The following is a 62419-nucleotide window of genomic DNA, read 5'->3' as shown; positions in this document are numbered from 1 at the left end:
GTACCTGAAGTTAGACTTTAGTCAAGGATTTGAGGGGTGTTCATCATTATCATAACAATTATGTTCCTTTTCCCTAATTTGTTTGATTGTTCTTGCTTTTACAATGAATGAATGTATTTTTTTCTTACAATAATTTATTTTCTTAAAATTTTTTTAACGATGTTTTGGTTATGTGATCTGCTGTGCCCCTACTATACAAATATATACCTTACATATGTTTACCTTTCAATGCATATGGAAAAATCTTGAACGTTTACTACAAAAATGTGAACTGAGACTCCCTTGGTGGTCCAGTGGCTGACTCCCTGCTCCTAATGTAGGGGGACTGGGTTCCATCCCTGGTCAGGAAAGTGGATCCCCCACATGCTGCAACTAAGACCTCCTGTAGCCAAATAAATAAATACTTTTTTTAAAATGTGAACAATGTCATGTCTGGGGAGTTAGAGTGAGAGCAGATCTTCAATGTCTTCTTTTGTATCCTTTAGGATTGCTTACATATTTTATAAGTACTTCTTTAAGAGTTAAAATAAATTTGAGAAAAAGTATTCATAATATTTCACTCAATCATCCTAAAATAATAAGCCTCTGTTGGCACAGATTCCTGTGTAAGGATGTTGGCTGCAGCATGATTTAGAGAATATTTAGAAACTAACAACCTCATCTTCCATCAATAAAGAACTGGCTAAATAAGTTGTCATCTAGTTTTTCAATAAAATATGATACAACTTCAAAAATCCCACTTTTATAAATTACTTTGTATGGGGAAATGCCCTTGATATATGCCCTTACATTTTAAAAGCAGGATACAAATTTAAATACAATTTATAATTTTCTTAATTTTGTTGTAAATTTTCTCAAATAGATTTGCATCACTTTTATCTGCAAATGATTTAATTAAATGAATGCAAAGAGCGTTTAAGCCTAGAAAAGGTTCATAGACCTTCTAACCCCTCCTTCTAACCATGTGCGCGTTGGTTTGTTCCCCGTCCCCATCACACCTTTTCTCCATGCCTCTAACCCAATCAGCTCTTGACCCTCAGTCCTTTTCACGGGACCTGAGGTGCCTTTTCGTCATCCTGCAGCCTCCGCATCCCCTTGGTCACTAACTCTGAGGGTAGAAGGTCCCAGGACTGCGTCCCCCGGCCTGCCCTCTCTGCAGCGGGGAGCGCCGCAGGCGGGGGCGCGGTCCCCGGTCCCGCAGCGCCTGGCGAGCGTGTTGGGCCAGGGCATCCGCGATCGTTTGGTCTATGCCGAGGGAGAGCGCCGAGACTCCGGCCGCCCCCTGGGACCCAGTGTCTCCCTCGCGTCCGGAGTCCTGCAGCCCCAGGGGAAAAGCAGAAGCGGCCGAGGACTCGACGCGCGAACGCTCCCTCCCGCCCGGCCCGGGCCGGCGCTCGGGCGTCTGCGGTCTTCGGGCTCCGCCCCGCGGACACTGGGCACTGCAGCGCAGCTCTGCCCCGGGTCTCCACACACACGCGAAGCTGCGTGTCCACACGCGCCCGCGGTCACCTCCCACGCCGGACACCCCGTGTCGGTGCCGCAGGTGAAGATGAAGGTGAAAGTGAAGGTGATGCCCGGGGCAGGTGCCCATTTCCGCCCCCTTAACCCTCGTCCTGGCCAGCCTGGGACTCGCTGCCCTCCCCAGATTTTCTGGCACTCTTTAGTTGGGAGTGTCTCTCCTCTGTTTGAGGTGGGCGGGTCAGGAGCTCCTCACAGCCTGAGGCTCCGTAATATTTTGAGGAGATCAGATATATAAAAGATTAGAAATACAGAGGATATTGTATTTTGTCTGTGGAGTGCACTCGACAGGAGCCAGGATTTGGGGCCCCCGCCTGACCACCAAAAGGAATGGGACCTTGAGCCCAACGTGTGGCAGGCAGCACAGCCTAAGACAGCCCAGGCTGATGACTAGTCTGGTGACTCCCAAAGCCCCACTTACCACCGGCTTGACGCCTGAAGTTAATAGTTTATTCAGTACCACCATCCTCTTTGACTCCTCTGTCAGTTCCCAGAGGAGAATGGGAGAAAGAGGGGCCAGATATCCAGGGCTGAGCAATGGGTTATCCCAGGGCTACCTGGTATCCTGACTTTGCCCAAACATGGTTACCTGAATTATGGCAAATCCTTGCAATGACTTTGCATTGGCATGGTAGATTAAGCACACCTCTGCACCCCAGTTCACCCCACATCCCACAAAAGGACAGAAAAGATGGGAGAGGGAAATAGTATGAGCAAACTGGAAATGCTGAAGAGTTTCTTCAACATGGAGATCAATCCAGATCAGTCTTCCATGAGGAAGAAAATCATGACATCCCTGGTGGCTCAGACGGTAAAGAATCTGCCTGCAATGTGAGAGACCCAGGTTGGATCCCTGGGTGGGGAAGATGGAGAAAGAAATGGCAACCCACTCCAATATTCTTGTCTGGAGAATTTCATGGACAGAGGAGTTTGGTGGGCTCCAGTCCATAGGGCACAAAGAAGACGACTGAGTGACTAATACCTTCACGCTTTACATAAGGAATGGCTCTGGAGCTGGAACCAGAGTGATTAAATGCTGCATCTGGAAGAGTGGGCAGCACCGCGTCCCTTTAGTCACTACTGCTGAGCAGCAGGCATGAGTGATGCCGAAACGGTAAAACAAGTGTGGGCCCAGTGACTGGAAAGCAGGATCGAGGCGTCCTCACACCCAGAAGACAAACTCCCAGCTCATCCCTCTGTTATATTAGCACACTGTGTCTAATATCCTGAGAGTTAACTGAGAAAAATGAGGCATGTGAAGAGGTACAATTAGTATCTCCAGAGAGATGGCTGGCAACCTGTCACTTGCTCAGTCTCTAAAGAGCCACACCTCCTGCTGAGCCTGTCCATGGTAGACCCCTCTCACATTGGCTCTGGGCTGGCCAGGAACCTGCTCTAATCAGCGCACTATGACAGAAGTGTGCCAGTTCTGGGTTTAACCTTAAGAAGGTCTGGCATGTTCCCTGTTAGTGTTCTTGGCAGCCCTGAGCCACCATTTAAGAAGTCCAGCTACCTTGCTGGAGAGATCAAGTCAAGAGACTGAACAAAAGTCACTTAAATTGCATACAGCAAGTGAGATCTGGTCATCCGGGCTTAGTGCAGCTGTACGGACCACTGGCCAGACCAATAGAAGAACCACCCATATAGCCCTGTCAAGAGGACAGAATCACGAGCAAATAGTTGTTTCAAGACACTGAAATCTGGAGTAGTTTGTCGTACTGCAGTGAATGACGGAAAATCAAAGGCAAGATATCTCACACACACACACAAACACAGACATTCAGCCAAATATCCTAGAAATTAAATATTTGATTGTCAGGGGGGAAAAAACTTCAAAAAATGGTTGAATAACAGTTGGAAACAGCTGATTAGTTAACTGAAATATTGAACTGGAGAATCTCCCACAATACAGTGCAAAGGAGGATGAAAGTGATGGAAAGAGTAAGTGAGAAGCTTAAGGTATTTGTAGAATTTCCACATCCATCTAATAGAAGTTCTATAAGAAGAAGGTCAAGGGTGGGAGGAACCATAAAGAAATACAATAGCATTTCTTATACATCTTCAATTTGAGAGAGTCCACCAAGTCTAGTGGAGGAAGAATTAAAAGATCAACCCACATACATGTTGTGTTGGCATTTAGAGTCCAGTGATGTTGAGAATATTCTAAAACCAAAAGAGCGGGGAAAGCTAAGCAGATACCCAGCATACTGCAATAGGTGACGGAGAACTGAGCAGGGGTTGACAGAGGTGGGAGGAGAGTTGGCCTCAGATGGGCAACCCAGGGACTTTTTGAAGTGATGAATCTTGCATGTCTCACTGCTGTAGTGATTAATGACTTATACATTTGTTAAAACTCAGACGTATATACCAAAAAGGGTGATTTTTACTATATGTAAATTTTTAATAAGTAATTTTTAAAGACTAAGTAGATAGATCATGAATCAGAATGACTTGCGTCATGAACACAGCACAAAGCTGGAAGATGAGAGAGAAATAGCCTAAAAGTTCTAAGGGAAAAGATTTTAAACTTGAAATACTAAATGCACCCAAAATAACTTTCAAATGAGGAGGCAAAGTAAAGAAGTTCTCGGGTATGCAAACCTTAATAAAGTTTAACACTCATGAAGTGCTCAGTTGCTCAGTCGTGCCCGACTCTTTTGCGACCCCATGGACTGTAGCCCGCCAGGCTCCTCTGTCTGTGGGATTTCCCAGGCAAGAATACTGGAGTGGGTTGCCATTTCCTCCTCCAGGGGATATTCCCGAACCAGGGATCGAACCTGAATCTCCTGCCGCTTCTGCACTGGCAGGCAGATTCTCTACCACTGAGTCACTTGGGAAGCTTACATACTCTCTAAAAGAATGGTTTGAGGATGCACCCAAGAAAAGGCAATGAATCCAAAAAAGAGGAAGATGTGGGGTAAATAAAGGGCAGGGGACAAAGAAATTAGTGTCCTTAAGCCTAATTAATTGTTGATGAACAAAAAGGGAAAGAAATAGCAAGCTGAGAAGCACACCTCAGGCTATCTCACTGTGGGGGTTGGCAGCAGTACTGGTTGGGCTCTTGGAACAGGATGCTTCTGGGGGTCTTGTTTAGCCCAGGTAAGTATTGTGTATCTGTTAAGAAGGATGATGTAGTCCTCCTCGTGTGCAAATGGAAAGATACCCGAAATATACTATTAGGTTCAAAAAGAAACAAAAGTTATAGAAGGATATTTATAGAATGATTGCTGTTTTAAAATACATACACACACACACAATACATACATATATGTAGTTTGCATGTGTAAAAACATCTGGATGATGCAACTGACATAGGACTCAACAATTGCACTCCTGGGCAATTATCCCCGTGGAAAAAAAAACATGTTTACACAAACACAGGGATGTACATGACCGTTCATAGCAGCTTTGTTTATAATACAAATAAATGAATATAAGCCAAATGCTGGAGGAGGGCATGGCAACCCACTCCAGTGTTCTTGCCAGGAAGATCCCATGGACAGAGGAGCCTGTTGGGCTGCAGTCCATAGGGTCGCTTGTGAACTGTGGTATTGGAGAAGACTCCTGAGAGTCCCTTGGACTGCAAGGAGATCAAACTTGTCAGTTCTAAAGGAAATCAGTCCTGAATATTCATTAGAAGGACTGATGCTGAAGCTGAAGCCCCAATACTTTGGCTACCTGATGCCAAGAACTGACTTGTTGGAAAAGACCCTGATGCTGGGAAAGACTGAAGGCAGGAGGAGAAGGGGACAACAGAGGACGAGATGGTTGGATGGCATCACCGACTCAAGGTACATGAATTTGAGCAAGCTCCAGGAGTTGATGATGGACAGGGAAGCCTGGCATGCTGCAGTTCATGGGGTCCCAAAGAGTCAGACATGACTGAGTGACTGAACTGACTGACTGACTAAAGCCAAATATTGGAATCAGCTCAGATGTACTTCAACAGATAAATGGTTAAACAATTGTGATACATACATACCATAGAAAACTACTCAGCAGTAAGAGGAATGAACTATTGCCACCAACAACTTGGATGAATCTCCAGTGAATTAAAAAAAAAAAAAAAAGAGCTCTTCTCAAGTGGTTGTATATTGTATTATTCCAATTATAAAATATTTTAAAATGACAAACATTTGGAAATGGCAGTCAGATTGTTGTTTGCCAGGGGGTTAGGGATGGTGGGGAGAAGGGATGGAGGGAGGGAGATGTGGTTATAAAAGGGTGGCAGGAGAGGATCACTGCAATATTGGGACTCTTCAGCATCTTGACTGTACTGTTGAATACACAATCCTGCACAGGTTGTAAAATGGTACAGAACTAAACACACACACACACACACACACACGATGAGAACAAGTAAAACTAAAGGATTCTGAAAAAATTGCATGGATGGTATCAATATTAACATCTTGGTTGTAATACTATAACAGTACAGTTTTGCAAAATGTTACCAGTGGGGGAGACTGGACCAAATATCAGATCTCTCCATTATTTCTTTTAACTGTAAAATGAACCTATGATTATCTCAACAAAAATTTAAAAAATAAACCTTGAACACGTTTACTACAAAATGATAAGACTGATGACCTTGAAAAGTGGGGATAGGAGGAAGAGTCACTTATACATTTTATTTTGTATGCCTGTAGTGTTTCAATATATTCTACATCAAGAAAGCATCGCTTCTGTAACAAAAAAAAAGCAAATCTTTGTCTAAATCGCTTTAAAGACAGATATATAAACCTAAATATGTTAATTTTATTTGTTGTATTGACAACATATTTGCAGTTTATCTTAGTGTATCGTGTTTGGTAAAAATCTGACTTTATTTTTGACCAAAATGGTTTATAAACTATTGTAGTATTGTTTGTCAAACTCTTCTTTCTTTCCCATTGACTTATGATGCTGCCTTTAGTACAGGCTAAATTCTTACACGTGCTCCTGTCTCCTCTGCTCTGTGTTATTTTTCATAATCCATTTGATGATTAGTAAAAAACACATTTGACCTAATTAATTTAGAAAGTATTTTAATATCTGATGAAAATTACTTAATTTTAACATCTATTTCTCAAAATTTTTTTCTTAAATGGTCTCATGTTTATTCTTTCAGACATCTAGAAAATCAACAGCATTTAGAATCACATTGTCGTGTTGCAAAGAAGAGGCCATTCTTGTTTTATTACAAAATAATTTATGTTCATAATAACAATTCAAACAATGCAAAAGGTATAAAGACCATGATATCATTTCTCTCTCTCCCCACCCTATTCCATCCCTCTGACATAACTACTGTTTAGAGTTTAATGTGTATTCCTACACACCATTCTTTATGCTCATGTGAAAATGAAAGTGTTAGTTCACTCAGTCTAACTCTCAGTCTACTCTCTGGGACCTCATAGATTGTAGCCCACCAGGCTCCTCTGTCCATGGAATTCTCCAGGCAAGAATACCGGAGTGGGTAGCCATTCCCTTCTCCAGGGGATCCTCCAGACCCAAGAATCAAACCCAGGTCTCCTACATTGCAGGCAGATTCTTTACCGTCTGAGCCATTTTATGCTTATATAAACAATTAAATATATATACACATTGATGATTTTTTTCTTTTCATTAAAAAAATGGATCATATTATTTACATTACTCTGAAATTTGCTTATCTTATTCAAGAGTAAATAATAGAAGTGTTTCCTGGTCAACAAACAAATCTTATTCATTGTTTAATTTTATAATCTAGCTTTTCTATCTTTTTATCATACAGTAGTTTAAGGAACTAAATTGTTCTGGAAGATTTGTTACGAAAAGCTTTAGCCTCTCACATTCCCTATTCTTTTTTCCTTGGAGGCAACTCCCTTAACTCTCTTAACTCAAAATAACATATTCATATAGCTACTAATTTGTTTTTCAATTTTGATACATTATCTATTTACTTCCCAGGATGGAAAATAAGGATTTACCTTCCTCACCTCCAACCCTACTCATACATCCTCACTTCTCCACATAATTATATCATAATGTGGCTGAAACCTGATTGACTAGATCAGTCGTCCATGTTCACATCACCGGGACCATGTAAAGCCCTATTTACAGCGGAAACTCACAGAAGTCCTGTGAGTACTTTTCCTTTTCTGAGCAACTTTTTTTGCCCTCCAAAGTCAGTCATTGTTTTTGTTTGCTTAATTTTCTAGAAATATATCACTACTTCAACCCCAAACCTTTTGCCAGTTGTCTGAATTGTTTCTCAGTATTTTCAGTTGTATCGGGTAATTTGATCTTATGGAAGAATCTTTCCTGAGCAGAATATTTCCTTCTGCTCGTCTGGGCTGGCCACTCTCCGAAGTCATTCTTCTGCTTCTCCCTTGGGTTGAGTTCCTGATGCCCATTTTCCCTTTCTTGACTTCCACTCTCATTTTGGTAGAATATATCCTTTAGTAACTTCCTGAGAAGGAGGACATGGCTTGTATTTTCAGAATTTGTACATCTTGAATTCTTGGTTTCAATTCATGTTAAATTGGTAGTTTTTGTGGGTACAAAATTCTAAGAATTAACTTACCCTCAGAGAAGTAATGGTTCATTTTCTTCTGGCTTCCGGTGTTATCTTTGGGGTTTAAAGCTTTTTTGGTTTACATTTCATATGGTAAAAAATTTTTTTCTTTCTCAGGAAACTTGTAGGATCTTTTCCTGGTATTTGGAAATTTTGAGATCATGTGGTTTCATGTGAATCTGTTTTAGATTTTTTAGTCAGTTTATATTTTTTGCTACATGGACTTTTCTCTAGTTTGGTGAGCGGGGGCTATTCTCTAGTTACAGTGGGTGGGCTCTCATTGTGGAGGCTTCTCTTGATGAGGAGAACAGGCTCTAGGGCACTCAGGCCCAGTAGTTCTGACACACAGGCTTAGTTGTTCCGAGACATGTGGGATCTTTCCAGATGAGAGATCGGACATGTGTCTCCTGCACTGGCAGGTGGATTCTTTACTGAGCCACCGGGAAGCCCTGATTTTTTAACCAACTTTATCTTCTTTGAAGAAATCTCTTCTGGGAATTCCCTGATGGTCCAGTGGTTAGGACTCCTCACTTTCACTGCCGTGGGCCTGGGTTCATGGCACCTCTGGGCCCGGGTTCATTTCGACCTCTTCTGGTCGAAATTCACACCTGGGAAAGCTTTGTCACCAGACTTTTCCAAGAGCAAGTGACCCTTTTGTCTGCTTATGTATGAGAATAGGACACAAAGAACTTATTGGAGCAGCTGAGTTAGTGGAGTAGCTGAGCTTCATCTACTGTGGGCTCGTGTAGTGATCTGGCTGGACCTTTTGAATCTTTCCTCATAAGCTCGTCAGATTCTCTAAGAAGGTCCCTTGGACCCCTTGCCTATAAAGTTTAAACCTTGAGGCCAGTGTCTGGGTGCTGAGTAGAAGAAGAGGTCCAGGGACAGGGTCTCAAAATTTATCATATCACTTATCCTCTTGTTTCCTGAATAGTAATTCCATTCTCAGCTACATCTTGGGACCTCACAGGGCAGAAACTATTTATTTTAATCTCTCCACACAATAAAACTCCATTTTTCTTTTGGGAATTGGAAGGGGAAGTTGTTCAGCTGTGTTGAGTATGAAGAAAATCAGAGGATGCAGATGTTTCTTAAACAGGGTTTTAAACAATCTTCCTTTTCCTTTTTTGAATCTCACCTTCTGCCCCACTTCCAAAAGTGTCTGGTACCTTCTATGCCAGAGCCTTTGGGAAATTATATAGAAATCAGATTCCTTACTGGGCTTTTCCCACTGCTAGCTGTATGGTCATTACCACTCACCATTTCTTCCCGTTGCCAAAATTTTGTTGATACTGTCTCCTATCTCAATTGCTATGTTTTTCTTTTAATGTCTATAAATAGCTGTTAAAAATAACCCATGAATGTGATAAGCAGACTGAAGTTTTGCTCCACTAAAGAAATGGAGAGTGGTAAAAATGGTAAAAACTAAAGTAACAATAGGGTTATTTTTCCTTATTTTTAATCACTCTAAAACAGAATTTACTTTAATAGCTCAATATAGATCACAGACCTCAATAGAAAACTGTAAAACTTCTAGAAAATGTAGGAAAAATTATTTTTTAACATTAAGTTAGGCAAAAATCTGCTAAATACTATACCAAAAGCAAAAAAAAAAAAAGAAAGAAAGAAAAAAACTGATAAAATTGGACTTCTCTGGTGACGCAGTAGATAAGAATTTGCCTGGCACTGCAGGGGACGCAGGTTTGATCTCTGGTCCGGGAACACTCCACATGCCATAGAGCAGCTAAGCCTGTGCACTGCACCACAGCTAAGCCAGTGCTCTAGGGCCCACCAGCTGCGACTCCCAGGCCTGCATGCTGCAACCACTGAGAGCACCCAGAGCCCATGCTTCACACAGGAGAAGTCACCGCAATGAGAAGCCCATGCACCGCAATAAAGAGCAGCCCCCACTTCCCTTAACTAGCGAAAGCCTGAGAAAAAAGCAAGGAAGACCCAGTACAGTCAAAAGTCAATATATAAATAAATAAAATAGATAAAATTAAGTACTTATGCTCTTCAAATAATACCATTAAGAGAATAAGAAGACAAGCTACAGACTTAGAGAAAATATCTGCAAGATAAATATCTGATGAAGGACTTGACCCTAAATATATAAAGAGCTCTTAGAATGCAATAATAAAAAAACAGCCCAGTGATAAAGGGGCAAAAGATTCAACGAGATGCTTCAATAAAGGAAATATATTAATGACAAGCACATGAAAGATGCTAAGATCACTACTCTTTAGAGAAATGCAAATTAAAACCACAATGAGATAACACTACACATCTATTAAAATAGCTCAAAAATGGGAAATCCCTGGAGGTCTGGTGGTTAGGACTCAGCACGTTCACTGCTGTGACCCAGGTTCAATCCCTGGTTGGCAAACTGAAATCCTTATGAGCCATGCAGCTAGGCCAAAAATAAATAAAATAGCTAAAAACAAACAAATTAAAAATAAAATTTAAAATTCCTAATAATCCAAGTGGTGTTGAGAATGTGGAGCAAGTAGTGATCTCGTCCATTCTGAGTGGGTATGCAAAATGGTACAGCCACTTGGGGAAACAGTTTGCAGTCTCTAATAAAGTTAAAGATATGACTCAGCAGTTCTACCCCTTCATATCTATCCAAGGGAAGAGAAAACTTAAGTTTACACAAAAATCTGTACAGGGACATTTATAGTGACTTTATTCATAATTGCCAAGAACTGGAAATAATCCAAATATCCTTCACCTGGTGAATGGATAAACTATGATACATCCATACAATGGAAAACTACTCAGCGATAGAAAGAAATGAACTATTGATACACCCAACCACATGAATCTCAGATGCATTATGGTAAGTGGAAGAAGCCAATTCAAAAGGCTATATATATTATACTATCATTCTGTTTATATGACGTGTTGGAACAGGCAAAACTATATGACAGGAAACAGATCTGAGGTTGCCCGGAATAGGGTAGGGGAAGCAGCTGACGACGCAAGGGCACAAGAGAAACTCAGTGTGCGGGTAACAATATGCATTTGTTGAAAATGCATAGAGGAAGTAAAAATGCATAGAAAAAATTTTTTAATGAAACTGTACTTCTAAAAGGGTGAATTTTACTGTATGACTATACTTCAATTATTAATAAATATTGCCCAAATGATTCAATTTGATTTATTTAGTGGTGATTTGGCAGAGAGAAACATCATGCGCACGTGTACAATCTGTTGTCTTTACTGAAAGCCATTTCATACACATATGAAAAGCAGCCTTTCAATTTCTATTTTCCTCGATTAATCCATTTGGGCCCATGTGGGATAGTAAGGTTTTTGCCATCAAAACCAAATCTGTAACAAATACCCACTTCTTATTTGTGCTTTTACTATATGAGATATGACTTTAAAATTAGAATGCCAAAATCAGAGGCACTTCTCTCTCTGAGTGGGTGAAAGCAGACAGGGAAGCTTCTAAACCCGAGTGAGGGCCCTGGAGTCTGCTCCCCGACATAGCAGAGCTCTACATGTCACTGCCCAGCCCACCCGCCTAGGAGGACATCAAGCCTCTTTCCCAGTGACTGCCAGCCCTACGCTACACAGGCTCAGAAGTTTTAGTAACGGTCAAACAATTAGTCCATTGCTGCAACTAAATTGATGTGTATAAAGTTTTAATAACACCTGTAAATTCTTTAGGGCTTCCCTTGTGGCTCAGACGGTAAAGTGTCTGCCTACACTGCGGGAGACCCGGGTTCGAGCCCTGGGTTGAGAAGATCCTCTGGAGAAGGAAATGGCAACCCACTCCAGTACTCTTGCCTGGAAAATCCCATGGACAGAGGAGCCCGGTAGGCTTCAGTCCATGGGGTCACAAAGAGTCGTAAATTCTTTAGTGGTATTATAAAAATGTACATTAATATGACCACAGCAAGGAAAAATGAATGCATAACATGGAAAGAAATGATCTAAAAAAGTAGCATTTATCATTGCCTTCAAAGGCAGGAACATGAGTGATTATTTTCTCCTTTCTGCATTTTTTCTATATATTAAGTGTTAGTCACTCAGCTGTGTTCGACTCTTTGCGAACCCTATGATCTGCAGGTTGCCAGGCTCCTCTGTCTATGGAATTCTCCAGGCAAAATACTGGAATGGGTTGCCATTCCCTTCTCGAGGGGATCTTCCCCATCCAGGGATCGAAGCCAGGTGTCCTGCATTGTAGGCAGATTCTTTACTGTCTGAGCCACCAGGGAAGCCATATATTAAGAGGATCGGGTTAATTTGATGAAGTTTCTTTCCATCTAGAGTAGTCCATCCACCCTGTCCTTACCCTTCTGCTATTAAAATATTATTGTTGAAGAAACCAGGCCAGTTACCTTGTAGAATATCCCATATTCCAGATTTCTCTGTGCTTTTGGAATGGCATTTAACTTTTCCTTTATCCTCTGTTTTCTGTGAACTTAAAGTTAGGTCTAAAGGCTTGATTCGATTCAAGTTCAACTTTTCTCCTGGATAAGAACATTTCAAAGGTGGTACTAAGTCGTTCACATGACATGTCCCCATAAGACACATAAAGCACTTTTCATATGAAAGGCTGATGAGCCGCTTTACAGTGAAGGCTTCAAGCTGTTACCTCCTGAAGCCACAGGTCAATATTGGCACCACAAAGAATGGAACAACCTGACATTATGAGCCTTCTGGGGATATGCGATGTGCAGGACGTAGCACCACCTCGGAAATGTTCTTACCCAAGAGTAAAAGTTGGACCTGAATTGAATCAAGCCTTTAGACCTAACTTTGTGTTCACAGAAAACGCAGAGGATAAGGGAAAAGTTAAATGCCATCCCAAAGGCACAGAGAAATCTGGAATAACTGGCCTGTTTTCTTCAACAACATAGTATTAATAGTAGAAGGGTGAGGACAGGGTGTACTACTCTAGATGGAAAGATAATAAGAGACATCAAGTACAGTGTGTGGACCTTACTGAATCTAGATGCAAACGACCCAACTGTAAAAAAATTTTGGAACCCTTGGAAAATTTGAAAATGGGCTAGATGTTACATGACACCAAAGAAGTATTATTTTTTTAAGGCATGATAATGGCACTGGGGTTTTGAAGAAAACATCCATACATTAAGGGCTTCCCTAGTGGCTCAGTGGTAAAGAATCTGCTTGCCAATGTAGGAGACTCAGGTTTGATCCCTGGATTGGAAAGATCTCCTGGAGAAGAAAATGGCAACCCGCTTCAATATTCTGGTTGGGAAATCCCATGGACAGAGGAATCTGGAGGGCTACAGTCCATGGGGTTGCAAAGAGTCGGATATGACTTAGCGACTAAACAACAATCCATACATTAAAGATACAGACTGAAATTTATAGAATTGAAAAGATGTGACGTCTGGAGTTTAAAACAATAATAGGAAGGATAGATTACACAAGTGTGGGAAAAGTTTGATAATTGCTAGTTCTGAAGGATGAGAATATGGGGGTTCATTGTATGTTCCTTCTATATTGTTTTATAATGCTTTTGTAATAAAAATTAAACATTTATACAATACATGGTTATATTGTAAAGATCACGAATGGTGAGTGGGTATCTTGGGATAACATTTCCAGGGGCAACATCATACATGATACAAACATTGCTTCTCCTCAAGTAGCTCGGATAGAAGTGCTCAAACAGTCCCAGTAGTGAAATTAAGTACAATGATACCAAGGGAGCAGTTTGGATCAAAAAGTTTCATAAAATGAGAATGACAAAGAAATAGTTCTATTCTAGTCTATGATAATTTTATATAATGACACTTCCAATATAAAAGTGTAAAATTAGCAATTGAAATGTTTTTGATAGTAAAAAACAGTGTTAGAAATGAAAAAATAAAAGCTTTCATTTATTTCAGTACCAGGTAAATACATCCCTAGGCTTAATTGTTTTTCAAGATTCTTTTAAGGAATATTCTTAATCTTCATATCTTTTATATTGCATTTTTGGTTCATGTAAAAAAAATGCATGTGGCATATGCCTTGGACTTAAAGTATAATATTAAAATAAATGCCTATGAATCAAACACTCAATTAAGAACCAAAACAATACCAATAACTTTGCATCTATCTGTGTCCTTCCCTACCCATATGCCTGAGTCTCCCCCAGAGTTTACCATTATCCTGAGTTGTGACTTTACTTTTTTGCTTAAAAACTTTTAATCCAATGTTCATATATTCTTAAACAAAGTATTATGTAGTTGTACTTCTTTTTGAGCTTTCTCTTTTAGAAGTTCCTTGGGATTCTAGTCTATTTTGTCTAAGACATTATGTCTTCAACTTTATTTTCACCAGGGTGAGGGAGGAGTTTGGACCCTTCTTGAGACTGGGAGCCATAAAGCCACTGGAGCTAATTTCATAATTAGCATCAAATCTTTCCAACCTGTTCGGTAGCATGGCTTGTGAGTTGTCAGCACCCTGGACAGATCAGAGTCATCTCAAGTGCTCTGCTGCCTCCCCTTCTCCTGAAAAAAAAAATTTTTTTTTTTCCCTCCTCGTTTCACCCCTCGGGTTTTTGCAACATTATCCTAAATCATCAGTGTTCTGAATGAGGAACCCATTGACTCTTCTGGTTCTGGATTTTGCCCAAGTTGGGAGCCAAAGCATTTGTACTGAGTCTAGGCTTAGAGATAAGATGCTTAAGGCTTCCACCTCTCCTCCACCTGATATTTTTATCATATGTAAAAATACGCAAGAAAGTAGTTTCCTTTTGATGTTGAAAATATGATTTTCTAGTGTCTGAAAACATTTTCCTTCCATGTAATGTTTACATCATATTTCAGGCAAAAACTGACCTCTTCAAAATCCTGTGAAATCACGGTGTGCAAAATTAACCCCCTTCAAAAATATTACTATTTGCTAACCTCACACCCATTAAAATGGCTATCATAAAACTGCAAGTGTTGGGGAGAAGAGGGAAACCTTGAACACTGTTTGTGAGAGTGTAAATTGGTGCAGCCACCGTGGAAACATGCTCACCGACATTTCTTTGTGGTCTTTTCGGTGATAGCCTTTCTGACAGGTGTGAGGTGACATCTCACTGTGGTTTTGATCTGCATTTCCCTGCTGAGTTGTCATGCTGAGCATCTTTTCATGTGTATATTGGTCATCTGTATGTCTTCTTCAGAAAAAAATGTCTATTCACATCTTCTGCCAATTTTTTAATCTTTTTCTACCTATTTTAAAATCTGTTTATTTGGTTTTGAAATTGAGCTGTATGAGCTGTTTTATATATTTTGGATATTAACTCCTTATCAGTCATTTCATTTATAAATATTTTCTTCCATTCAGTCATTTGTCTTTCCTTTTGAGGATGGGTTCCTTTGCTATGCAAAAGCTTTTAGGTTTAATTAGGTCCCATTTGTTTATTTTTGATTTGTTTCCTTTGCTTTGGGAGACATATCTTTTTTGTATTTTCTAACTGTCCAAGGATGAACATGCGTTATTTTTAACGGGCGGATAGGGGTAAAAAACCAACCAACCAACAAAAAACCAAGGAAAACCCAACAGTCTAGAAAGGGAACTTGGTCACTACCTCCTCTTCTGACAGGGGTCTCTAAGTTATCCTGCCTTCAGGCATCTCCGCCTGCATGCCTCTTGTCCTCACCCCTTGCGGGCTCTTCCAGCCCACGCAGCTCCTTTTCTGTCCTCCCCTCGGTCAGGACTTCCTTTTCCAGATGGTTATCCAAGGGACACATTTCATACCTATGAGATGGAGAGGATGAGTGGTCCAGGCTGTCGGGGAGACTGTCCAGAACTGGGTCCCCAGGCCCCTTGCCCTTTCTGCAGCCGGAGCGCTGCAGACGGAGGCGCGGTCCCGTGTCCCGCAGCGCCCGGTGAACCTGTTGGACCAGGGGACCCGCGATCGTCTGCGCGGAGGAAGAGCGCGGAGACTCCCGCCGTTCTGCGGTCCTCGGGTCTCCCCCGCACCCGGAGCCCCGCAGCCCCGGGGGAAACGCAGAGGCGACTGAGGACTCGGCGCGCCGCTCCCTCCCGCCTGGCTGGCGCCCTAGATCGGGCGTCTGCGGTCCTCGGGCTCCACCCCGCGGCCACGGGGCCAAATGCACCCGGGCTGCACGGCTCTGGCCCCCAGGGCTACTGCGAATCTGGGTGTCCACACAGGCCGGGTCCACCTCCCACCCCGGCCACCCTGTATCGGTGCCACAGGTGAAGATGAAGGTTAAAGTGAAGGTGATGCCTGGGGCAGGTGCCCATTTCTGTCCCCTTAACCTTCATCTTCAGCCTAGGACGTGTTGCCCTTTCAGGACTTTCTGACCACTTTAGCTGGAGTGTTTGATGTAGGTGGGTCAGGGGCTCCTCACAGCCTGAGGCTCCTTAATGGGGGAGGGGGTCAGGCTAACAGACACAGGGGTGCTGTGTTCTGTCTCAGGGACTGATGGTGAGGGGCCCACAAAGTGGGGGGTGTTGCCCTTCGCCCTCCACCAATGCTTGAACCTCACATCTTTGGGGGAAGATGCTTTGTATCCTTCTTTTCTTGGCAAAAGTGTTGGGAAACTTAAGGCATCAACTGGTGTCTGCGTGCCCACACTTGACCTCTGCTTCCTTCTCTCTCAGGAGGTCTCGTGCTGCCTTGGAAGGTAGCAGAGCTAGTGGTGACTCCGGTCAAGGTCACCCGAAGCCACCCTTGTTCCGAGTCCCACTGCTTAAAGAACGCTGGGTCCCACAATCTCTTTTGAAAAGGAGATAAACTGGCCCATTATCATTATACCCACCCTGGTGGTGGTTTAGTTGTTAAGTCCTGTCTGACTCTTGAGGCCCCATTGACTGTAGCTTGCCAGGCTCCTCTGTCCATGGGATTTCCCAGGCAAGGATATTGGAGTGGGTTGCCATTTCCTTCTCCAGGGGGATCTTCCCAAGCCAGGGGTCAAACCCAGGTTTCCTGCATTGTGGGCAGATGCTTTACCGACTGAGCCACCAGGGAATCTCCGATACCCACTCTACAGAAAGAGAATTGGAGAAGGGCAGAAATGGTAGAGCCAGAGCCAGAACTCAGACCTCCTGGTTCTAAGTCCAGGGTTCTCACCTGCCCTCTATGCCTTGAAGGTGGTGGAAGGGGAGTGTGCGGGTTTCTGATGACCTAGCTTGGAGGAGAGAGGCTGCCCTGGGCCTCTCTTGCTAGTACTGCTGGTAGAGGTGGGGAAGAGTCCCCACCTCCCACTTCTCGAGCTCCTTCCAGGGTCCTAGGCCAGAGGACTTCCCACAGCAGCCAAGACTTCTCTGTTAACTGGCACTGGCCTAGCTTCCTGCTCATCCCCAATCTCATCCTTCCCAGGAGGCACAATGACACCCCTTGACACCCCACACCGCCCCCCGACACACACGATGCATACAGCCTTGAGAAGCACAACACAGAGAGTCTTCCCAGGCCCAGGACGGGAGTACAAACGCGGGCCTATATGCGTGTGTACTAAGTCGCTTCAGTCATGTCTGACTCTGTGACCCTATGGGCTGTAGCCCACCAGGGGTCCTCTGTCCATGGGATTCTCCAGGCAAGAATACTGGAGTGTATTGCCATGCCCTCCTCCAGGGGATCTTCCCAACCCAGGGATCGAACCCGCATCTCCTGCATTGGCTGGTGCGTTCTTTACCACTAGCACCACGTGGGAAGCCCCTCATGTATTAAATACTATAAACCAAGCTAACAAATAAAATATGTTCTATTGTCCAAACTTGACAAAATGTAACTTCATTATGACCTGAAAGGTCAGGTTCCAATTTAGAATTTCCAGACTCCTCCAAGTTCGTCACCAGTGAGGGGAGACCTGGCACTAGGCCAGTGGCAGACCCCATTTCTGTCATGGGGTGGAACTGCTCATGCTGGCAGGCAGTTGACCCTGGACACGGTGCGCCTGGGAAAGATCCCTGCGCTGTGGTTTAGAAGCCAGTTGGTCAGGAACTCCGTCCACCTTACAGATCCCTTTCCCCATGGGAGGGGCACTGTCAGAGGAAAGCCAGGACCAGACCTTTCAAAGCTGAGGGCGCTGGCAGGGGCACCTCTTGTCTGGACTGAATGGTGGCCCTCTTCCTAGTCTGCCTTCTACCTGCCTTTCTCTTTGGAAGTTCAAAGTTAGGGGACAAGACTAATTCAGAGTTTCCTGCCCCAGTGAGAGATGGATCTAAGGGCTACAGAAGCAGGAAAGGTGTTAATAAAAACTTAGTGGAAACTTAGGAGCAAATTCTCTTATGAGGGCTCTGCGTGGGGGGGGTTGTAAAACAGCCCCTGGGGCAGTTGTCTGACTGTGAGGTGGCACCAGCAGGCGGGGTTTGGCCACATGCCCCCAGACCTGCAGGGCAGTTTCTGGGTGTGGCTGGGGACACTTGGGTTTCCCAGGAAAGGGGGTTTCCTGGCCCAGTGAGTGTTTTCTGAAAAATAAAGGTGGGGACTTCCCTGGTGGTCCAGTGGCTAAGACTGTGCTCCTAATGCAGGGGTTTGATCCCTGGTCAGGGAACTAGATCCCATATGCCACAACTAAGAGTTCGCATGCAATAACTAAGACCCAGCGCAGCCAAATAAATATTAAAAAAGAAAAAACAGTGAAGGTGGACAGGGGTTGTGGGCACTGCTGATAAATGGTGTCTGTGCTGTGAGCTAGGCACCAGCTGCTGAAAATCGTAGGGGTCTGATGCTCTGAGCCAACAGTGGGTGCAGCCAGCTACTCAGGATGTGCCTGAATCGATCGGTCCTTTCAAGACACCCAGGCGCCCTCTAGAGGATGCTTGAAGAATCTCAAGCACCCTGCGTGCATCCTGGGTGCAGCCAGCTACTCAGGATGTGCCTGAATCGGTCCTTTCAAGACACCCAGACGCCCTCTAGAGGATGCTTGAAGAATCTCACTGCCTCCATCCTGGATACAGGGACTCTGAGGCCAGCTCTTTGCATTCTCTCTCCTTCTGGCTCCTGTCCAGATCCTTCCAATTTCTTCTTCCACCTACGGCCTCTGCCATAGTCCAACCCACCCATCACCCTGAGAGGCCTCTCCTATTAGGAACCAGCAAGACCCAGCATCCTGGCATCATGGGGCATAGTGCCAACAATCTAGATTTATCCATAGGAAAGCATCCTTCCAAATACGTTAGGTCCCAAAAGCATCTTCCAGCAACCTGAAGATTTTGTACTACATGATGGCATATGTTCATGAGGCATGGATAGTCTCATTAACTCCAAATTTCACCACCAAGATTCTCTCAGCCCCCAGGGGCACCCTGCCCAGAGCCCCATGCCAAGCTGACCCTGTTGTAGTGGGGATCTTGAGAGTGCTCAATAACCCCTCTCTACATGGGCTCTGAGGGAGCAGGTGAGGGGAGAATGGCAAGAAGCAGGGTGGATCAGTCCCTGAACTTTTAGGTCAATTGGCCAAGTGAAGAGTCTGAGTGAGGAAGAGGTAAGCAAGACTCAGCTCAGGCCAGCCTGTGAGGATCCCTGTAAAGTCCCTCTGCCCTCCCTGACCACCTAAGGGGCACAGAGTCAGCCCCAGAGGGGAGAGCGCTAAGCCCCATCTCCTCCTCTGCACATGCTGGAACCGGAGGGCCTCTGAAGGGGAAAGTCAGTTGATCAGCAGGTCCTTTCCAGGAAGGGGGTATCATTAAACTAATGACCAGCCACATGGGGCCCCCTGAACTTTCCCTAAAAAGGATCCCAGGAAATGTGACCCAGGATCTTTAAGATGCTTGTGGAGAACGAGACTAGAATGAGAGCACCGAGGACAGGAGAGCTGTGTACCCTTTTGGGGACAGACTGAAACCAGCGGACTTAGAGTCAGGCACCAGGACCTTCGCATCCTGAGTGGGCGTCGGTCAGACCCTGAGGGCATCCCCACCACCGCCCGACGTGGCGCTCCTTCTCCCAGCCGTGGAGCGGGTGGGAAAGCCCCTCATGGCCACGTGGGCCGCATGGTGTCGGGGAGCAAGGAGGGGGTGCCTCCAGCTTGAGGGGATCAGATCCGCACTCTGTTCTCCAGAAGGGAATGTGAAGTGCCCCCTGAGACCTACAGATCAGCACATAACGACTCCACCCGAACACCTGCACTAGGAGATGATCAAACCCAGCCCTTCGTCCCTAGGCTGACCCCAGTCCCCCTCAGGATGCCTGCCTGGGAAAGCTCAATGCTGCCAGCAGAATTCACTGACCCAACCCTGACCCAGCCCCTGACCTCCCTTTCTTAGAGTATTTACTAAACAGGGCTTGTCATTGTGATTCCTTCCTTTGTCTTTCCTCCTCCAACAAGAGTGTTTTTCACAAAAACCTGAATGCCACTTCTTGAAGTCACTCATCAGGAAAGATAGAGGCCATGTCTCCTGGTCTCTCTCAGAGGACAGAATCCTGAGATAATTGCCACTCATGGGCACCCTGGCCTCATCACACTGACACTCCTAACACTGTAGTTTTCTCTTCTCCGAAGCTGCTTGAGACCCCACTGCCCTTCCCCACTCCTTCATGCTACCCTTAACCGCCCAGGGTCCTCTGCACAGATCAGAATGGGGCTCAGCTCTTTCCCCTCCTGTCGGTAGTCAGTGAGGAAAATCTGTTTTCACCACTTTAAAGTTCGATTATGTTTACCTTTGACACAGGCTCCCGGCCTAACCCTGGTTCAGTACTCCCTCCCCTCTGCGGTTCACTACAAACACACACACACACACACACACACACACACACACACGCCAAACCCCCCTTTATTCAGAAGATCCAGGGAATGGGGGAGGCGGCAAGTTTTAAGTGTTTCTGGCCTTTTTTTGCCCCTTGCTACCTGGGTATCCCCAACAGCAACTCAGTCGTTACGGTTTTTTTTTTTTTTTTTAAGATTAAACCACTGATTTGCAACTTTTAGTAACAAATTTCATCTATATCTATAAAAACCAAGATAATTGATAACTTGATTTCAACTCAAGTTTTGACAGCAGTTAAAGTTTCACATTAAAAAAACTGCAAAATGTCAACTAAAAAAACAAACAAAATGCTGGGGACATGAGTTTGTACTTAAATGCTACCAACTTCAACAAATAGAGAATGGGTGCGAATCAATTCACATCAGTCCTCTGGTCCGAAACACACTTTCCACTGGACATGTCTTATTCACTCTTCTGGGTGGGCGCGTGGGTGGCTTCTTCAGTCATTCAGTTTTAAAAGATAACTTTAATCTCTCTAGGTGGAGCGATTTGGGGTTGGAGGGTCCACGGCAGGTGAGCTGAAGACCAATGGTTCTTGCCTGCCTCCCTCACCCTCTGCCACCATCCTTGGGCTCTGGTTTTCTTCTGCTGTGCAAGCTCTGATCTTTGCTCATCCAGGGAAACAGGCCCCTGGCTTTACAAACTGGTGTGTCCCACCTTGCCTCTTTCCCAAGCTGAGTCAAAATACGGGCCGTTGAGCCCACATCCTCCCCTCTGCCTGGGACTGCCGCATCCTCTGAACAAGGCCCGGGGTCTGGGCTGGGCTGCCCTGAGGCCCACAGGGAGCAGTCCTCCTGTGCCTCCATCCTCAGACTGGATGGAGAGGGCTTGAGAAGGGGGCCTGGCCTGCCTTCCTCAGAGCAGACTCGAGCACCCTCCAGGCCTGTCTTCCTGGTGCCCGGGAGGTGGCCACCACCCTCTGTACCCACAGTCACTTCCTCCCCTTCACACTGTCCACTGAGCGCAGCCTGCAGTCAGAAATCTGGGCTCCCCTCAGCCCGGCCCAAGCGCCCCCATCAGCAGCCGAGTACCAGACCCTGGCTGGGTGGGGAGGGCTTCTGAGAGACATGGGTCCTCCAGCTGGAATGCCACAGCAGGAGCAAAACCAGCCTGAGTACCTTCCCTCCCACCGTTGAGCTGGCACTGGGGAGGAGAGAGGATACTGGTCTCCATGGCAAAAGCCACAGATGACCTGGTTCCTGTGGGCAGAGGAGTTGCACCTAGTCTCCTGTCTCCATTAGAAAAATACCTTTGAAATTTGGTCTGTTTGAAACCCTAGTTCTTAAAACACGTGGGAGTTGAACATAGGCTGGTCGGTCAGGCTGTGTGTGACTCTGGGTAGGAAGGGCGGGGAGGAAGACAGCACATCTTGTTTTAAAAAGATCCTGAATGTGTGCAGGCTTTGGCTTTTTCTGGAATGGATTGAGGTTATTTCTGGTGCATGGTGTCAGGACAAACCTGTTCCTTTTAGCACCTTCTGTAAATAAACTGTGGAAATGTGGACCACACCCCTCCCAGGGGTGGCGGTGGGCGGGGTGGGGGTGGGGCTGGAGGCGTGGGAAGAAGAAAGGGACTAGCCCTGGAGGGGCTGTTTTAGCTCAGGGGACCCCTCTGTTCTTGCTGTTCTCCTGGGAAAGCATGACCTCCTCTTGGGACACCCCTTACACCAGAGCAGAGCCTGTGGGGACAGTGGGGTGGGCTGAGGGGCTAGGAGACCACTAATGAAATCAGGAGCCTGGACATACGTTCTCCTCTAAGACATAAAGGAAGCCAAATGAGGGAACAGAGTCTCTGAACAGAAAGGTGAAGCACTTGGTCAAGGTCAGAACAACTCTGGAGTAACAGGGCTAGGGTTTGGACCTGGGAGGTGGTGGGGGGTGGTGTGGAGAAATGCAGCTTGCCCTGTTCTCCCGTCCCTCCCCTCCCCGCTCCTTTCCTTGAAAAGTCACCAAGGGAGTGAGAGGGTGAGCACAGACCTGACCAAGGATGCTGGGGGTGGGGGACAGGGACCACACAGGTTTCTGCCTGGTTGAAGAGTCTGGGTTTTCCCTGAGAAACTCAGAAGCAATGATATATTTGAAATTTCTCTTTTAAAATATCGGCCGAAAGCCAGCATTAAAATGGAAGTGACTGGAGGCTCTGAAAGTGAAAGAAAGTGAAGTCGTGTCCGACTCTTTGTGACCCTATGGACTATAGCTCCAGGCTCCTCCGTCCATGGAATTCTCCAGGCAAGAATACTGGAGTGGGTTGCCATTTCCTTCTCCAGAGGATCTTCCCAACCGAGGGATTGAACCTGAGTCTCTTGTGCATCCTGCATTAGCAGGCAGGTTTTTTACCAGCTGAGCCTCGAGAAAAGCCTGAGCTTGAGCACACGTGTTTTTAAAGGAATGGTCACAGGCCAGAGTTTGAGACAGTCTTTATTGGAGCTTGGAATGTCATAGCAATTCACCTTTATCAGAGGCAGACTGGTAAGATGAGCAGCAACGGGAGCAGGACGTCCGGCCTACATGAGGAATCCTGCTCGCCCGCAAGCAGTACACAGGCACACAGACACACACACTTCTACACAGACACGCACACGTGCTCGCTCACTCCTGGTGGGTCAGAGGCCAGGTACCCTTCCTGCCCTGCCTGCTCTGGGGGGATCCGCTGAGCTGAGACTGAAGGAAGCCACTTGAGGACCAGGGACGAAGCAGCTGGCGGCTGCAGGCGTTTTGTGGTTTGGGAGAAGGGGATCCGGGAGGATGGGAGAGACTGCCAGGGCCAAGCAAAGGGAGCCCCCCTGGGCCAGGGCATGGAGAGAAGATGCTAGAGATGGGGCATGGGAGGGACAGGGGTGGGAGAAAAGGCCATCCCCTCTCCTTCACTCACTCCAACCACACAGCCTCACAGCAGGGGCCAGAGTCCTGGGCCGAGGAAGCCTGGGGAGCATCAAGGGGTCCCCTGTGTCCTAGGAAGGCACTGAAATGGGGAAGATCTTGAGGGCCTGGAGACTCCCCCAGGAACCCCAGGAGGAAGGGAAGGCGGATGGCAGAGCAAGGAGGGTCTTACATGCCAGTTGTCTGGGGGCAACAAGACTGGGGAATCCTGCTTCCCACCCCAAACAAGGGGTGGGAGATGGGCTGAGATGAAGCCCCTCTGGCCGGCAGAGGGGAGAGGGCCAGAGCCAGGGCTGCCCCTTCGGTCTCCAGGGCAGCAAGCGGGAGAGCCTGGCCCCGTCCATGTGTCCGTGGGGGCAGGAGGGAGGAACCGAGGCCTCCTGCCCCCGGGGCCTGGGCTACCAGAGCACGGCCCCGTCCAGGTTCCCGTAGCCCGGCTCGGCCCGCAGCTGCCAGTACGTGTTGTTAGTCACCCACCACTCCTTCCCGCTGCTGTCCGTCTGCCGCCTGGGAGGAAGGGGCCGGGGAAGGGGAGGGGTGAGCGTCCAGCACTGAGGCCGGTCCCGAGACGTTGCCTCACACCATGGGCCCCACTCAAAGCAGCAAGGGACTAGTGGGGAGGGGGCGGCCCTGAGTTCAGAGAAAGGCGGAGCAGCAAGGGGTGGTGGTCGAGGGGGCACGGGGGCACCTGAAGAAGCGCGCCTGGTGGACAATGTTGTTCTCCTCCATCACTTTGCGCCTGTCTCGCTGAAGCTGCTCGATCCTTCTCTTCTGGGCCTCGGCCGCCTGTATGTTCCCCTCCTCCAGGTACCTGGGCACCCAGACTGCCGTCAGTGGAACCGCCCCACCCTCAGGGGCCCCCAAATCAATCCAAGGCTTCTGTCCCTGCCCAGTTCTGCCCTCAGACAGGTCCCATCTCCCTGAGGCAACACCAAGAAGGAAGGATACAGTCCCTGGGAGAAGCCCGGTGCTTCCAGAGTGGCTCCCACCTGGCACTGACCTCTGGTCTGGCCGGAGCCGCGTGTCCGTGGAAGGCAGGGACCGTTTCAGCTCTGCAGTCAGCTCATTCAGCTCCAAGGCAAACTGAGTGAAGCCGAAGTTTCGCTCATAGTTTGGGGGCATTGAGTCTAGGGGGAAGGCAGGGGGCTGGGGCAGGTGGACTGTGCGCAGCTGCCCTCACCCCTGCCCAGCCCGCCCCGAGCACCCCACTTACTGGGCTTCCAGATGCACTGACCGCCCGGCGGGGGTCCACGGTACAGCCCCTCATGCCACTTTCCAAAGAGTCGGTGGAGGACACGGCCACTCCGGCTGAACACAGCCCCCTGTACCTCGTGGACGTTGGAGCTCCAGTACTTGGCCTGGCGTGGGGGTGGGGCAGGGGGCTTAGGAAGCGGTCCCCTCCCCTCCTAGTGGAGGGGCTGCTGGGGCAGGGAGTGGGGGCAGGGGGCTGCCCACCTTGCAGAAGGTGAGCTTGCAGTGGCAGGAGCTGTCCTGCGTGTTTCGGATGAGCACCTCCCCGTAGTGCTCGATCCAGCGCTGGCCACTGAGGATGTTGTGAATGCAGGACGTCACCTTATTCCACTCAAAGTGGTCCCCAAACCTGAGAGAGAGAGCAGGGTGGGTGAGGGGCAGCTGGCTGGCCCTGGGGAACAAGTGCTACCCTGACCCGGGGAGTGTCTCTCTCATCCGAGCAGGTCACGTGGGTCTGGGGAAGGAACCCCGGCGTCCTGGTTCCAGCTCGTGGCCCTTCCATGAAGGATGACATATTTATTAAGTAGAGCAGCCTTCCCAGAGAGTACTCAACTAACACATCTCCATTTGCTGAGAAAGCTCCTAAATGCCTAAGTCATGGGAGTGAAAACATAGACAGTGTCCCTACTCTTGGATGCCGGGGACCACGGTGGGCTGATCATATACAACAGCCTGTTTACCATCCACTTCTGCTGGCTATTACTTATTACTCTTATTTTATAGACGAGCAGACTCAAGTATTTTTGCTACTGCATAACTGTTAAGTGGCAGAACTAAGACTCCCACCCAGGACTGTTGACCCTGAAGCCCAGGGTCTCCTGCACCCCTTGTACTGGCCTCTGGTTACAGTTCCCCATCTGTAAGATGAGCTAGGTGCGGGTGCTTCAAATACAGTTTGTGACTCGTCCTAAAAGTACTTTAGATTTCTGTGTGTATGTGTGTGTGTGTGTGTGTGTGTGTGTGTGTGTGTGTGTGTGTTATAGTACCCTGGCTTCAAGTCTCAGATGCATTCCTTACTGTGAGTCATGGTCAAAAATTGTGAAAGCCTCTTGGTCAGATGGCCTTGATGAGCCCTTCCAGCTCTAAGACTTTCCCCTTTCTTTACTGACAACTGCTGTAAACATGGCTGTAGAGTGTCCAGACACTGCCCCCCCCCCCGAGCAGCTTCAGGATACCTCCCCATCCCAGCCCGGAGCATGGCCTGTGGGCTGGGCCCGGCTGCCCAGCACTTAGGAACACTCACCTGGGCAGGCTCACGTTGACTGTCCCAACAGGCACAATCTCCAGGGATTTGCCCCAGAACTTGTTCTTCCACTTCATGTCTGGAGTTGGGTTGGGGAAGGAAAAGCAACAGCAGAGGTAAGACCAGAGGGTGTTCCAGCCCCTCCCCATCTGCCCTTCACTCCCGGCTCCAACTTTCACCTTGCCAGAAGATGAAGTTCTCAGATTCTGCATGGCACGCTGAGATGGGGGGGTGATGGGAGACCTTGAGGAGCAAAGAAGTTATCTGGAGGCTGCTCCTGAGGACCGTGGGGTCCTGCTCCTGACCCCAGGCCCCCAACACCCCTCACTTCCACCCCAGTTCCCCTGTGAACCAGAAGACCAGCTAGTTCCAGGTCTCTTGTCCCTGTCATCCTTGGCCACCACCCAAATTCCACCATCCTATCCTTTCCCACAAGCCCCAACTTTCTCCCTTCTCGCTCACTCCCCTCCAGGGCTCTCCTTGCCTCTCCCCATCCCCTGGCGCCCACCACTGCCTGAGTGTTCCCTACAAAGTGCAATTCTAAGAATGTCGCTCTACTGCTTAAAACCCTCCCATGACTTCCCGTGACCTTCAGGATTTAAAAGCCAACCAATGAACTGTTCCTTATATTCACCCACAGGGCTTCTCAAGGTTTGGTCCTGCCTTGTCTTCCAGCCTGGTCTCTAACTCTTTCCAAAGGTGCTCCATCCATCCCTTTACACTGCCTGGAACAGCCTGGTCTCCCACCTCCTTGCACACTTGGCCACCTCCAATCCACCCTTCAAGACTGAGCTCAAGAATAACCTTCTATGAGCTTCCTTGACCCAGAACACGATGCAGGTATTTCAAGGAGTGGGGACCTCCTTTCCTGACTGCCCATCTGCAGGGTGTTCTCACCCCTGCCCTGGCCCCCTGAAGCCTGGATCCTCCCTGGCCTCATCCACACGGCTCCCCCGCCAGCCCGCTTCTTCCTGGCCTGCACCTGCTCACTGATGAAGCGGAAGCCTCGGTCAGGGCGCTCACACTCATAGGTCTCCCCCAGGACAGGGTTGAAGGGCTTGCAGCCCGCCCGGTGGTATGTGGAGGAGTAGGCAGACACCGCGAAGGCTGCAATGTACACCTAAAGGGGGCGGAGCACCAGGGGATCAACGGAGATGCTACCCCACGGCCACCTCACCCGGGCGAGGATGGGGCTGGGAGACGCATCGTGGGAGGTGGCAGCCGCCGGGGCCGGCGTACCATGCGCTCGCAGGGGTCGGCGGTGCGGCTGGCCCGGTCTAGGAGGCTGCTGTACTCCAGCTCCTCGCAGAGCCGCTGCAGGGTGTTGAGCGGCTCGTTGAGCTGCACTGGCATCGACACCTTGGACAGGTCCTTGCCAATGTTGTTCCGCAGGATGTTCCACAAGCTCACGTCAGTGCCGGGCCCGCTGGCAGCTGGCAGGCATCGGCGGCGGGGCGGCCCCACAGCTGCTCCTGGAACACAAGTCGCCTGTCCCTCTCCGCTACACACCACTTCGGGGCCCCTCCTAAGCTCCTGCAGCGCCCCGAGGTGTGCTCACTCCCAGGCTTCAGGCTCGACTCACTACAAGGAGCCGGGGCAGGTGGCAGGGGGCTAACTCTTGAGGAGCTCCCGGGGATTTAGGTGGGCACAGGGCTAAGAACCAGAGGACGCTTCCCACTGTTGGAAACGGAAACCCTGCACCCCAGAACCCCTTCCTGAGTCCCATCCTTGGCTTCCACTCCCTTTCATAAACACAGAAACCAAGGTCAGGATGCAGGTTATCCAGCCCGTCGTACAGACAAGCAAACAGGCGCCTGGGAGTAAAATGACACTACAAAGCCAGGCTGCTATAATAAAAGGTGGCAAAGTGGGCTCTTCCGCCTCACGGAGGCCCATGTGAGCCTCCTCAGAAGCCCAGTGTGGAGGCCGGCCCCAAGCTGAGCCAGCCCCACCCTGCAGAGCCACCGCTGGAACCCAGATCATAGCTGAGCCTTCCTCACTTCCAGAGTCACCCTGGAGTCAACGTCCAAAGCCATCAGCCCACCAGTCCTACAAGGGACGACTTCCCAAGGGGCCTGGGCCCGGCACGCTCCTTTTCCGGGCCCACCTCCAGCCCTCCCTCCTGCTCGCCAGGTGGGTACCTTTCTGACAGCGCTCGGCTCCCCGGAGATCCAGCACCTCCTCGGACAGGCTGGTGGTGACTTCACTGGTGCACGATTCCTCCTCCTCCGAGCCCTGGGCCGGGACAGATGACAGGCCGGGCAGACTAGGCCTCCCCGGGCAGCTGGGCAGTACCCAGGGCCTGGCGAGAATCTGCCCAGCTAGCCCTTTGGTGGGAAGGGGAAGAGAACATATTTGGGGGGTCTGAACCCTAAGACACTGCCCCAGGAGGCCTGGTGTCATGGTGTGCCCTGCCACCTTGGGAGGGAGAGGGCCCCCATCTCAGGGACCTGGTGGACATGAAGGGAGGGAAGTAAGGGATTCCTGGGGTCCAGGGTTGGGAAGGCAAGGGTCAAGGGAGTGCAGAGGCTGAAATGGGGTCACAGAAAGATGACTGGGGGTACAGCTGAGGCAGCAGTTTCAGGAGAACCCATGAAGATAGAGCACATCAAACTGGAAGAGGGGTCCTTAGCAGAGATTTCCAAGCAGGGCCACACAAACCCAGCAGGTCTGGCCATGTTCCCAGAGAGAGCGGCTGAGCTGATTAGAAAGGACTTGGGGATCTACTGACTCTAGTCTCCCGGAACCCCAGCCCTCTATTCCCAGGGTCCCTCCCCTCTCACAGGCAACTTCCCCCTTCCCTCACCTCATTCTCAGAAGAGCTGGCAGAGAGGAGAACCTCACAGGCATCAAAGAACTCTGTGTGGGAGTCAGCAAGGGATAGGACGCTGCTCTGGGACAGCTGGGGGGTCAGCTCTCGCCCCTTCATGTACAGAGCTTCTTGCTGTTGGGAGCAAGACTGGTGTCGGCCTGAGGCCCAGCCAGGAGAGTCAGGCCAAGCTCCCCTGGCCTGACAGTTCCCTCGAGAGGAAGTGTGACTGGGGACTTTTACTGTCTGAGTCGTGCAGAGCAGGAGGAGATGTGGAGGGGAGTGAGCATCATGGGGTACGAGGCCTGGGGAAAGATCCCGGCCTGGGAGTAAAGAGACACAGGTTCCACAATAACTGCCTGCACTTCCCGGCACTGGCTCTGAGCCCAGCTCTACGCCCTTGGCATGTGTCAACTCAGTCCCGACACTCACTCTGCAAGGTAGGTGCCATTATAACCCCCACTCTGTACATTAAGAGACTCAGGGTCACGAGGCCGGCATGCAGTACAGCCAAATTCAAACCCATATAGTACAGGAGCCTGGGCCCATCATTAGATCCATTAAGGCTCAGTTTCCTTATCTGTGAACTTGAGGGTAAGAATCGACTTCCTCACGAGGTCCTGACTTAAAAGCGCTCTACACATTATTAAGAAATGATCTGGATACGGCTGCTGCCTGTGTTCTGCAAAAGGGGCTGGAGTTTCAGGTCTGAAAGCGAACCCTGCCTTCACTCCTGCTGAGAAAGGAGGGCCCCACCGTCCACCCAGCTCCCACCTCCTCGGGATTGAGGGAGCTGAAGGAGTCTGCAGTGGTGTCGGAGGAGATGGACAACGAGTGGAGGCGCCTCGGGCCGGCTGAAGTCTCAGAGACCTGCGGGGAGAGAGTGAGGGAGCCAGTACAGGATGGGGATAGGGGAAGCCCCCCACACACACACTGAAGGTCTGTCAGGCAGGGCCTGCCTCAACCAACCCCCTTCCTGGTCCAGCCCTGCGACCACCCCGAGGCCTGCCCAGGCCTGCCATCTTCAGGCCGCTCCTCCCACTGACCACCCCATCCCCAGGCTCACCCCCAGCCTGGATGGCTCCGAACCCGGGTGCAGGTCCCTCAGTCGGTCCCGTTCAGCAGTGAGGGCGGCCAGGACACTGCTGAGTGAGCTGTGCACTGTGGGGGCAGGGCCGGCCATCAGACTCCCTTCCTCTCTCTCCCCCTCCCCCAACCTGCTCCAGCTCACACTCACCCTTCTGGGCCAGGGCCCAGAAGCTGCGCTGCAGGTGGGCATAGTCTGGGGGCGGCAGCCCTCGGGGGCCCGAGGGGTCTCGGGACTCCAGGTAGCGAGACAGGTTAGGAACTGAGCCATGGAGACGACCCACCTGTGGGTGAAGGGGAAGGGTGGAAGGGCCCAGCCTCCTTCAGTGCCTCCCACCCAGCGTCTCAGGGACCACCTCACCCGCCCGATGGTGTCGTCCTTGGCAAAGCTCTGTGTGCACCACATGCGGCTGGTCCGCTTCCCCTTCTTGGGTCTCTCCGTCGTCACCGAGGCCTGGCAAGTTGAGGTGGGTGAGTTTCGGTCTCAGGGTGGAGAAGACCCCCGAAGCCAAGAGAGAGGTGGACGGCCAAGGAGGAGGAAGCAGAAGACCGACAGCCTGGCAGCTGCCTGGGCACAGGGGGAAGGGGTCGCTCCAAAGGGGCAGAGAGACAGCCCGGAGGCAGTCTGGACACAGTGGGGAGGGGCAACTGGGAGACGGTGGCTCTCCAGTAAGTGGCAGCATGTAAGGGGGCCAGGGGACCTGTCTGGGGAGGTGATGGAGATGAATGCGGCAAGAGGGGAGAGAGCCCGGGGCGGGCCCCTGTCTCCGTCTGGACCTCACCTGGTGCGTGGGGATGACAGGGGCCGAGGGAATCCGGTGCAGGGACTCCAGGCTCTGGAGGAGTCTGTGTAGTTCCTGGAGCTTGCCCTGACACTCCGAGAGTTCTGTGGGAAGGATGGATGAGGAAGGCCCTCTCCCAATACTGGCCAGCTCCCCTCCCTCCTCCAAAGACTTCACCAGCAGCCTGGGGAGTCCCAACACTGCCTCCCTCTCCCACTCACGAGCCCACGGCCGCTCCAGGCTACCACTCTCTGGTTTGGCCTCCAGGGAGCACCCGCACCCCCTCTGCACTCTGTCCCCAGACCACACTTCGCCTCCACTGCCTCCACACAGGCCAGGCGGCCCTCACCCTCGCTCTCCCGACTCCGTCTGCATTTCCCTCTCCCAGGCCAACATCACAGCCCCCAGCTCTAGGAACCTGATGCCAGAACACACCCCTTCCCTGGCACTCCTCCTCAGGCCCCCTCCCTGTGTTGGCACCCAGGATCTTCTTTGTCAGGAGTCCCAGCCCTGTGTCCAGCTCTATGTGCTTAGAGCAAGAGCCCCACCATCTCTGTGAGCCTGAGGCTCTGGGGGTAGGGCCCAGGAGACCTGATCAGCCTAGAGGCAGAGGCTGTCGCCCCCACTAGACGGGAGCTCCCAGAGCAGGAAAAGAGGTCACACTTTCTCCTCCTTGTGACTGCTGATGCCACCGAGACACAAGAGCATGGGCCCTCCCCATGCAGGCCAGGGGTCCCTCACCGTGAGAGCAGCGGTCCAGCCCATCACTGTCCCTCAGCCAGGAAGACACCTTCTCCCGAGGTCCAACCCCTGGCAGAGCCGAGGCACTACCCGATACCGCAGGCTGGGCACCGGTAACCTGTGGGGCGAGTCAAAGGTCAAGAAGGCAGCTCCTCTTTGAATCTCAATCCTCACGTGAGCGGGTCCTGTCCTGGGGCCCATCTTACCTTCCAGTGGGCGGTGCTGGGCAGCAAGCTTCGGGGCACATCCAGGTGCTGGGCTGAGCGGTGGGCACGCAGCTGGGCCACCCAGCTCTGGAACAGGTCCTGGGACTTGATCTGCAGAGGTGATGGAGAACGAGAGGGACGCATGAAGGGAAGGATTGCTTTCTAGGGGCAAGAAGTTGGGGTTCTGGTCCCCAGGCAGGCAGGATCTCTCCCTACAGCACACAGATGGTGCAAAGGCCCCTCTCTGTGCCTGATCACATAAGAACCAACAGGGCCAGTTTGCCGTTGGCTCTTGTACATGGTGGGAACTCCCCTCTGGTCAAACTCAGACGGCCCCTCGGCCCCTGCCCCTCTCTCCTGCGTGACCCAGTGCCTCTGCCAGGGGGCAAGCCACCCCCTGCCTCCCACGGACGTCACCTTGAGGTGGTAGATGTTGTCTTCAGTGTCAAGGTCAATGCGCTGGGCCTTTTTGTTGATGGACATGACCGACAGTCGGACATCAATGGAGCCATGGAGCTTCCCCTTGGTGATCTGGGATGGAGAGACCAAAGAGGGAAAGGGACGTGAGTTGAGGCCACCGGGCCAACTCAAGGCCACCATCCCCTTGAGGTCATGCTAGGTTCGAAGGTCAGGCAGCAGGTTCACCCTCAGGCTCAAGTGACAGTGTCAGCAGGACATGTCAGTCGTCCTCCCCTGCACTGGCCAGCCTGCTACATCACGTCACAACCAGAGCTCTAGGGAGTCACAGGGCGAGGAACACTTCCTACCCTCGGGAGTCTGCAGGCAGGGCTGAGGACGATGAACCTCCTGCAGAGCCCAGGTGTCTAGGCCTTTAGTTTCTCGTTCTTGCCTGAGCACGGTACGAGGACAAGGATGATAAAGCCCCTCGGTCTTGGGCACTAATCTGAGCCTGGCACTGTCCCAAGAGCCCTCACCCAACAAAGACTCTACAAGTGGGTGATCACCCTCTCTCCACCTTAGGGGTGAGGAGTTGAGACCCAGGGAAGTAACCTGCCCAAGACCCCACACCCAGAAAACGGCACACCTGGGATTTGGGCCTTGCTCTAGGGGATTCCAGAAGCCCCCTGCCTGCCCAGGGCCCCCTCCTCTCACACCCACAGCCGAGGCCCCAACTCACATCTTGCCGAGTTGTCGCGTAGTGAAGAATCCCATCCTCGAGCACGAAGTATCTCTGTGAGGATGTCCAGAGGGAACAGGACCGGGGTGGGGGGCACGGAGAGGAAAGGGTGTGGGGAGAGCAACCACACGGAAGTCTCTCCTCACACACAGACAGCCTGCGCTGCCCAGCGGCCCCACATCCCTTCCGGCCCCTGCATCTGGCCCCTCCCTCTGCCCTGCCACCCTACCTTGTGCCAGCCCTTCAGAGGCCACTTCCTCTTCTTGAGCAGGTGGCCTTCCTGCCTCTCGGGCATGATACCCTCTGCCCCCAGCCGGCCCCGAGGCTCCTCCACCACCTCCCACAGCTCGCTGGCCTGCAGTCCAGGATAAAGGACGAGGGGGCGGGGAGCGGTGAGGCCACCACATCTGTCTGTCCCCTGAGGGCCAGCCCCCTGGCCTCCGCCCCCACCCGCTTCCCACCCTCAGACCTGCTGGGCACCGCTGGGCTTTGCAGACTGAGTGCTCTCGGCCAGGGAGGGAGGGTCCCACTCTTGGAAGTCCATGGGGAAGGGAGTGGCCACTCCCTGCTGAGGACGGAGAGCAAAAGGGGAGGGACGTCACCTTGTCCTGAGGGGGCCCTGGAAGCAGAGAGAAATGCTGTTAGCACAGACTTGGCTGTCACCTTCCCCACCTCCACCCCCTCCTGCTCCCTCTGAGTCTTGAGAGCCCCAGCACATCTTCCGCTTACCTGCCAAGCCCATCCCGAGCCCATCCCCACTCTGGGCAGGTCTCCCTGCCCACACCCTCCGGCTGCGGCCACTACCCAGAGAGGCAGAGTGCGCAGCAGGCAGGCCTGTGCCAAGAGAAAACCTCGAAAAGTCCGCCCCGCCCCACCTTAGGCACACACATTCTCTGGCTCTTGGACACACTGGGTGCTTTCTCTGGAGGATTCCCTGGGGGTAATCAGAGGTGAGCCGGGCAGTGAAGGAAGAGCCTCCAAAATAGGGCAGAGGGATTCAGGGACTGGGCAGGCGAGATCTCACCCCAGCCCCTCTTCCTCGGGATCCCGACCCCACCACCACCACCACAGAAGTGCAGGTGCCCCTGCCGTCAACCTTTTACAGAGCACCCCCCAACCCTTGACCCCAGCTCCACACAGAGCTCCCCAGCTGCCTGACCAACTGACCTCCATATCTTCTACTTCATGGGCTCCCATTGTTCTGCCTGGAGAGACTGAGCCCTGAGACAGCTCCCATTTTCCCCTGGGCCCCCCATCAATCATCCTTTTAGGATGCCCACTTCGGACCCTCGGTCCACCGCGCGCCCCGCCCCCCCACAACCTCCTCTTTTCCATCCCAGTCCTTGGGGCTCCTGAGAAACACCATCCACCTGGAGAGAGCTGGGGACAGGCTGATGGAGACGCATGCTGAGGTCCACACTGGTCCCTCAGCCGTGCCCACAGGCGCCCTGGGCACCAGTCTTGGCCATCCTGACTCCACGGGGAGATCAATAACGCATGAGACTCCATGTGTGAGAGATGGGGGAGGGGACTGGAGGGGCAAGGTTAGCCTGAGGCTGGGGAAACAGCTCACATCTTCCGATGGAGCTAGCAAGCACCTGAGGAGCTGAGGTCAGGAGGGACAGGGATGTGGGGGGTGCGGGTGGTGGGAAGGTCAGGGCAGAGGGGTCCATGCTACGCTACGAGAGGCTGATCTGGGGGAAACTCCTGCATCTAGCCATTGGAAGTTACCAAACTCTTCCAGTATTGGGACATCTCTGTACCCTCTTCCTGGCCCCATGGGATCCTGGCCCCTCACTCCTTGTGCGTGGAGGGGCAGACTCTGTTACAGAGGGCGCAGGTCGAGGTGAGCCAGGTGGCTGCCCTCTTTCCAGCTCCATTCCCACCCTCATCTCCAGAGCAGTGACCCACCAGCTTCAGGTGGGAGGAAGCCCTCTCAGGGAATGTCAGCTGATGCCAGAGCAGCCTCCTTACCCCAGGGTCCATGGACGCCAGTGCTCCTTGGCCCGAGCACCGCTTCACCTGAGTCACGGTCTCCGAGCCACCCGCTCCCTGCTCTCAGAGCTGAGCAGTGGCGGCAGCTGCAGCAGGAACCAGGAAGGAAGGAGACGTCGGAGCCTCCCCTCTAGCCGGATCTCCTCACCTCCCCCTCCTCGGCCCCTCCTCCTGCCGAGCTCCAGGCGGCCGCTCAGCTCTGCCCCCCTGCTCCTGGGAGGACTCAGGGCTGAGCCGACTCCCCAGTGCCCAGGCTTGGGAGTGAGGACAGAGTCCCCTTTGGGCTCAGTTCCAGATAGATCACAGAGTACCGGGGAGTTGCTGGCCTCAAGCCAGCGGTGGTAAAGAATTTACTCATACCAGCATGGCCTTGACCCGTTAGTACCCAAGGCCGTTTCCTTGTTAACCCCCGCTTCTCATTTTACAACTGAAAATAGGTGGCTAGATTTGGAGCCAGCAGAGCTATCAGGTTGACAGGAAGGGAGGGATGCCCCGAGAGGACACAGTCGATGGTGCCAAGGGCACAGTCAGCAGGGCAGTCAAGGTTAAGAGGGCCACAGTGAGGCTGTCACTGGGGTGATGCGCCGCCAGGTCAGGACATACGGGGGCTGGAAGCACCTAGGTGGTAGGACACCCCCACCCACCCCCGGCCTACCTGGATCAGGAGCAGGTCCAGGGCAGTAACAGGCTGGCTGGTGAAGGGCTAGCTCAGCCTCCCTCTCTGAGCACCTTTGCCCTTCTGCTAGAGTAGTGTGCAGCTGCTCAATTCTAATTAAAAACTTGCTCTTGCTGAAAAGTCTGGAATTTATTCAAATGGATGTGAACTGGACTGACAGCTAAGTGCAGTACAGCCCCTTTCTAGAAAGAAGTGGGTTTTGAACCGTGTGGCCTCAGGCACCGCCAGCGGGTGAAGGGTGCAGTCTGAGGTTCTTTGATTTCCAATGTGACGTGGGCCGCTTTCCCATCCAGCTGTCTCCGCCTGGGTCTCAGCTTACCCTTCAGGGTCTTACATCTCTCAGAAGATGCATACTGTGTGTTCCATTCAGAACCTCGGCACCGTTCCTGCCACCCCAGGAGGGCACTGTTGGCACCTGGCAGGGCTCTGGAGCCAGGGAGAGCACTGGGCAGCACTGGCCAGACTAGCTCTAGCACCCAGGAGCCTCAAGGGCCTTTTAATTCACTTTATGTTGATTGAGCATCCCTGGGCGAAGGGCAGAGCTGGGCACGGTGGGAAGCTGGTCCTGGACCAGGGAAGGAAAAGCTGCCGCAGATCGCCACTGCCACAGCAGCGTCTGCCCAGGACCGAGGAAGCTGAGGCACTGCTCCAAGTCCCAGAAATGAGCCACGGCCACCTCCGTGCATCGCCCGTGTCCACCCAGAACGCGCTCCCATCAAGGACAAGGGCGGGCTCCAAGTTAAACATCCTCCATGAGAAACTTTCAGTTCCCTAAGACCTGGATGAGGACTCCTACTAAGAGCCTTCAGACCCCATCATTGAAACAGAATCCTGGTTTCCTCCCCATCAGCTCTTTTGTTTTGAACCACCTGAGACACGTCAGCTACTTGGTAAAGCGGGCGGCTACCTTCAAAAAGACAAGCGTGTAAGCAGTGTCATTTGAGGGAGCAGGTACAGGCAAGTGGCAGGCTTGGACACGGGATGAGGGAGATGTTCTAGGAAGGGAGGTGAGTCAGAGATGACCTTGGGAATATGTCTACAGGGAGGATAAGCTTATAAACAGCAAAGCACAGTTAAGAAAAATGTATTTCACTTTATCATAAAGCAGTGCTCCCAACTTTCCCATGACACGACACACCCCGAGGGCACAGAATGAACACTCAAAGCACTCTTGGGGCCCTAATGAGAAAGCTCTAGTGTAGAAAACCAGGGGAGCATCCTCACAGCTGAAAAGCACCTGGTTCAGTCCCTGTGCTGCCTCTTACTAACAGCATGGCCTTTCACAGGCCATTTGACTTCTTTTCCCCACAGTCTTCCTGTCTGTGAAATCGGGATAATTATGTGAGAAATCAAGGAACTAGCACATGTAAAGTGGTAAAGAGTGGGCCTGGCACAGCAGGCTCTCAACAGATGCCATTCTCAGCACAATTACCTACTCAGCTGAGCTATTCTGGCACGTAGGAGCCACAAGGGGCTAGGCTGGGAGGCGTGTGCAGCGAGGCACAGTGAAAACAGAAGGCAGGGCTTCTCCGCCTTGGACCTGGAAAACGGACAGAGATGGCTCCTATCAGGTCCCAAGTTAGGAAAACTAGAAACAAAGATAGTGATTACAAGCCTCTGTTGTGAAATGAAATTCCCCTACATCTCTGGGTGGCCATGTACTGGAAGAGATCATTGTCAGTAAACGCCAGGTAACACCACCACTCCCCACCCTAAGTTCCCCATGTCTCCAACAGCCAACAGGGCAGAATGTATTTATGGGCAGGCTGGGTACAGGAGGCTGGCTACGAGTCCTGAACAGGGTTGGGAGGATCCGGCTGCGCGCTGGCTGGCACGACAGGGTCCCCCTCGTGCTGTTGTCTGGCATACTGATCCAGCAGGGCAGTCAGCTGGAGCGGGTGGTGCTGCAGCAGGGAGTGGGTCCGGGCTGTGAGGAGGGTGAGCCCTCCCACCAGCTCCCCCTGTGCCAGGGCCAGGCTAGGGAGCTTGGAGTAGTTGATGAAGCCCTGCCTGCTGAGGATGGTGTCATCAATGCAGCCACCTAGAGGAACACAGGATCAGCGAGGCTCCCACACAGGAGTTTCCTCTTCAAAGACAACGGTTCCACCCTAGGAATCTGCTCTCACCACCCTTTTCTACCTCCCAGCCTTCCCCCAGGTCCAGTCCCTACCTGTGTCCCACCCCACTCCCAGTGTTTCAGATCAGTCCCCTCCTCTCCTTCCTAACTCTTCCTGGAAAACCCTTCCGTGTATTATGTAACCCCCACAACATCAGTGTTTCCTCCTAAACTTCCTTGAAGAACCATGGAGTGCATGTTGATGGAGGCGGGGGCGGGGGCGGAATTTGTATTATCTGTATTATATACACAGATTCCTGCCCCACCAACAGATAACTGTGAAATCAGAATTCTCCAGAAGAAGCACCTCCAGGGTTTCTCAGCGTCAGAGGAATCCTGTCCCTCAGCACCCTTCCCTTGGCCTGTTTAAGCATATTCATCTGTGTGGGTTTCAACACCCACTACCCCCTTACTGGACTTCCCTGGTGGCTCAGTGGTAAAGAATCCACCTACTAATGCAGGAGATCTGAGTTCAACCCCTGGGTCTGGAAGATCCCCCGGAGGAGGAAATGGCAACCCACTCCAGTGTTCTTGCCTGGGAATTCCCATAGACAGAGGAGCCTGGTGGGCTATACTCCTTAAGGTCGCAAAATAGTCAGACACGACTTAGTAACTATAAACAACAAAACACCCCTGACTAGACTCAAGGTGTCTGAACTTCCCCTCCCCAGAGTGACACAGGCAGGCCCCATTGTGAGGAGGGGTCCCCTCCAAGCATGGCCACACTTTTACCCACACGAGCCTTGAAGGTGACACCAGGCTGCTGGAGCACCCACTTCCACTTCAGCCCCACCCCCAACTGGCTGCTCACCCAGCAGCGGCAGGAAAGGCACACTCTTCAAGATTCGCACCATCTCCTTGACCTTGGGTTCTTCACTGACCAGCAGCAAGTTGTGCCCCACGAAAAGGGGCAGCAAGTTTTGGTATTTGGAATCCTCCAGGAAGGGCTTTAGGATCTGGACCGGCAGGAGAGAAGGGCTTACTGGGGTTGAGTAGGAGGAAGAGTCACCCACCTTGGTCACAGGCCACACCAGGCTGTGGGCTCAAGCTAATGAAGGTCTCCTCAAGCCCTAACACAGTTCAGGGCCCGGACTAGAGAGCTGCCATGGAAGGGAGCTGGGAATGCCACTTCTTGGGAGAGATGCTGCGGTCTGACATGGGGGTGGAGCGGGTGGGGAACAAGGCGGGGAATGAGGGTCCACTCCCTACCTGGTTGGGGAAGACCTTCATCAGGATCTTGTGCTTCCGCAGCTGGTGCCGCATGAGAAGCTTGTCCTCCGCGCTCATAGCCACGTTCTGGCAGACAGCTATCATTCGGTTGTCTCGGAAAACTGCGGCTATCTCCCGACGGAGGAGCCGGATGAGGCCTGTCTCCTGAGGTCAAGAAGGGAGGACCAAGGGGACATAAGCTGCCCCTTCTAGTACTCCTTACTCCCTCAGGGATGGGTGCCAGAGCTCCCAGTGATGCCCAAGTGAAGATTAGGGCACAGGAAGGAGAACCGGGCCCCTGACTCTCAGAAACATGTTCTCTCACTCCACCCTTTCATTTCCATCTGATAACTACAGGCTTCAGAGCAGCATTTTTATTATTTTAAAATTTTATACTATCATCTTTTTATGGCGCCATGCAGCTTGTGGGATCTTAGTGCCCCGACCAAGGACTGAACTCAAGCCTTTGGCAGTTAAAGAGCAGAGTTCTAACCACTGGACTGCCAGGAAATGCCCTGGAACAGCATTCTTCCCCTCAAACATTAAACTTTTTATGTTGTATTGGAGTGCAGCTGATTAACACTGTTGAGGTAGTTTCAGATGAAAAGCCAAGAGACTCACCCGTATATATATATGTGGCCACTCTTCCCCAAACCCCTCTTCCATCCAGGCTGGCACATAACATTGAACAGAGTTCCATGTGCCTAGAGCAGTGTTTTTAACACCTGAGAACACTCAGTCCCTTTGAAATGGACAACAGTCTGACCCAGCTCATGTTATTTTGATAATAATATTGTCAAAATTACTTAATTAGCCCTCTGAGACTGTACTCATGTTGAATTCTTTTATCAATTTAAATACAAGATTACTCTTTTACAGTGTTGATTCAAAATTGAGGTATTTTCACAGAACAAGACTTCATTTTCTCAAGACAGTGTTTCTCAAAGTTGAGAACTTGGGGAGTTGAAAACCACCATCAAGTTAACAATACTCCACTGATCTTTCTGCCCTCTTTCAAGGACCAAAAACTTTGTATTGTTCCTCTAAGAAAACCTGGGAGCTTCAAGATCAGTGGGATGTTCTCTCTTCCCCTCACCTATGTGGAGAGTTTCAAGCACACATTTTTGGAGACAAGAGTGAAGGAAACCCACACCTGTCCAATCCACGGAGTCCAAGAGGCCAACAGAGAATCAAGGGCAGATTTCATTTTAAAGGATCTGAACTCTGGGATCAAAGTGGGGAAGTAACAATGTAGATGACAATGTCGTGGAGTGCTACTTCATTATGGCCACAGAGACAAGATCACTTTAATCCACCATCCCACCACCAGGCGACATGCCCAGCCTCCTCACCTCCTGCGGGGGGCTGGGAGGGGGCGGCAGGCATCTTGGGTTGACAACAGGTTTGGGGGCAATATACTCAGTCACAGCCATCAGCTTCTGCCGCTCAAAGTGCATCACACGACGGTGGCGAGTAACAGCCTTGGAGCCATAGCGGATAAACTGGTGGGTGGGCAGCCGGCCTGGGAGAAAAAAAGGGCCACGTGGTGAGATGTAGCCTCTTGGAAGCCTTAGTCTATCCCAGAGACAAAGAACCTTAGTCTGCTCCAGAGACAAAGAATCCACCCTCTATGCATGGAGCTCACAAAGCTAGCCTTGGCATTGAGTGGAACAAGGAACTGTCTGCTGGAAAGCCTGAATCCGCAAACCTTTTCTTCTCTTTAATGGGTGACCTTAGCTCAGGTGCTTCATCCTGGAGGAACCCACTTCTCCAGCTCTTCTTTATGCACAGAGATGAGGAAAAACAGGAGCAAAGGAGAAAGCATTTCGAACACATTTTTAAAAGGAAAGAGTTGAACAAATTTTTCTTAAGTGACCAAACAAAAATGTTATGTTTGAGAGCCATCTCTGCCACTGTATCATGGAAGCAGCCAGTCACCATGTAAACAAACAGATGCAGCCTGTTTCTAATACAACTAACTATGGAGAAAAGACCAGCCCTGCCACAATTTGCCAACTTTAAGCCAGTGGCTCTCAAAGTATGCACTACCACCAACTCCCAACCCAACATCAGCATCACCCAGAACTTGTAAGAAATACAACTTCTCAGGCCCTGTCCTGGATCTCCTGAGTCAGTAGCTCTGAAGAGGAGCCCAGGGAACAGTGTGTTAACAAGCCCTCCAGGTGATACTGATGAGGAGTCAGTAGTTCTGAAGAGGAGCCCAGCGAACAGTGTGTTAACAAGCCCTCCAGGTGATACTGATGAGGGCTGAAGTTTGAGAATCACTGCTCTAAGCACTACTCCTTCCCCCAGGATTTGAAGCAGGAGGGAGAAGTTATACTGTTCTCACATCTCCCCCCAAACAAGTTTTTCTCCTCTCTACTTTCCTTTTTTACAGGCATTGCTGCAGAGCACCCCTCAGAAGACAAGGGAGACACTCGAGATACCAAGGCCAAAGAAACCCCTTCATTCTCAACAAAAGGACTCAGGTTACAGCTTCCCATTTTCAGCCCTCCCCAAGCCTAGGATGGGATCTCAGGGAAAGTTGCAGTCAGAAGGTGGCTCTAATAATCAGAGAGCATGGAGATTTTGCTGAAGTGAGAGGTTTTCTTGCTAGTGGCCACAAATCCTAACTGTTGAGAGCACAAGCTCTGTATCAGATGGAACCAAATTTTTGCAGTTTTAGTGAGATAGAATTGACACACATGGAGCCAATTTCCAATCTTTCTTCTGCCACTTACTGGCTGTGACCTTGACCATTCAAGGAGTTTCTTCACCTGTAAAGAGGGGAAGAGAATGCCTTCTTCATAGGATGCTTTATGGTTTAAATGAAATACATGTACTTATCACTGCGCCTGGTCTATATAAGGTACTCAAAATCATTCATTAAACAAATATCTACAGCATGCTTACTAATGTCAAGCACCATGCCACCTGCTGGCTATGCTGAATGAATACGGTTCTGCCTTGATGGAGTTTAAAGTCTAATAGAGAAGACAAACAAATGCAAAAGTACAGTGTGTGAAGAGGCGAAGGGGTCAATAAACAGGGTGACAGATAGACTTAACAGGGGAGACCTTTGCAGAGGGTGGCTACGGAAGGCCTGAGATCTTAATTTCTGGAGGCAGAAAAAACTGGGTAATGGGTTTAAACCCTAAACAAGGCAGGGGGACTAGGGGATAGAGAATAAGTACTGTGGTTGTCCCCGAGGCTTCTGCTGTGTTGCTGTTATTACTAGAATCTGGAATCACAGGAAATTAGATCAGGCCAGAGATCTTCATAGGATGCTTTAAGGTTTAAGCGAAGTAATACATGTAAAGTACTTATCACTGTGCCTGGTCTATATAAGGTACTCAAAAATCACTCATTAAACTAACATCTAGTCATCGAGAGCTGTCTGGGATCAGAACTTTGGGGAAATGACCAGCAGCAGAGGAGGGAGACGAATAGAGAGCATCGGCCAGAACGCGCCGCGAAGACGTGGGCCGCTCCTTACCCGCCTGGGGTAGGAGACCCCCTCGCAACATCCCAGCCACGGCCGCAGCCATCGCCACCGGAAGAAGGACCGGGAGACGACCGCGACGGAAAGAGCTAAGGATTGTGGGTAGTCCCAGGACCGGAAGCGGAGGGAGGAGCCGCCAGCTGGAGCAGCAATCCTCATGCGCCGAACCCGGCACCTGAGAGCCCGCCCTCCCCGGTGCGTCATCAGGCGTCCGGTCTCCTAGCAACGACACCTCGAGCCGCTCTTTCCATCCGTCCGCACCGTTATCTACCTACAATCCCCCTGTAGGCGGCCTGGAAAGCCCCTATACACTCCTCAAACTCCAGATCCTCCACCTCGATTTACTTTCGTCTTCTGCCCCACCCCAACAGTTAGCTCTGAACCAACCCCATTCCTTTATCCCCCAGTTCTCTGAGCTTCTCTCTCCTCATACCATCCTGGGTTCTTCCATTCCCAGGGGCTGTCCAAGCTGCTCTACTTCTCTTCGTTCCAATCGCTCCGCAAGCCAGCAACTTTTAGATCATGCCTGGAGGTGAGTAGGGAGGTGGGATGGGTAGAACAGTTGGTTAACAGTAGAGTCAGGCCCCCAAGAACAAGGAAATGTAACAACTGGACTCATCTTTTCACAGCTAAACTTGCCCAGAGTCCAGAGGAAATCAGTGGAGTGTGCATTACTGAAGCCCTTATCACTAGGCGGAACTTGGCCTTCCCTGAAGATGAGGATCTGTCAGAGAAGATGTAAGTGCACCGGAGAGGAAAGGGGTGCTGGAACGTTGAAACACAGAGAATGACCAGTCCCCTGAGCTCTACTGATTGGTCAACTTACTTTTGTCCTTCTCTTTACTTACTCTACACATTCAGTCAGTGGCAATGTCCAGCTGATTCTTCCTCCTTAAAAACCATTCTCTTTTTCACCATGCCCACTCAGTTGCTTTAAATAAGGGTCTAAAGTCATCACTTCTCAACAAACTCCTAATTAGTCTGTCTGCCTCCAGTCCAGGCACCCCATACTGTTGCCAAAATGATCCTTTTAAATAACAAATCTGATCAGACACTCCCTGACAGGACCTTCCTTAACTTCCTAGCACCTCCAGAATAAAATCCAAACACTTTAGCCTGGTGCCTTTTCAACCTTATTTTTTGCCACTCTCCGTAAGTGTGATTCCTCTAAGACCCCATGTTCCCACAGCTTAGCACTTACTACTCAGAGTGGTGCTGGGGTGGGTGGGCAGCATCTGCATCACCTAGGAGCTTGTTAGAAATGAAGAATCTCAGGCCCACTTACTGAATCAAAATATGCAGTTTAACAAGACTCCCTAAGGGGTTCATGGGCACATTGCAGTTGAAGAAAGGCTGGAATCACACATACTATTCCTTCTGCTTGAAATGCCTTCTCATCCCCCCTCTCCTTCCAGTCTAACTCCTACTAATGTGTCATCTCCCCCAGGAACCATTCCCTGAATCCCTCTGGATTCAATGTATAGTCTACTCCCTTAGTCCTCTGCACGTGCTTCTGTCATCCACTTGTCATAGATGTTTGGCCAGCTTCCCTAGTAGTGATGGGCAGGGACTCTCTCATTTGTCTCTAATGGGCATTCAGTAAATGTTGCGGGATTAATGAATGGATGGGTGGAACAAGTGATTTTCCTTCCATGGACCACTCAGAAGGGATGTAAGGAAGCATCTCCTCTCTGCCCCAGCCCCTGCCTCCCCAACCCAAGCTGGCTGGAGGAAGTCTGCCCCCACATCTGCAGGAACCATAGCTGCCATCACCCAGTTTCCCAGTCCAAGGATTCTCACTCCCCTCTCACCCTTATCCCTCCCAGTGCTACTGATAGATACTGAGGTCTCCAAGTCAACCCAGGTTCCCAATCTAGACCCCACCTCATGAGTCAAGCAGGTGTCCCTGACATCTGATCAGAGTCACTGAGCCATCCATCCCTCCTTAAAACACCCTCCCCTCCATCTTCCTGCTAAGAGACCACAGAAGTGGCACTCTGTCACAGCACCCATTTGCCCAGGTTCCACACACTTGCTGAACTGCAGACTGTTCGCCTGGACCGGGAGGGAATTACCACTATCAGGAACTTAGAGGGCCTCCAGAATCTTCACAGCCTCTATCTGCAAGGGGTAATGTCCTGCCTCCTGCCCTTCCTTCTCCCTGGGGAGGGGACTCCAGCCCCTGTGAGTCATGTTTGTTTAATCTGAAAGACGCCAACCAGGTCATCTTGTCCATTTACTGGTGTTGAGGCAGGCAGACCTTCATTGAAACGGTTTCCAGATGAATCAGGAATTCTGTTGAATTGAAAGACCAATGCACCCAAAAGAGATCCTGACCTTGCTCTTAAATCACTGTTTTTCTATCAGACACTTTGCTTGTTCTAGAAGTCCTAGATGGTGTCTGTCCTAAATCTCTCATGTTATACAGCTCAAGTCCATTTCCTGTTTTGAAGGACAGGAAGAGAGAAGCATAAGATTCCTCTGCATCCTTCAGAAGCTCAAAGGCTTTTTGGTGGGGGTGGGAGTGGGGGCGGTTAATCTCTGGGCTCCCCCAGGTTGAATATGCCCAGATCCCTCCCAGTTTCCCCCACGGACACTGGCCAGGTCACAGTAGCACAGGTTTGCTCTCCCCTTTGCGTGTGCAGTCCACGACCAAGGCCTTTCCGTTTCCTGGCCCCCCTTGGTTTCCTTTCTCTGATGTCCAGGTTGTGGGGTGATCAGGGTACTTAAATCAAGTTTAGCCAGCCCCAAGTTTATGTCCTCAGCCATCGACTTGGAGAAAGCAAATCATCCCAAGGCACTCATGACTTGTTCAAGGAGTGGGGTGATCATTCCCAAAGGGCCAGGTCTCCAGCCTCAAGAGTAGACATGGTCTTAGGGCTTTGTCCCTTTAAAGGGACCCCACTCAACTGACCTTAGCTTGGTTTCCCCACCTTGGTCTCTTCCTGCAGAACAAGATTCAGAGAATTGAGAACCTGGCCTGCGTCCCCTCCTTACGGTACATGGTGCCAGGGCTCCGGCAGGGTTGGGGGAGGGGAGAAGAGCTAGAATGAAGGGGAGGAAACCTGGTAATACTCCAGAAAACTGGCTCAGATGTCCCAAAGCCCAGCTGCTGGTCAGCCAAGGACCCCACAAGCCTAGCTCTGCTTCCCTGACCCCAGGAGGGCCTGTGTCCCCACTCGTCCAGCTGCTGAGCCAGGGGGGCTCGGGTACCTGGGGCTCCCATCCCTTCCTCCAGCTGTTCTGTGATTCAGTTGTCTTTCCCCCTCCCTTCCCCTACAGCTTCCTGTCTTTGGCAGGAAACCAAATTAGGCAAGTGGAAAACCTCCGTGACCTCCCCCACCTCCAGTTTCTGGACCTTTCTGAGAACCTGATAGAAACGCTGAAGCTGGGTAGGAACGCCCTTGCCCTGGCTCATGGAATAGGTCCTGGGATGCCCTCCCTCCTCTCTGCCCTCCTCCCTGTGCTTACATCAGCAGCACATCCTCCAGGGGGCTTGGAGGGCTGTGCAAAGGGGCAGTGGCTTTGGACTGGAAGGTGGGGGTGCGAACCTCATCCCCCGCTCTTTGCTGTGTGCAGATGAATTCCCCGAGAGCCTTCTCATCCTCAACCTGACTGGAAACAGCTGCACCAACCAGGATGGCTACAGGTGAGGAGGAACTAAAGGTTCCCGTGTTGACCTGACCACAGGCCCATCTTCTAGCTCAAGAACACCACCTCTCCCGGTGTGGTTGCTGCGGCTTGTGTCTGCACATCCTCCCAGCTCCACACCCAGGGTGCCCTCCTGGGTAACCTCTGCTGTTTCCGCCCCACAGGAAGCTGTTGACAGAAGCCCTGCCACTGCTCCTAGACCTGGACGGGCAGCCTGTGGCAGAGCGCTGGACCTCGGACGAGGAGGATACAGCCTTGAGTGATGAGGATGAGGAGTTCCCAGAGCTCAGAGGCCCATTCTGCTCAGAACGAGGTGACCCTGCTTTCCAAAGTGTGCAGCTGCCCTGTGGGGTCCGGGAGAAGCTAAGACACGGGGTGTCTGGGGAGGTGGTCCCAGGGCCAGAATAGTCCTTCCCAACCTGCCTTGTCTCCTCCCTTCTAGGGATGGTAGGGGAGAGTTTGCTTCTGCCAAGCCCAGGGCTCTATCCACCACCCACCATCCCACCCCTCACAGGCTTCCTCAAGGAGCTGGAGCAGGGAATGAGCAGGCACCGGGAGCTCAGGCAGCAGACAGCCCTGCTGGAGCACCAGCTGAGGGTGGAGACTCAGCCCACCCTCACAGACCTGCCCCCGCTGCCGGGGGCGCCCATGGCTGGGGACAGCAGCCCTTCCGTCACCCCCACACAAGAGAAAGAGACAACCCCGGAGCCCGCTTCCTTGCCAGAGGCCTCCTCTACCACCAAGAGACTGTGCCCTCTGGCTCCCAGGGGCCAGCAAAGCACTATGCAGGCAAGGAAGGGGGCCAGAGCGGCCACAGCCCCCAAGGCCTCTCTGGCTGGGGCCCCCAGCACAACCAAAACTGTGACCAAAAAAATCAAGAAGTGAAATGCAGCCTACTGCTAACAGCGAAGCCCCAGGCACACGGAGGAACAAGGAGTGGGCCTCCCCTCGGCCTGAGAGCCCTGGCCTGTGGCAGGAGCCTGTCCCCAATAAAGCATCTCTAGGCCCTGCGTGTGTCTTCTGCATCACTTGGGGCATCTCAGGGGAAGCTGTCAGTAAAAAGCACCCAGAAACAATAGCAGGAATACAGAGCCTGATTCTAAAGAACAGGAACTTTCAGGAACTGCCCAAGGGACTGGTGCCCCACCTCAGGGCCCCCACCTGGCTTCTGAGCTGGCAGGAGGTGGGCACTGCCTGGTGGAGATGCCACCTCACAGTAGACACATCACATACCACCGGCCCCCCACCAGGGACTGCCCTTCCAAGGTTCAAGCCAAGAACCAAAAATGTGTGGTTGTAACTCTCCCCATGAGCAGCCACCTGCTGTACCAGCCATGCCCCTCCATGTTCCCACACCCACATGTTGGGGGCCCCTTCTCTTCCCAGGTTCCTCCACCACCTAAGTCAGAAGAATGTGCTGCCCAGCAAGGCTCCCAGAGGCCCTGCAGCCACTGCAGGGCTGCCCTTTGTCCTCTCTTGGCCCTCCCACCCCCACTGGAGCTGGACACTGAACAAGAAAATAAAACACATTTATTAGAGCAAAGGCCAACCTGGCCACTCAGAACAAGGCTGGGGTGGGGGATGAGGTGAGGGGATTTCTCTAGCCTCTACCCCAGGGGTCCTGTGCCCACTGCAGCCCCCTGCACCCCAGGCCAAGTCAGGAGGGGTCAGGCTCAGGCATATGCCTGGGTCTCCTTCTCCACAAAGGCCTGGAAGAGGCCGCCCAGCTCCTGGGCGGGTGGAGCACACTCCCTGGTCAGCAGCCGCCGCACAGCCACCAGGCCTTCCTGCTCCAGGTCCCGCTGCTTCTGCCGAAGCTGCTTCCCCCGAGCCTGCCCAGGAAAGGGGGCGATGAATCCCCGGGACAGGCTTCCCTCTGGATTACGGAGTAGGGGCAGATGGCTGCCATCTCACATAAGCAGGAGAAAGGATATACACCCAACATTCTCCAGGGTTGACTTTGAAGGGAGAGACTCCTCTCCTTAGCTCTAGAGTCTCCTTCGCTCCCAGTTACCCTCATATTTCCAGAGTCCCAGTTGGGGTGGGGGAAGTGCGTCATCCCCCAGGGTAGCCCCTCTTCCCCGGGGTTACCTGCTCACTCTCCATCAGTCCCAGGGCCACCTGGTGTCCGCGGTAGAGGGGGTGCCGGCGATCCACCTGAGTCTGGAATCGAGGCAGGGTCCGAACAGGGTCCTGTGCTCCAAAAGTGGGAGACAGCACCTGGGGGGGCTGGGCTGCCCCCACCCCAAAGATGAAAGGTTTGAACACAGACCTAGTGGGACAAGGATGGAAGGATAAGGGCTCTGGTACCCTTCCGTCTCCCCTGCCTGGGGCGTTCCCCCCCAGCTTCCCCACCCTCTCACCGGGATGGGTCTGGTGTGGCAGTGAGGAAGTGCACGCAGGGCTGGGTGGTGTCCCGGGGCAGCACAGACACCATGCTGGCCGTGGTGCGGAAGCCCCCAGAGTCCATACAGATGCCGCTCTCCTTGTCCCTGAGGATGCCCATCATCACCTCTGCTGTGATACCCCCTGCCAAGGAGGACACAGTGAGGGCCCTGAGGGCAGAAGGGGGCCCTCCGGCCTCAGAGTAAGCCCCCGAGGCTGTGGGAGGGAAGAGAGCTGGGCCCCACGCTGTCTACTCACTGACCTTGTTGTTGCTGCAGCAGCTCCTGCCCGGCCCGGAAGCGGGCCTTGGCAGCCTCCATGCGCACAGGCTGCTGGCTCAGGGAGAAGACCTGGGCAAAGTCAAAGGTGCCCTGCCCGTCCCACCAGCCCTGGACCTGGGCGTGGGGCCGGAGCTCAGGGTGTTCTGCCGAGATGTCCGAGCCGATGCTCAGCTGGTTGGAGATGTTGTGGACCCCCTCTACAGAGGAGATGAGGGGTCGCTCATATATTGTTGAGCCCCTGTCCTGTGCCAGGCACTCAGCTAGGTGCTGAGAACACAGTGGTGAAGAGAACAAGACAACCCTTGTGGAGGGGACAGTTAAACCGATCACACGAATAAACGAGAGCCGGCAACTGCAGGGAGCATCATCATGAAGGGACCCCGGCTTGTGTATAAGGGAGAAGCCTGGCCACCAGGAAGTCCAGGAAGGCTCCCCAGAGGAAGATGCAGGCTGAAGCACAAAAGGACTCAAGCAAGTGAAGGGGGAGGTGAGGTACTCGAGAGGGCTCATCTCCCGTGTCCCTGGACGTCCCCACCATTCGAGACATTTGCACCTGGATCGGGCCTTCCTTGCCCCCACCACCATTCCCACCCCAAAAGGAGAACGCTTCTGGGAGGCAGGCCCCAGCGCCAGGCCCCTCACCCTGGATCCTCCGTGCAGCCCACAGCCTCCCCACCGTCTCCAGCACCCAGGCCTCAGTCCGGTCGGCCAGCAGGAAAGTGTTGTGGTAGCAGAATGGCGTGGGGTCCTCCCGGCAGCTGCCCCCCTGCCCGTAGCGCTCCAGCAAGCCTGTGATCACGTGCAAGGCCTCCCGGGCAGAGCTGCCCCGTTCCAAAGCCAGCCTGGCACAAAGAGTCCAGGGGACAGAAGGGCGATGGGGTATCAGTGCTGATGGCAGAGCTTCAGTGGACAGAAGAGTCCCAGAGAGGTTTGGTGATGAGCCCAAGTCACAGAGAAAATCGTCACCAACTATAGGCTTGTGGTTTTCAAGCTGTGCTCTGAGGGGTTCATGAAATGGACTGAAGCACATTCCTGGAGGAAAACATGCCCTGTGCCCTCCAATCTCTATCAGAGCAGCTGCTCCAGCTGCCGGCTCTCGTTTATTTGTGTGATCGGTTTATCTGTTATCATTAACTGGTTTTACAAACCAAAATTCTTCATGAGATTTCACTCGAAAAAAATTTCCTTCTATTGAAAAAAAAGTTAAACCATTGCCCTATTTCTGGGCCAGGAGACACCCAGAGCTGGCTACATTTGGGAGCTCCTCACCAGACTGTGGAGATGGGGCCAGGAGAGGGGAGGGGAGGGGGCAGCCTACCTGGGGAGGACGACAAAGTGGGCAGAAAAAGGGGAGGTGCTTGGGGGCAGGGAGGGTGGCCTGGGTCAGTATTCAGCCCCAGATTTCTGGTGTATCAAGGGGGGATGAAGGAGGGCAGGTCCGCACCTGAGTAAGTCCATTCCCAGCAGGGCTTCCCCTTCCCCGACTGGCTCCTTGGTCCACACTGCCTCATTGCCAATGCAGACACCATGCTCGTTGGCACCCATCTCAGCCCCCCACAGCCAAGAAGGGCGGCTCAGGATCACAGCATGGGTCTTGGACACCTGTTCCACCTCAATGTAGGTGCACTGGAGATGAGGGAGGAGAAAAGGGAGGTCCACTTAGAAAGGGGGAAGGTACCTCTAAAGTGGTGGCGCTGAACCCATCACCCAACACAACCCTTTGAGGAAGGTCTTATTATCCCTATTATACAGATGAGAAAACTGAGGTCAACAGCGGCTAAATAACAGGTTAGGTCCCAGTCAGTAGACTCAAAGCTCATGTTCTTTTCACCACATCTGGTAGCTTCTCAGGTCGGGGGAACAGAGGAGGAAGGTTTTAGAAGAATACCTATTACTGCCACACCTCCCAGCACTCTGGAAGGCCTAACCCACCTGGAGGCGGCTCCCAGGGGCGTGCGTGCCTGCCGGTACAAACACCACCTCCTGCACCTCATCCCGGGGCCGGTCAGAGTTCTTGGCAAAGATCACGGCTGGGAGAGCCGAGGCCGGGGGCACCGAGACAAAGCAGTCGCAGGAACATGGGGTGTCAGGGCTCCACGATGCCATCTGGGGAGAGATGGGGATGTGTCCCTCTCAAGCCACCTCTCCACCATCCTGACCGGGGAGCGGTCCTAGGGAGCACCCCTCCCAACACGTGCAGACACTACAGGAAGACACTGCGACGGGTTTGCCACGCACAGCACCGCACGCGTGCTCGTTGCTCGGCGTGAGCGAAGGAAACGCCCACTCTCTCCACGGGCTCCAGGTTTGGGAATCGGCAGACGGGCGCAGACCGCACGCTCCGAGGGCCCTGCTCTACTCGGGAACGTGACACCTCAGGGCAGTCGCAGGAGCGGCTCCCTCGCTACCCAACCTCTCTCCAAGAGTCCCAAGCCCCTCTTCTGTCGGCCCGTTTCTCGCTCCCCCAACACTTTATGCTCCTCACCCTCTCTCCGTGCAAATCCCCAGCTTAGTCCGGAGTCCTACAGCCTCCGCTTCAGGTAAGGTCTGTCCCAGGGGCGGAGGCTCCTGGAAGTGACCTGGAAGACTTTGGCCTCGGGGGCGGAGTCGAAATCGAGCGCCTGCAGTTCTTCCGTTTTCCAGCAGAGTGCGCGCCAGCACCACTTCTTGGAGCGAAGCGGCCTTCGGAGTCCTGCTTGCTGCCTGCCCTACCCGGGTGCAGCTTTTAGGCCCGATAAAGGCTGCGACGAATCCGCTAGTTTCTCCAGTGGGGTCACTGTCGGGACAGGGAGCCGGAGGTGGAAAGGAGCCCACGTGAAAAGGGAAGAAAGGAAAACTTGGCTGATTCGTTAGAGAATGTGGACAGCTAGGGCATCTGGAGATTAAGGAAGAACCTCAGCTACTTGTCACCTAATTTGAATTCCAAAGGCACAATTCCTGGCTGGTGCACCCTCCTCCGCATCCCCGTCATACCCTGTTCCCCCGGCTCCTCCCCATCTCCCACCTCCCCCTCCCCAACCCCTCAGAAATAAGATCAAAAAGAAAGAAAGATCGACAGGAATGGTCACAGGCCAGGAGGCCTGGGAATAATTGAAGTGAATTCCTTAAAAAAATTTTAAGGCATATATACCTGGTGGCTCAAATGGTAAAGAATCTGCCAATAACGCGGGAGACCCGGGTTCAGTCCCTGGGTGGGGAAGATCCCCTGCAGAAGGGAATATTCTTGCCTGGAGAATTCTGCTCCCTGTCCTGACAGTGACCAATGTTCTTGCCTGGAGAATTCCGTGGACAGAGAAGCCTGGGGGGCTGCAGTCCACGAAGCCACAACGAGTCAGACACAGCTGAGCAACTAACTCATATACACAAAATCCATTCTGAGTCCCCAAAGGCCAATTCTGCCCCACAGTGCTCAAACTCATTGGAAGTTAGCTTTGAAAGAAAATTTGGAAATTTCTAGTCCAAAGATTTGTAACTGAAACAGCAAAGGAGAAATCTTGGCCAAGGGGGCATATATCCATATGGAGGTGGACTCTGATCTCAAATATTCTGCTTGACAGGTCATTTTCCTGTATAAATCATCTCCATAACCAGCATTTAAGTGAATGGATCTCACTCCCATTTGCTTTATGGAGCCCTCTGGAATGTGGAGAGAGGAGACACTGCAGGTTATATACTTGGCCCACGTCTACCCTGCCAACCAATCAGGGCTGCTGCTCAGAGATCTGGCCACAGCATCCCAGCCTGTTGTCATTCCTGGGATGGGACTGAAGGTGGTGGGCAGCTGTGGGAGTGACGGCTGGGGAAAACCTACAAGATAAGGCTGCTGGGACATCTGAAATCTGAGACATTTTCTTTTTAAAAAGATTATTTATTTATATTTTGTTGTTCTGGATCTTCGTTTCTGTGCGTGGGCTTTCTCTAGTTGCCGCGAGAGGGGGCTGCTCTCTAGTTGGGGTGCCTGGTCTTCTCATTGTGGTGGTTCCTCTTATGTGTGGTGCAGCTCTAGAGTTCAGGTGGGCTCAGTAGTTGTGGCGCACCCACTTAGTTGCCCGGAGGCATGTGGAGTCTTCCCGGACCAGGGATCGAACTGTGTCCCCTGAATTGGCAGGTGGATTCTTAACCACTGCAAAGTCCTGAGACATCTTCTGATTGCCTCCAGATAAACACAGTTGGTTCCCAAGAGGGTGCTATTTCCAGGGAAATGGGTGTCACTTTCAGAAAAGGGACTGCCACTTGAACAGAAGGTTGACCTAGAAGCTGGGCTGGAGGGAGAAGAGCATTACCTGGAACTGTGCAGACCAGCATCTCATCCTGCTCCTTTTTCCTGCTATAACATAGTGCCGCAGGCCTCTTCGGGCAGGTCACTTCAACTGCAACGGCCTCAGCGTCTCCAGTAACGAATGAAGGCGTTGGACTAGATCAGTGGTTCTGAATCATGGATGGGGTGAGGAGGGATTATATTTCAACCACACAACTCCCATTGCATAGGACAATACTTTAATACTCTGCTTCTCAGAGTGTCCGAGGATTGCCAGCATCAGCATTATCTGGGAGCTTGTTAAAAATGCAGAATCTCTGGCCCCACCTCAAACCTACTGAATGGGAATCTGCATGTTAACAGGACCCCCAGGTGTAAAGTTTGTGAAGCGCTGCTCTACTGCACCCCCAAGGGACATAATTTGGTGGGATGTTGGGGCGTGAATCGGGGTATCTGGAAAAACTCCATGAATGGTTCTAATATGCCCTCTTCCAGGTGGGAACAACTGGACTACTTGGTTCCTGAGATTCTTTTCAAACCCACACTGCTCAGATGCTGAGCAGTCAGACTCGCTAGGATTAATGGGAAGTGAATTGCTTCTGGTGTGATGTACAGGGCGGGGGGCCGGGGGGTGGGGCGGTGCGGGGGGCGGTTCTTGAGGTTGCCAGTGGACGTCATTCCAGAAGCAAACATCAAGGCTATGTGGTCATCAACATTGAATAGCCGCCTCGCTGGGCTGGAAAGCCAGTTCACGTCGTGCACTTCCCCAGGTGCCCGCTGGGGGGCAGGAACAGGCAGGAGGAGAGGCCTGGGGCCGTACAGCACAGCCTCCAGCTGCAGTTCCCAGGCTGCCGGTTCCCCTGTCACTTTCCCGTTCCTGACTCCACTCACCCACCCTAGAGGGCTTCAACTCCCACTTCCCAGGAGAGAAGAGAGTGGCTCAGAGACGTTGCCCAGAGGGGTAAGACCCATGTTCTTATTTCCCAAACTTGCTCTCAGCCCCTCTAGGACTGTCCTGCCTGGGACAACAGAACTGAGGGGTCAGAGGTGGCCCCAGGCCCCATTGCGGGGGGAGAGGGCAGCCAGGCAGCATTGCTGCCAGGGCCAGCGACTAATCATCAGAGCCCCACCAAAGGCCCCCGCTAAGAATGCAGGTCAGCGGGAGGAGCTGCAAGCGGAGGAGGGGTGGCCCCAGCCCTGCCCAGACAGGCCCAGCCGGCCCCACAGCTGCCCTCCTGTCCCCTGGGGGCAGCGAAGGGTGACAGGAGGGGAGGATTCGCCAGTTTCCTGGGGTCTGAGTCCCCAGAACCGGGAAGACAAAAAGAAGAGTTGCAGGGAGTGGAGTGGGCCTGAGGTCACAGGAATGGGCCTCCACCCAGGCGTCTAAGTCCAGCAGCATATGAAAATAAACATTTGACCCCCTCACCAGTCTGCTCTCCACTGTAATCCCTAAATCATGCTGATGCCATTTAAGAAATTCTGGAACATCGGACTCTCCCAAACAAGTGACGGAATTGGCCAACCTGGGTACCAGACTTGGCTCTGAGAAAGTCGGTTAGGGTTAGAGTGAGGAGAATAGGAGTCCCACTAGGGTAGATAATTTTGGTCATCATGTAGGATGGGAAGATGGAAGACTATAGTAACCTACTCTGCACCCTTGGAGCTAAAAACTGATCCCTATCAACCTTCCTACGTTTGGGACTCTGGAGTCATGAGGCTTTTACTCTGACATGTGTCAGGCACCGACTGTGCACCAGGCACGGAGCAGCCTGGAAAAGTATGCATTTGCACATATCTGGGGGTGCCCCATGGACCCAGTGAAGTACTTCTGTGCACACCGCGATTGTGTAACTGTGGCGGGTCTCTAGCTGGGAGCTGCAGTACGAACCTTTCCTTCATACTTTCCAGCTGGGCGGGAGCCCATCAGATAGCTGGGCTGCCTTTCATCACCTTGTCCCTGATAGGGATCATCCTGGGTGAAGAAATCGCTGTCAGTCACCCCCACCTCACTCACAACCAAAAGGCCTGATTGACAGGCACACCCCCACAGGGGCGGGGAGAGGGGGCCAAGAGGCTGGCCATCTCTGGGAAGGCAGGGAACCAGCATTCTTGGTGGGGGAGGCTAAAGAAGGGGCTTGCATGTGGAAGAGGAAGGAAATATCTAGAATCTTTCCATCTCCACAGGTGACGACCAGGGAAGGACAGTCGGCCCAGCTATCAACCCCGAGGGAACCCCACCCTCCTCCTGCACCAACAACCTCCGGGCAGGGCAGTATCCGACCCTTCAATCAGCTCAGCTCTGCCCCCAAACAAAGGAAGGGGAGGCTGCCCAGGGCCGCAGGATCAAAGAGAAGTGTCCACCCACCCTGCAGCCAGCCTGGTCCTCACTGCTGAGGGACCCTGAGTCAAAAAGGAAGCCAGAGCTAGAGGACAAATGAAGCAGTGATGTGGTTGATGACTTTATTATGGCATAAAAAACACAGGCCGCTTCCTCCTCCTCCTCCCCCCACCCCCCTAAAGTGGGTTCACAGCAGTTAAAGAAAAAAAAATCCTACATTTCTCCTCTAGGGGGCTGCCTAGAAGAGGGCAGACAGCCAAGCAACCTCGGTCTATAAAAGAGGGGAGCAGAAGAAAATCTATCCAAAGCCCTCACCTGCACACCTTAGAGCTCGGGGCCTCCATGGGGGAAACATCCACACCCCCCTCCCCAACACCCACTAGGGAGTTCCCCTGAGAATGGTCACTGGGAAAGACTATCCTGGTGGCACAGGGAGAGGGTGGCTGCTTTCGATGGGTGGAGGAAAACGACATCTCACGCCCACGGAACCCTCTCTCCCTCCCTCTTGCCCACCGGGCCAGGCAACCTGCAGGCACTGCCCATTCTCTTCTGCCCCCAACTCTCTCCACAAGGAAAGGGACCTCTGGTCAGATAAGCAGGAGGTAGGGACAGAGGGAGCATAAAGAAAGGACGTGACTTCTTAACCTACCCCATGGGTCCTTCAGGGAGAGTCACCCTACCCCTCATAAGAAGGGCTCTCTTCTACACAAACATATCCCCTCCCCCACCCCCACCCCCCAGATTCCAGCCCCACTTCCCAAAAAGCACCCAGTCCTTGGACTGGGCTCCAGCATCCCCAAGGAAAAGATGCTATGGGCCTTAGGCCAGAGGACCTTGGCTGGGTTGAACAAGATGGGGTCTCCCTGGCTGGAGACCCCAGGCTCAGTAGAGAAACATACATACACACAGAAATACACACATACATAGGTACACACAACATGCACACACATGTCCTAATATTAAATAAAATACCCTTTGCTTATAACTTAAAAAATCAATACACAACTAACCCTTGCATAGGGCTCTGGGTGGAGAAAGAAGGGCAGGGAAAAAGGAGGTCAGGGGAAACCTTAAGACCGCTATCTGGAGCCTGGGAAAGCCCACTAGCTCCAGGGTCCTATGGCCCACCAGACCCTTCCCCCATCAGCTTCCTTCCAAGTGCCTGGCTCAGCCTCTGCTGGCTTCCCCCGGCCCCACGTTCCCCACTCCAGGATCACCATCAGGATGATTTTTAGCATCTAAAGAAGGGAACAGGGATGTTTCCTGGACATCACCTCAGAAGGCAGACCCTTTGCAACGAGAGAACCTCTTCATTTGGAAGGGGAGCCTCCTAACACACTCTACAGGAGGAGCAAGGCTGGTAGGCAGCGGGAAAGGGGAGGGTCGAGCTAAAGAAAGAGTGGGGCTTAGCTTCTCCGCTAAGAAGCAGGGAAGAGAAGATGGCCTGGCAGGGACAGACTTCTCCACTCAGAGCCAAACAGTTGGAGGTGGACATTCCCACCTAATTCCACGCAGCCAAGATAACCCTCTTCCTTCTATCCCTAAAGGGAAGGCAAATGCCAAGGGACCTAGGGTGAGGAACTACATCAATTCTGGAGCAGGGTCTCCTGGCTGCCTTGAAGGCCTACCTGGGGTAACAGATCAGAGTGGGCTACTGAACTTTATTTTTATAAAGATCAAAAGTTAAGGACTGAATCAGAGTTAGAGAGGGAAAGGCTTAGTTCCACTCCCTGACCAAATTCCTTTCTCCCATTTTTAAGAGATTTCCTTGCTCAACCCCCACATCTAGCTCTCTCCTCCACCCCACCGGTCTTGCTGGAAGCTGTCGCAGGATTCTGGCCCTCTTCCCCTCTTCCTTCATGGCTCCATCAGACTGGGTCTGGAAGGCTTAATAAGGAGGCACATCAAAGGCGTTACTTCTGTGGCGACAACCCTCCCAGCCAGATAGAATCTCCTCCCTTAGGGGGACCCCCAGCCTCTGATACCCCATCTCAGCTCTTCCTCCGGAAACCCTGGGGTAAAAGCAATCTAAAGGGGATGAAAGGGACCCGGGGCGCAGGGCGGCTCTGGAGGCCCTTTTATGTCCCGGTTCCCAGGCGCTAAGGACGTGTCCAGACAGCTACCCCCAGTGCCCGGGGCGGTCCCACTCCCCTCTGCTCCCGGGACACGTCTCCTCCAACCTGTGCCCTCCGCCCTCCAGCCGCCACAGGGATATCCCTCCCCAACCCCCAGCCCAGGGGCGTGAGTGAAATAGAGAGAGGGGAGAGCTGACCGGCATGCGCAGCTCCTCCCTGCCCAGTCAAAACAGTCAAACGCGTCTGTCCCGTCCAGCTCCAGAGACTACGTACGAAACCCCTAGCGCCCCGGTTCCCTGACCCCCACACCACTTTTCCTCCCTCTCAATAAATAACCACTTTCTCCTCTTACTCAAGCTGCCCCCCCACCAGGGCATCGGGCCCGAGGGCTCTCTTCTGATGGCCCCAGGGAAGACCAGCGGGGAGGCAGGACGGAGGAGCTCAGTTGGAGGGAGCCGCGCTGCCCTCAGCCTCGCGCTTGCCTTTGCTCCCGGGGGGCTCCACCCCGCCAGCCTTGCCCTCGCCCGCCGCTGCCCCGGCTGCCTCCTCTTTGGTGCCCTCGTGGGTTTTCATGTGTTTGGCCAGGTGGTCGCTGCGCATGAAGACCCGGCTGCAGACGGCGCAGGGGAACTTCTTGGTGCCGGTGTGGGTCTGGAGATGGCGCTGCAGCTCATCAGAACGCGTGAAGCGCTTGCCGCAGAAGAGCCAGTTGCACACGAAGGGACGGTCGCCGCTATGCCAGCGCAGATGCGCCTTCAGGTGTGACGTCTTGGCGTAAGCTTTCCCACAGCCTGGGATGTGGCAATTGTGCAAATGCTTCTTCTTGCCCCCATCGGGCCCGCATGGAGCCCCCAGTCGCTCCGCCTCTAAGCAGTTGGGACAGCGGCAAACGGTCTGGCCTGAGCTGCGGGGCACCGACCTCCGGGAGCCTTTGGGCCGGGCCGCCCCGTCCAGACTGGTATCCAGGCCCTGGGACTCTGGGGCTGCCGCTTCCAGCGCCTTCGCCCCGTCGGGAGGCCCAAGGAGGTGCTGCCCTCCGGCGGCTGGAAGGAGGTGGTGCGGATGTGGGTGGGGCGGTGGGGCGCAGAGCTGGTGGTCTCCAACATAGCCCCCCAAGCCAGCCTGTAGCGCCCCGGGGTGGCCCGGTGAGGTCAGCGCGCTCTGAGCGTGGGGGAGGTCCATCCAGCTGGTACCCGGATGAAGGTCCCACCACGAGCCATCCTCGGTGCCTGGATGTGTCGGCCGGAACCAGGATTCGTAATGGTGTGACATGTCCGGCTGCAGGAGCTTGGAAAAGGGTCCCGGGACCAAGGGGCTGTCGTTTTCCAGGTCCTCGCAGGTTACCCGAGAGGAGGCCCCTGGCAGCTCATAGCCCTGTGAGAAGTCCACCTCGGGGCCCAGCGGGAGGCTCTGCAGCTCTCCAGGCTGCAGCGGGGAGGGGTAGTCCCCGGCCTCCGGGCTCGTGTGGCCCTGGTATGTTTGGAGAGGCTGCAGGTCAAGGCGCGGCGGGGATGCGGCAGGCGCGTCCGTGTGCTGGCTGCCCAGAGAGCCGCAGACGGCGGTTAGCATTGCCGGGATCCGGGGTGGGATGGGGGACAGGGATAGTCAAGGGCACCTCAGGTGGGACCTAAAGGAGGCAAAGAAGAGACAAAGTGAGGTAAGTAACTGGCTCATTTTCCTTCTCAGCCCAGATCCCCTCCTGGGCCAAGTGCTTCTTTCCCACCCCCAGGTGAAAAGTGGGGAAAGAACCTCTGGTTGTAGACTAAAGACCAGTTAAGAGTGCTAGGAACGGTTGAGGGTGCGAGGCCCTCCACCGCGGGCAGACGCTGATAGAAGTTCACCTTCTCCTAGGTGATCCTTCCTAGAGGACCCAGCTCATCCAGGGAGTTGGGCTGGTCCCAGGTGAGCAGGTCAGATTTACCTAGATTACAGTTCTAGAATCATCCTAGCTGCCCAGCTGGGTGTGAGGGGCAGTGGCATTGCTCCCATATCCCTCCCCCAAAATTCCCCCCGCAGATCTGCTGCCAGCCACAATGGAGAATCTAGGTTCATCTCCAGTTTAAGTCCCCACCTTAACTCAGGACTCAGCTGGGTAGAGGGAGGTGTTCTAACCCAAAACTTAAGGTGACCTGACTTCCCAAAGCCCCAAGCAGGTTCCGAGGTTTTAGAAAAAGAGCCCTCTTTCCATCCCTGAGGCATGTTCAGTGAAGAAGAGCATTTCTCTGCCCTACACTACTCCCCCCAGCTCCCTGCCTGGCTGGATTGCCTCAGCCCCATCAAACCCATTCCCATACCTGGCCCCCATTCCCTTTGTCTCTACCGGGGACTTCACCTTCCCGGGGTACAGCTACAGTGCCAGTTTCCAGAGAACGTCTCTCCACCAGAGAAAGCTAAGCCTCCTGTCTGGCCTGACCTACACCAGCGCCCAGTCAGTTTTCTGGCTGCTACCTCTGCCCTCGTCCAATCTAGGGGAGACCCAGATATGAAGCTTGGAGGGGTCTGCTTCCCTGGAGAAGGGGTCAGGCAGAGACGAGCTTACCAGCAAGCTCAGGAAGATAAAATTGCCACCCCTGTAAGGGATTCAGGGACAGAGTAGGGGAAGCAACAGGAAAAGCCAGAATAGCACAGAAATTAAGAGGAAAAATTACCCAGAGATATTATACAGGGAGTGCATTCTAGACTTGGATAGTTTTTAGGAGCTCTCCACATGATTCTAACATGCAACCAAGTGTTGAGAACCACTGCTCCTGGTCAATCCTCTTATTTTATTTTTCAATCCTCATTTTAAAGAAGAGGAAACAGCCATAATTGGAAAAGTCACTTGAAAAAAGACATTCAATCTATTCATTCAATCAACTAGTATGTATCTCTGTGAACCAGGTCTCTCCATTCCTGGTCTATTTCTCCTTCCTTAAACCATTGGGAAACCAAAGACCACTCCCCTCCAGAAAGAGTGGGCCCCTTTCTGGAACACATACTTGTCACTTGAAGGTCCCCCTCATCTCACCACCTCTCAGTAAGATCTGGGAGCCCTGCCCTGATGCCTGGAGTGTGTGAGTTCGGGTGCCTGGACCTTCGCTGATGGTGGCGGGAGGAGACAGTGGTTTAGGGCAGGGATTTTCCCCTCCCAAATCAGTATTTGGATGACCTTACTATCTTCTGTTTCTGGGGGACCAGGGAGGTCGCTTAGGTTGTCTGGGAGAGGGAGGGAGAAGGGAACTAGGGCGCCTACTCAAGCTCCTGCTGCCTCACCACAAGAAAGGAACTGGGTGAAACGGCAGGAACAGAGCCTCAGGCCCAGGCGGGGCAGCCCAGAAGGGGCTGGGTGGGAGCAGTGAGGTCTGGGACCCTAATAGCTTTTGGCGCCTGGGAACTGCCCCAGGGTTGGAGTGGGGGTTGGGGAACAAGCTAACGATCCAGGCTCCAGAGTGGCCTCTCCAGCCACAGGGCCAGGGAGCCCAATCCTAGGATGCACTAGCCTGCTATCGAGATCTCGGTAAGGGAGACAGCCGGGCGCGTACCCGGGCTTGCGGCTCCCCAGGCGGGAAGGAGGGTAGAGACACCCTTCTTCCCTCTTCCGCCGGCTGCCTCTCCCATCACCGGAGCTCAGGTGGTTAGGACTTCCGTACATTCGGTCCACAAGTTTCCAGTCCTCCAGCTGTCCCAGTCGCTCCAGTTTCCCCAGTCTCCAGCCTCTCCCTTCCGCCCCGTTTTCACTCCGCCGGGACTCTAAACTCCTCAGATTCTTTAGGACCACCTCCCCTGAGGCCGGAGGAAGCTGCAGCGCATTCCGGGCACGTCTTTCCGAGGAGATCCCTGGTGAGCGCGCCCCTTGCCGCCCCGACCCAGGAGGGCTCCTACCTCGAGTGTGCGCTCGGGCTCCGGCCACGGCAGGCTGTCGCGCTCCCGAAGGGCGCTCTTGACCCCCGCGCGCCAACAGGCTCTCCAGAGGCGAGCGGCAGGAGCCGAGGGCTAGCGAGAGCAGTGAGCAGACCCGGCGGCGGGCGGCGGAGGAGGGGCGGAAAGAGGCGGCGGGAGGGCGGAGGGCGGGCGGGAGCCGGCGAGCGAGCGAGCGAGGCCAGCTCCGCCCGTGACTCACCGCGCTCTCTGCCTTCATCCTCTGCCCTGCGCTCCTTTTTCCCCGAATTCACGGCCCCGCCCACCTCACCTGCGGCCGCCTTTAACCCTTGCGGGCTCGGCCGGAGCGGGCCTGGCCCGGGGTAGAGGGCGGGCGGGCGGGGGTAGGGGGGCTGATCTCTAACTAGGTCGCACTCCGCCCCCTCCCTTGCTCCTCCTTGGCCCCTCCACTGCTGGGGCGAGGGGCCTGGGCGGAGTGTCTCCCAGGTTCTGGGGCCCGCCCCATCGAGCGGAGTACTGCCCTCGAGCTGGCTCAGTTCGGCGGGCACGCAGGACTCAGACCCTGCGGGAATGGAGGAGGAGGTGGGTCCTAAGGGTGATACCGAGTCACCCTAGGGCGCCGTTTGCCTCGACGGCCCTCCACCCACCCTCCCACCCCGGCTGGGCAGAGCTGCCCCAGAACGGAGAGGAAAGAAAGAAACGGGATTGAGCGCCGAGTATGTGTCCGGTCTACCCCAGGCCTGGGCCGTGAGAAGTTGGTCTTGGCCGCTGCCCTCCTTCACCATTCCCCCAGCCGCTTCTCTCACGACCACCACCTTTCCAGGTTCTTTGCGCTCTCTCTTGCTTCCCGACTCTCTGGCTACTTGCCGTTTTTTGAGTGACCTCCTCCTTTCCTCTTCCCACCCGTCTGGTCGGTCTCTACCTGCCCCCTCAGCTCTCACTCTCCATCTACCCTTGGGCAGCAACCCCAGCGCCTCCCAGGTCCGCGTCTCAAATACAGTCGCGTTCCCCTCGGACCCGAAGTTTCTCAGCCTGCGCCCAGCCCCTGTCTCCCTCTGGGGCACCCGACTGTGAAAGCTGGGTTAGGCGCCGGGATAGCCTGGGAAAAGGACACTTCTGCAAAGATTTGCGCGACCCCTCGCCTCACTCCTTCCCAATTCTCATCTGAATGTCTAAACCCAAGGT

The 62419-nt window shown here is 52.4% G+C and overlaps 5 protein-coding genes across 16 annotated transcripts; 1 reads left to right on the top strand and 4 right to left on the bottom strand.

Moving 5' to 3' along the window:
* Window positions 1-23154: 23154 nt before the first annotated feature.
* On the bottom strand, window positions 23155-36537 carry OSBPL7 (oxysterol binding protein like 7). Of its 2 annotated transcripts, none has more exons than XR_003507024.1 (23): window positions 34865-36537; window positions 33360-33509; window positions 33120-33245; window positions 32891-32944; window positions 32170-32283; window positions 31753-31863; window positions 31547-31664; window positions 30806-30909; window positions 30385-30477; window positions 30175-30307; window positions 30004-30098; window positions 29712-29807; window positions 28935-29072; window positions 28270-28363; window positions 27368-27600; window positions 27111-27248; window positions 26308-26371; window positions 26129-26207; window positions 25090-25234; window positions 24848-24992; window positions 24635-24717; window positions 24323-24445; window positions 23155-24141 (listed from the first exon to the last, which is right to left on the bottom strand). XR_003507024.1 is itself a non-coding variant. In XM_027519757.1 (23 exons), the coding sequence occupies exons 2-23, from the start codon at window positions 33432-33434 to the stop codon at window positions 24033-24035; spliced, it is 2514 nt and encodes an 837-aa protein (XP_027375558.1). In that variant the 5' UTR covers window positions 33435-33509; window positions 34865-36537; the 3' UTR covers window positions 23155-24032. The 2 variants fall into 2 exon arrangements, 1 of the variants encoding a protein (XP_027375558.1); XM_027519757.1 differs by having other exon boundaries at window positions 24635-24761.
* Window positions 36538-36629: 92 nt separating this feature from the next.
* On the bottom strand, window positions 36630-42489 carry MRPL10 (mitochondrial ribosomal protein L10). Of its 3 annotated transcripts, XM_027519770.1 has the most exons (7): window positions 42383-42429; window positions 41628-41663; window positions 40595-40665; window positions 40239-40408; window positions 38887-39051; window positions 38489-38633; window positions 36630-37602 (listed from the first exon to the last, which is right to left on the bottom strand). In XM_027519770.1, the coding sequence occupies exons 4-7, from the start codon at window positions 40341-40343 to the stop codon at window positions 37346-37348; spliced, it is 672 nt and encodes a 223-aa protein (XP_027375571.1). In that variant the 5' UTR covers window positions 40344-40408; window positions 40595-40665; window positions 41628-41663; window positions 42383-42429; the 3' UTR covers window positions 36630-37345. The 3 variants fall into 3 exon arrangements, with proteins under 3 accessions (XP_027375571.1, XP_027375569.1, XP_027375570.1); XM_027519768.1 differs by lacking the exons at window positions 40595-40665; window positions 41628-41663 and having other exon boundaries at window positions 42383-42489; XM_027519769.1 differs by lacking the exons at window positions 40595-40665; window positions 42383-42429 and having other exon boundaries at window positions 41628-41661.
* A 9-nt stretch (window positions 42490-42498) lies between these two features.
* Window positions 42499-47049, top strand: LRRC46 (leucine rich repeat containing 46). 8 transcript variants are annotated; one of them, XM_027519762.1, is made up of 9 exons: window positions 42499-42583; window positions 42846-42920; window positions 43018-43126; window positions 44395-44518; window positions 45340-45386; window positions 45671-45780; window positions 45968-46037; window positions 46204-46352; window positions 46482-47049. In XM_027519762.1, exons 2-9 carry the CDS (start codon window positions 42911-42913, stop codon window positions 46922-46924), a joined length of 1062 nt encoding a protein of 353 aa, XP_027375563.1. In that variant the 5' UTR covers window positions 42499-42583; window positions 42846-42910; the 3' UTR covers window positions 46925-47049. The 8 variants fall into 8 exon arrangements, with proteins under 8 accessions (XP_027375563.1, XP_027375565.1, XP_027375561.1 ...); XM_027519764.1 differs by having other exon boundaries at window positions 42563-42672; window positions 44410-44518; XM_027519760.1 differs by having other exon boundaries at window positions 42581-42672.
* Window positions 47050-47553: 504 nt separating this feature from the next.
* On the bottom strand, window positions 47554-51309 carry SCRN2 (secernin 2). Its single transcript, XM_027519758.1, has 8 exons — window positions 51191-51309; window positions 50638-50811; window positions 50150-50331; window positions 49348-49547; window positions 48687-48902; window positions 48403-48568; window positions 48131-48311; window positions 47554-47871 (listed from the first exon to the last, which is right to left on the bottom strand). Exons 2-8 carry the CDS (start codon window positions 50809-50811, stop codon window positions 47713-47715), a joined length of 1278 nt encoding a protein of 425 aa, XP_027375559.1. The 5' UTR covers window positions 51191-51309; the 3' UTR covers window positions 47554-47712.
* A 4097-nt stretch (window positions 51310-55406) lies between these two features.
* On the bottom strand, window positions 55407-61487 carry SP6 (Sp6 transcription factor). Of its 2 annotated transcripts, none has more exons than XM_027519112.1 (2): window positions 61238-61487; window positions 55407-59003 (listed from the first exon to the last, which is right to left on the bottom strand). In XM_027519112.1, exon 2 carries the CDS (start codon window positions 58943-58945, stop codon window positions 57818-57820), a length of 1128 nt encoding a protein of 375 aa, XP_027374913.1. In that variant the 5' UTR covers window positions 58946-59003; window positions 61238-61487; the 3' UTR covers window positions 55407-57817. The 2 variants fall into 2 exon arrangements, with proteins under 2 accessions (XP_027374913.1, XP_027374914.1); XM_027519113.1 differs by having other exon boundaries at window positions 60898-61485.
* Window positions 61488-62419: the final 932 nt, after the last annotated feature.

The sequence above is a fragment of the Bos indicus x Bos taurus genome, chromosome 19 (assembly GCF_003369695.1).
Source record: "Bos indicus x Bos taurus breed Angus x Brahman F1 hybrid chromosome 19, Bos_hybrid_MaternalHap_v2.0, whole genome shotgun sequence".
Classification (NCBI taxonomy): domain Eukaryota; kingdom Metazoa; phylum Chordata; class Mammalia; order Artiodactyla; family Bovidae; genus Bos; species Bos indicus x Bos taurus.
Note: the sequence above shows the minus strand (reverse complement) of the source record. Positions and strands in the feature narration are given on the sequence as shown.

Coding starts and splice junctions, on each gene's coding strand:
- SCRN2 (XM_027519758.1), bottom strand. CDS start 50,811: ATGGCATCGTGGAGCCCTGACACCCCATGTTCCTGCGACTGCTTTGTC. Junction 48,903..49,347: donor GGCTGCACGGAGGATCCAGG/GTGAGGGGCCTG, acceptor TCTCCTCTGTAG/AGGGGGTCCACAACATCTCC. Junction 48,569..48,686: donor GCTGCTGCAGCAACAACAAG/GTCAGTGAGTAG, acceptor CCTCCTTGGCAG/GGGGTATCACAGCAGAGGTG.
- OSBPL7 (XM_027519757.1), bottom strand. CDS start 33,434: ATGGACTTCCAAGAGTGGGACCCTCCCTCCCTGGCCGAGAGCACTCAG. Junction 28,364..28,934: donor CCAGCTCTTCTGAGAATGAG/GTGAGGGAAGGG, acceptor GTCCCGGCCCAG/GGCTCGGAGGAGGAGGAATC. Junction 25,235..26,128: donor GTCAACGTGAGCCTGCCCAG/GTGAGTGTTCCT, acceptor TCTCTCTCTCAG/GTTTGGGGACCACTTTGAGT.
- LRRC46 (XM_027519762.1), top strand. Junction 45,387..45,670: donor GCCTGCGTCCCCTCCTTACG/GTACATGGTGCC, acceptor CTTCCCCTACAG/CTTCCTGTCTTTGGCAGGAA. Junction 46,038..46,203: donor ACCAACCAGGATGGCTACAG/GTGAGGAGGAAC, acceptor TCCGCCCCACAG/GAAGCTGTTGACAGAAGCCC.
- SP6 (XM_027519112.1), bottom strand. CDS start 58,945: ATGCTAACCGCCGTCTGCGGCTCTCTGGGCAGCCAGCACACGGACGCG.
- MRPL10 (XM_027519768.1), bottom strand. CDS start 42,434: ATGGCTGCGGCCGTGGCTGGGATGTTGCGAGGGGGTCTCCTACCCCAG. Junction 40,409..42,382: donor GGGTCTCCTACCCCAGGCGG/GTAAGGAGCGGC, acceptor TTTTTCTCCCAG/GCCGGCTGCCCACCCACCAG. Junction 39,052..40,238: donor CTCCCAGCCCCCCGCAGGAG/GTGAGGAGGCTG, acceptor TCTTGACCTCAG/GAGACAGGCCTCATCCGGCT.